Source organism: Arachis ipaensis, chromosome B4, assembly GCF_059453495.1.
Source record: "Arachis ipaensis isolate K30076 ecotype BB chromosome B4, ASM5945349v1, whole genome shotgun sequence".
NCBI lineage: Eukaryota > Viridiplantae > Streptophyta > Magnoliopsida > Fabales > Fabaceae > Arachis > Arachis ipaensis.
The window spans coordinates 106246248-106318336 of record NC_142439.1 but is presented as its reverse complement, the minus strand read 5'-3'; the positions used below and the strand labels follow the sequence as shown (position 1 = coordinate 106318336).

The 72089-nt window shown below is 35.9% G+C and overlaps 3 protein-coding genes and 2 non-coding genes across 5 annotated transcripts; 2 read left to right on the top strand and 3 right to left on the bottom strand.

Moving 5' to 3' along the window:
• Positions 1 to 19536: 19536 nt before the first annotated feature.
• On the bottom strand, positions 19537 to 19644 carry LOC148568674 (small nucleolar RNA R71). The gene has a single exon (XR_015882121.1). It is a non-coding gene; the product is annotated as a small nucleolar RNA R71 (small nucleolar RNA).
• A 15657-nt stretch (positions 19645 to 35301) lies between these two features.
• Positions 35302 to 37321, bottom strand: LOC107636712 (uncharacterized). Its single transcript, XM_016340205.1, has 3 exons — positions 36972 to 37321; positions 36171 to 36594; positions 35302 to 35610 (listed from the first exon to the last, which is right to left on the bottom strand). The coding sequence occupies exons 1-3, from the start codon at positions 37319 to 37321 to the stop codon at positions 35302 to 35304; spliced, it is 1083 nt and encodes a 360-aa protein (XP_016195691.1).
• Positions 37322 to 44612: 7291 nt separating this feature from the next.
• LOC148568673 (small nucleolar RNA R71) lies at positions 44613 to 44720 on the top strand. Its single transcript, XR_015882081.1, has one exon. It is a non-coding gene; the product is annotated as a small nucleolar RNA R71 (small nucleolar RNA).
• A 4315-nt stretch (positions 44721 to 49035) lies between these two features.
• LOC107636713 (uncharacterized) lies at positions 49036 to 49836 on the bottom strand. Its single transcript, XM_016340206.1, has one exon. The coding sequence runs from the start codon at positions 49834 to 49836 to the stop codon at positions 49036 to 49038; it is 801 nt and encodes a 266-aa protein (XP_016195692.1).
• An 11771-nt stretch (positions 49837 to 61607) lies between these two features.
• On the top strand, positions 61608 to 64014 carry LOC148568672 (protein FAR1-RELATED SEQUENCE 5-like). Its single transcript, XM_088484739.1, has 6 exons — positions 61608 to 61656; positions 61815 to 61931; positions 62290 to 62493; positions 62591 to 63326; positions 63448 to 63838; positions 63949 to 64014. The coding sequence occupies exons 1-6, from the start codon at positions 61608 to 61610 to the stop codon at positions 64012 to 64014; spliced, it is 1563 nt and encodes a 520-aa protein (XP_088340865.1).
• Positions 64015 to 72089: the final 8075 nt, after the last annotated feature.

The following is a 72089-nucleotide window of genomic DNA, read 5'->3' as shown; positions in this document are numbered from 1 at the left end:
GCCTGTCCCTAGTGGCTGATGATATCATCTGTCGGTTATAGAGGCAACCCGACAAGTCCTGGTAGCTAACCATTGGACTGTCCCTCTGTCGTGCATCCCCAACTCGAGTTATACTCATCATAAACTTGATCATAATCATGATCCATATCCATCACCCTCACTGGTGAATATTTATCCATCACCATCACTGGTGAATATTTATGGGGGCGAGCTCATCCGGGCCTTTCACAGTGCCCGGCCACACTTACGACATTGGGTTAACAGAGCTTCGAGTCTCAACCTGGAGCACATGGTGGCTAGCCATTGCTACTACCCAGGGAAACCCTCATCTCCAATAGTGGAAGTGCAAAAATCACAATTATCAATAATTTAGCATATACATGCATTCATTCTCATCCATGGATCAACATCCATCTCAGCCATCCAGCTTACGGTTCAGTCCAGAACCAGCCAATATTGATAATCACACACAGCCATTCCGGCTCACGGTTCAATCCAGAACCAGTCAATATTCATAATCATACATAGCCATTCCGGCTCATAATAAAACAGCACTTCCACCATTCAAAATCATCAGATTTATGAAATCGGCATTTAAGCCATAAATCATTTTCTCAATTCATTTCACTTTGAAATCAAGTTTCAACTCTTTTCAGCCTTGGCTTTAAAGATCTCATTTCTCAAATCATCTCAAGCTCATAAGCCACTTTTACTCAAGGTAAATTCCCCTTTTAAAACAATGCCACTCTCGGCATCCTCTTTCCAAAACTTTCATAATCATGGCAAGTTAAAAGCCTCTTTGAGATATTCAAAATCACCCATCCAACAATGGAATTTTATAACAAAAGTTTCTCGGCAGAGTCCCAAGTCTTTAGGGGAGAATAACATAACTCATTTCGCCAAATTCATTTAAAATCATTAAAACATTGGCTTTCCAATTTGAGTAATAAAATAGGATCTAAGCCAAACCGAGTCACGTAATCATTTACTTCTTTCAAAGCCGTTTCCTTTACTTAGGCAAAACCAGCTTCAACCCCCATGATAAATTCTAAAGCATTTCAACTGTTCAAAATTGTTTTAGTCTTACAAAAGTTCAGAGTTCAAAGAGTAATTAAAACCTTTCTCAAAACATTTCAAAATAAAACTTGTCAATAGACATTCAGGTTCTTTCAAAGTCATTGAAACTCCTTTAATTGAAACCCCCAAGTCAAATCCAAAGGCATAAACCCTTTTCGCATTCAAACAGCTTTAAAACACAAGTTTCATCTAAATAACGTTCTCTTGAAAGAGATACAATGCCTTTCTTAAGAAGCAAGACTAAATCACAATTCCCTCTTTACTAACTCATTTCGAAAGCATGAATCATCCTTTTCTTGATAATTCAAATAAAATAGCAGAAGTCTTTAACTCATCATTTTTCCAAACAACCTTTCAATAAAGACTCGGATTTTATAGAAATTCCGGCAGCATCTCCCCTAAAACTTGGACTTTGCCACCCGGTTCGGGTCCCAACAAAACCATTCCACAATCCTTTTCCAACCGCCCAAAATCCAAAATCAATTCAAAATTAAACTAAATCCAACAGTCGCCTCATTGGCATATCTCAAAGAAACCGTTTCAAAATCACACCAATATCAACCGAATTAACTCATTTCCAAAGCTTTAAAGAATCAGTTCAGCGATAAGTCATTTATCAAAACCAAATCAATTAAAGCAACCCAGGCTGAATTTCAAGAGTATTCTATCTTTCACATCATCAAAATAATTGACTCAATTCAAACCAATCCTTAACGGATTAAACTTATTTCAAATCTTTAAAGAATCAACTTCAAACATTACATTTCACAAGCCGCACAATAATTCAGCCAAACCAACATCCATAGTCATTCGAGTCAATTAAATAATACATAAGGCAGATACAATTACCAAATACACAATATCTCACATCAGTACCCATATGTAATAATTCCAATAATAAACTATAGTTTTTGGAAAGCGCCCCTACCTCAAAACGCAATTCCATAACCCAAACATCTCACAGAGTCCTTTCCGCCTCAGTCCGAAATCAACAACCAAAACCTCAGCTCCCAGCCACTTTCGCAATAACCATAGCAACACTATTCGCAATATATAATAATTAGGACTCGATCCCACGTTACCAAAACTCATTCATTAATCAAACACATACGAATACTAACGCGGGACTTTTTGAAACATAAACACTCACTGAATTAACAAAACGAAGCAGTCGCAGTTCCATATCAACCCAGCAGCGGCTCCATCAGTAACCCCAAGTGACAATCGCGAGCAAAAGTCCCGGTGACGGCAACTGTTACAATCACATGGCATTAATAACCTTTCCGGAATTCCGAAAGAGCAGAAACCGAACTCAAAACTCTTACCGGCGGTGGAACACAGAGGCAGCAGGGTCTCAAGTGGCAGAAGCTCAGCCCGGAGCTCCGGCGGTGATCCCGGAAGCCACATAACCACTCCCGGTGGCCCAAAGCACGGTGACTCAGCCTGTTCCTCTTCCTGTAGCAATTTCCGCAACAACATCACAAGCCCAAAGAGCAGGGAGTGACAGAGCTCAGTCACGGTGAAGCAGGGCGGTACAACGGCGGCCACGCACAGCCCCTCAAACGGCAGTGACGCGGACACAGCTCCTCTTCTCCGTGTTCGTCGGCGACGCGTGAAGTACAAAGGCAGCATCTTTCCTTTCTCAGCGGACCAGAACAACAGAAACAGAAGGGTTCATCTTGCTCCTCTCTCGCTGTTGGCAAGGATGATGACTACACGGGCTTCAGTGGTGGTTCCCGGCGACCTATCATCTGCGGCGGCGCTGGGCAGAGATGGCAACGATGCGAGTGGCGGTGACGGGCTTGGACGACGATGGTGACTTCGCAGAAGAGACTAGGCGCGGCAGATCCAGGCCATCACCTCTCTCTCACTCGCGAACCCTCTCTCCCCGTGCTTCAACTTCGACGGCGGCGCCAGGTGAACCAGCGGCGGCGGCGATAGCACAGATGGCCGAGGTAGCGCGACGAAGCTGGCTCCATGGTGCTGCAGCTCAGGGACGGTAACTCGCAATGAGGACAGGCGACAGCCTTCCCAGTGCCACTGACGCAGATTCCTTTCTCTTCCTCTCTTTCTGCTCCTGTGTCTTTTTTTCATGGAAGGGAAAGGGGGAACCGTGTATGTTTGGCTGCTGGGACAAGGAGGGAGCAACAGGTAACCGGGTAGGGTTTTAGGGTTAGGGTTTTTGAGTAAAATTAGGATTAGGGGTAATTTAGCAATTTCACATAAAATTGGGAATAATATAGTACTTGAAATCCAATTTTAAATCCAACACTAATTGCATATAGAAAATACTATTTGCTCACCAATTTTGCAAATTATTTTTAATAAAATATCCAAATCAAATAATTAGGAGTAATATAATTAAATCCTTTATTTCCTCAAAACAGTAGTATTAATATTTAAAATATTACTTATCTAATCCAAATCATGTAAAACCCCTCTTATTTCATAACTGCCAAATTTATAATATGAATATAGAAAATAACCCAATAATTATAAAATTGGATAATAATCATAACTCGTCTCAAATCCAATAAATCAAAACTTGCCTTAATTATCTTTAATAAAATGATTTCCGAAATTAAGGCTACAGAAACACTGAATTTGAAATTAGCTAATGATAGCCCTTTTTCAAAGGTCTTGGGTCTTACACCACACACATAATATTTAAGGTCCTGAGAATGCCAGAGGCAATCCTAGAACGCCGACACTCAGATTACAGAGCTTAAAGTATTAAACAGAAGTCATAAAAGGTGGTTTTCTAAGAGTACCCAATGCCTAACTTAACTTAATCTTAAATATAAGTCCCATACTGCCATTCCTCCATACCCCCATCTCCGTCAGCATTTCACAGACAAATAAACAGATAAAGACAAGCACAAGGAGGTTACAAATACTGCAGGTAACAAATATATATTTAGCATTGCAAGTACACTTAGGCACACCCAGTTAAAGCACAAACAAGTAGTTCATGTAGTATGCATATGATGCATGCCTCTCATATGGCTGATGAGGCTCATCTGTCGGTTATCCAGCCAACCCGACAAGTCCAAAAACCTTAGACTGTCCCTCGACGTGCATCCCCAAGAGTCTATGCATAGCTTTTTCTCAAATAATCAATATTGCTCAATGGGGGTTAACATTCCCGGGAATTTATAAGTGTCCGGTCACCCTTACATCGTAGGGTCAACAGAGTATCGAGTTTTTAATCTGGTACACGTGGTGGCAAGCTACAGTACTTTATCCAGGGAATCTCATATCCCAGATCATTTAATCATTGAAGCCAAGTATCATACATGATCATCCGTAACATTTCATAGTCAATTCTTCACTTTTCAACTTTACTTCATCTCCAAGTTAACCCTATTTCCTAACTTCATATGATTATCAAGTTTAATACTATTATTAATGACTAAAGGAATAAAAATAGAGGTTTAGAGGTTTGAAATAAAGTTTAAAACTCAAAAAATCATGTTTGCTGAAACAAGGGCCACGCGTACGCGTGACGTACGTTTCTTCAAAAAATATTGGCAGATCAACCAGAAAGCTGCAAATCCATGGTAAATTAGCAGCAAAATTACATATTTCACATCCAAACTTCCGACGGGCATAACTCAATCGTTTTAAATCGTTTTTCTTGCATTCTTCGAACGGTATAAACTTCATGAATCCAATTTTCATTTAAAACAAGTTGAAATCAATTTGAGGTTCCGAAAGTCAAGTTATAGCCCGCCGAAGTTTAGTTTAAAACCAAAGTGCAACAAACCTCTTAAACCTCATTTCATTCAAAATTTCAATTCCCATTCTTTATCATACCTAAAATTCTCAACTCAACAAATTCTTCTTTATCATCAAACAATCACCACAACAATTTATTACTTGAATCAACAACAATACATACTCATTTTCAAACCATAATAATTCATCAAATCTTCAATTATCCAACAAGCTAAATCAACCATGTCCATTGTCAAAATACTAAACATTAAATATATACCTACATTCCAACTTATCCTATGGTTATCTAACCTAAGTTTTCACAGAACATTATATATTAAATGCAAGAAACCTAAACCATACCTTGGCCGATTCCCACGTAACGGTCAAGGCAATTCAATTAAAACCAATCACAGCCCCAAAACCTCAACTACACAGCTTCCTCCAAGTTTCGGTATTCACAATTTCAAGCTCCAATTATTTATTCACAACCTAATACACATTCATACACATATATACCCAATTTAATTTCCAAAACAAAAATTCAGAATATTTAGATAGAATTATTATATCTTTACCTTACCCAAGCTTCACATAAGCAAGAGTGAACGTTTTTCTCAAGCTAATTGGATCCTAAAACATAAAAAATCAAAGAAATTCAACATCTCTTTCAATTTTTCAAAAAATTGGGGGAAAAGAGTGGATGAGTGTAATTAATGGCTTACCTATGAAATTTTTCCGGTAGAAACATAAAGCTCGACGCGCTGGACGCGTGGCCACAAACGGTGCGGCGATCAGAGCTCGGACGGAGGAGTTACGGCAAATTGAATTTACCGTAAGGGTTCGGGTTTCTCTTCTTTCCTTCCCTGGAAGTCTTTCATCTTTGTTTATGCTGAATGAGAGAAAAGAGAAGGCTTCGGTCTTCTTAAGTGCTGGGCCGGTTGGGCCCACGGGCTCGGTTTGATCCCGATTCAACCGGTTTGGTCCGTTCGGTCCAATCTTAGACCGTTTTTTTCGAAATTAGTGTCAAAATTCTCATTTCGATGAGCTCTATCCTAATTTAATATTATATTCGTATTTCTAATTTTCTTTATTAAAAACTAATTTATTGACTAATTATCTACTAATTTAACGGGGTTTACATTGTTCATATGTGTTTTTCATTCGATCTTAACTGCATATGTTTGCTTGAATTCCTTGAGATATCCGCTTTTCTTGAGATATCAAGTCTACCTTTTAATTTTTACTTTGCAACCACACTTCAACTTTATCATCTTTATGTCATATGAAAACCCAAGTATTTGAAATTATATATTTATCAATATGAGTTGAAACTTTTTGCTTTTTTCATAAAGTATTTCAAAAAAATACAGTGTTGAAATTATGTAATGTTTTGTGTAATTTGCTAATTTTCGAGGACGAAAATTTTTATAAGTGGAATAGGATGTAACACTTCGAATTTTTGAAAATTAAATCATTAGTTATTTATGAGTTATTATATTATATTGAGATTTTGTTTTTTTTAAAAAAAATATTTTTAACAAAAATAATTAAATAGAATTTTATAATTATTAAAATTTAATTTAATTATGACTTATTCTATTAATTTGAATTATTTATAAAAAATTATTTTGATAGACAAAATTAAACTTTTATTATTATTCAGAAAGATATCTAATGTAGCCTTCAAAAGAATCAAAGAAAAGGAAATGGAGCTTGACTCTCTCTCTCTCTATATATATATATGACATATATTTTATTTCTTTATTAAACTATGACACCTAATATTTCTCAAGCTGAAACACTTTTCTAATCACATATAATCATCATCAAAATTCATTGACTTCTTTTCCTTTCATATGGAAAGAGAGACCGAATGCTTGCATGAGAAAATCGTGACCTACACAAAAAATTCCAGCTTTGATTTCTTGTGATCTGTAATTCCAATAAAAAATATAATCCGGTAAAAGTGTTTGTATCTTTCTTCTTTACACATTGGTATCACTTTTGTTCGGTAGAAGTTAACAGTAACGTAGCTCCTCTTCCCTTTGAGTTCGGCCAATTGGAGTTCTAGGAAGTACAGACGATTCCTGACGTTTTCTTCTTCAGCAACTCAGTCAGAAAATTTCTCCGGAGGTCTCATTGGTTTGATTTCGTACGGAGATAGGGTTTGGTAACTTTATAATAATTAAATGTGAATTTGATAAGTGAATGTTGATTTGATTGATTACTGTTTGGGTTTGATTAAGTTTACGTTGAAATTTTGTGAAATTATTGTCGTTGTTTGTGAATTACAGTTCGACCATGCAGAGGGGTTATTTTGATGATTTTGGAGCTGTTGTGAATGAGAATTATTGATTAAAATTGATAAGTTTCGATGGACAAAAGATTAAACTAAAAGCTGTGAAAAATCAGTAACCGAAAAATTCGAAAACGGACTAAAATACAAGTAATATTTTAAAAGAAAAGGGTTAAGGGTTTCAGTTTTGGTATAAAAGAAAGATTAGTAATTAAATTTTATTTTTGAAGGGTAATATTGTATTTGTATATACAAATCGAGGTATAATTTGCAATTGTATAAGTTTTCGGGTATTTTGGGTAATAAGTAAAGTTCAGGGGTAATCTTTTCGATAAGACACTTAGGGAGAGGCGAGGGAATAATACGAAAATAATTTATATTATGGAATAATAGGAAAGAAAAGAAGAATAAAGAAAAGAAAAAGGAAAGAAAAATATTAAGAAAACCTCTGCCACAGGAGAGCAGAGAGCAGAGAGCAAAGATTAAAAGAATCTAAAGGAATCCCTGCCATAGGAAGGCAGAGCACAGAAAAGAAAAAAAAGAAAGAATGAAAAGAAAATGGGATAAGTAGAGATATTGTTTAGCATTGAGAACGAGCTGAGATGATTGTGTACCTGCTAAAAATGAGCAGATATGGTGGTGAATCCACTGAGATTTGCTTCCAGAGATACATCGGCTAATCCAGGGGATGGTCGCATCTGTAAGACAGAGGTTGCTTACAGAGGTCATATTTTCATACATCGGCTCAAGAGAGTCGCACTTGTAAGACAGACATTGCTTACAGAGGTTATGGCACTAGAAACCAAACTCAGTCAAAGGTTGCTGAGTTATGTCGGGAGCTGGTCGAAACCGACAGATGAGCTTATTACCTGTGATAGGAATAGACATGCATCATGTCTGTTTGCGCATATTTGTATGTGAGTGTGTTTTCTGTGATTGTAGGTGTGCTAAATGGCTGTTCGAATTCTGTATTCTATAATTGTTGAATTGGATTGTCGTTTGTTGACTGTTATTGCTGACCAAGTATATATAAAATGAACTAAACTTCTAACCCCGATCCTACTAAGAACTCCCCAGTTCTTACCCCCTATTTCCACCTCTTTCACCTATAGGTGCGAAGGTTTAGTGCGGAGCTACAGGAGCATAGAAGATTATATTCACGAGTTGAGTTGTTAGAATTTATTTTTCCCTCATCGTTTATTATTTTTAGTTTTTTAGAGGGGTGGGATTTATTTTTGAGAATCTTGAAACAAGTCTATGTGTATAAAGTTATGTGAATATATACTTTTGTGGTTAAGTGATTTAAAATGAAGACTCCTTTCGATTTCTTAATTAAGGTATCAGTCGTATTCATGAAGGCTCAATATTAAATAAAGATAGTATAGAATAAAAAGGTTTAGAGTTACGTGACACCTAGGCTTTTAGTACAATCATAAGGTGTGATGAACGAATATTTTATACGCTTTTTGGCATTACTTTCATATAGTTTTTATTATGTTTTATTTAAGTTTTAATATATTTTCATAGGTTTTAGTGAAAAATTCATATTTTTGCATTCTACTTTGATTTTGTGTGTTTTTTTATGATTTCAAGTATTTTCTGGCTGAAATTGAGGAGCTTGAGCAAAAGTCTGATTCAGAGATAGAGAAAGCACTGCAGATGCTGTCAGGATCTGACCTCTATGCACTCGAAAGAGCTTTTCTAGAGCTACAGAAGTCCAAATGGTGCTCTCTCAACGGTTATAGAAAGATAACATCTAGGGCTTTCCAGAAATATATAATAGTCTATACTTTGCTTCGCAAATGAGGGCCCAAAACTGGTGTTCAACGCCAGCCATTTGTCCCATTCCTTGCGTCCAACGCCCAAAAGGGGGTCCCTAGCCAGCGTTCAATTCCCCTAAGGGACCCTAGTTCGTGGGAGACACTCAAGCTCAGCCCAAACACTCACCAAGTGGGCCCTAGAAGTGGATTTTCGCACTATCAACTTAGTTTATCTTATTTCTGTAATCCTTAGTCATTAGATTAGTATATACAGACAAGAGTTCACCTTTGTTAGAGGACTCTTGCCCACTTTCACGTTTACCATTGTATTTTTCTATCAGCATGAGTCACTAAACCTCCTAGGTTAAGGTTAGGAGCTCTGCTGATTTTCATGGATTAATAAAAGTACTACTGTTCTATTCAATTCGTGTATGACTATATTCTAAGATGTATCTTCGTTCTTCAACCTTATGAATGAGATAATCAGTGAAACTCATCCTCATTCTACATGGGTTCAGTGTGAGTCTGTAATAGGAGATCACTGAACCACAAGCTTGATTATACATCTCTTAGATGGCTAATCCACGATTTCGTTGGGGACTTTTCGAGACACCAGTTCAACCGAGGTTTGGGGAGATTAGGGTCTTTGTGGTAGAGGCTAGAACCAAAGGCGCAACATTCTCTGATTCGGAAGATTCGACCTTGTCTATGGCGTTTTGAGTAGGATCATCAAGGGGATGAACTGCAGGAGCTTCACCTTTATTCAGATTGGGCGCACACTAAACCTGGTGTTTGGCCTGAAGGAGGAAGATTGGCAGCCATTAAACCGGCGTTGATCACTTACATCCTGTCATGGAAAGAATCACTCACAGTTGGAGAAAGACAGTAGGAAAGGTTGATCTAGAAGAATAAAGCATCTCCGAAGCCTCAACCATTCTCTTATCACTGGTTTCACTCAAATTAAGTAATTTCATCCCTATTTCTGTTTTATGCGTTTATCTCAACAAAATATCTTTTCTAATCGCCTGACTAAGATCTACAAGGTGTCCATAGCTTGATTCAAAACTACAATCTCCGTGGGATCGACCCTGACTCACCTCAGGTATTACTTGGACGACCCATTGCACTTGCTGGTTCAGTTGTGCGAGTTCTTATTTCGTGCACCAAGGTGCTAAAAGTTAGGGTGTTACACATACAAAGTCACATTTCAAAGTAGCAACATTTTATACAGAAATCATGTACAAGTATTTGATGGGATGATACAGTTTCAAAAAATGTCCATCATTGACGACGCATGTATACAGCAGATGTTCTATATTTATCAACAAACCTGATTTCACGTGCTGATAATAGAGTTGTACGTTGAGTTTGAACAACACTCGGGGCTAGACGTAGTTGGCGAGGAGTTGAATGTTGATGAGTTCGAAGATATAGATTGGGAAGAAGATAACAACGACAATGGAGAGGAGTTCGAAGCCAACTACGATGTCGATGACGAAAACGAGGACGGAGACGAGGCAGATAATCCAGCAGTGCAAAATGAAGCAGATGCACTTGTAAACCAACACCCCTTTAGTGTTTTGTATTTTATGCGAACTCTAGATCTCGCAGCCATGTATGCCCCAGATTTTTCTAATTATGCGAATATGGGTATGTTCTGTTTATTAATTAAAGTTACCACTACTATTTCTTTTATTTGCCTTGACTGACTAACGGTGGTTCGCATGTCGTAGATGAAGGTAATGTTGCAGCAGAAGATGGCGAGTTTAGTGTCGGAATGGAATTTAGTTCTAGAGAGTCGGTGATATTTGCAATCAAAAGCTACACTATCTTTAGAGGAATTTATTACGTTGTGTATGAGTGTGAGCCGCAGACATTCCATGCAAAATGCAAGGGGTATGGTGTAAGGTGTAATTGGCTTGTCCGAGCTAGCTTGATTCGAAAGAAAGATTGTTGGGAGATCAGGGGATACAATGACAAACACACGTGCACCATGGGGACAATTTCACAAGATCATGGCAAGTTGGACTCATACACGATTGTAGATGCTATTAGGCTATTGGTTGAAGCAGATCCTTCTATAAAGGAGAAGTCTATTATTGTAGAAGTTCAATCTAGGTTTAAATACACTGTAAGTTACCGCAAGGATTGGTTGGCAAAGTAGAAATCTATTGCAAAAGTTTTCGGTGATTGGAAAGTTTCTTACCAGTCTCTACCATTATGGTTGAAAGTAATGACTGTGAAGATGCCAAGGTCTTGTGTTCAGATAAAAACACTCCTTGCTTATCATGAGAGTGAGGAGGTGAATGATGTAAGAGTTCTCCATCGCATTTTTTGGAGCTTCTATCAAGGTATTACATCATTTAGACACTGCAAGCCATTGGTGCAGGTTGATGGCACACACCTGTATGAAAAAGATAAAGGTGCACTTTTGGTTGCGGTGGCACAAGACAGGAATCAAAACATTGTGTCGATTGCTTTTGCCACCACGGAGGGTGAGACGGTAGACGCGTGGGAGTTTTTCCTTACTAATTTGCACAGTTATGTTGTTACTATTGATGGCGTGGGCATTATTTCTGACTGCCATAACTCTATCGATGCAGCAATAGCTTGTAGTAACAGTGCATGGTCACCACCAAGAGCATGGCATATGTTATGCATCAGGCGCATCGGGTCCAACTTCTTAAGGAGGTTCAAGGCTCCATACTTACATAAACTCGTGGTTAACACAGGTATTTGAATTTGTTGTTATGGTCCTATTCATAGTAATTTTTCGTGTCTGCTTATGATTACATGGTTTGTTCTACAGGCTATTCTAGGACGAAACAGGAGTACAATAAAAACTACCAAAGACTTACAGAGCAGGGTGAGGCTTATACTCGATGGTGCGATGATATCGGTGTTGAGAGATGGGTGTTGGCATTTGACGGGGTTCATCGTTAGGGTCATATGATGATATCGGTGTTGAGAGATGGATGTTGCGCTAACCAGCATCTTGATTGGCAAGTATATGTACATGACATGTATAAGATGTCTGAAATTTGCAAGGTCTACAAAGGCGAGTTTGTTCCGATGGGTGACCCATCTACATGGGCTAGATATGAAGTAGCGAAGGTGATCGCCAATTGGACATTGAGGCACGTGACCAAAGGACGACCGAATGTCCTCACCGCGCAGGACAATCGTGGGATATGCGTGGTCCTTGCCAATGTACTATATATGGACGAGAGAGACATAGCTGTAGCCAATGTCCTCACCGCGCAGGTGCAAGCTCTGCTGGAGGTCAATAGTGGTTAAGCTTTCTCTTGTATTTTTCACTTTCTTATGCAACTTTTTTATGTATTTAAGTATTTTAATCTAGCCTGGAACTTACTTATGTATGTAAGCATGAACACTTTCTTATGTAACTTTTTTACCTATGTATGCGTCAAAATAAAACATAACTAAACTTACAATAATAAAGATGAGAGAAAATAGAAACATCTAAATATACAATCAACTATACAAAACATAAAAATAAATAGAAACATCCAAAGATAACATCACACGTACAACAATAAAGACATAAATGGTAAGAACCGTCCAAAAGTAAACTCAAACAAATAACAAGTGAAGAAAACTGCAACATGCCACTTCTTCGGTGCCTTCTTCAATTAATGAGATGGGGTGTATTTATCCGAGGGAGCAATCTGTTTCCGTAGATAATATAGACGATCCTCAAAAACACCTGCATCCAGACCACTAGGTCCGCCACCACCACAACCCTCAGAAGCACCAATATCTGGCATGCTGATTCTGCCAATGTCATAGATACCAGAAGCACTCGATCCCAGAGCACTCGCACCACCATAATAATACTCGTGCTGTAGGTCATCTCCTCCAATTGCCTCTTTCTGCTGTGGATATTCATCCAAATCAAATAACTCCGTACACGGCGGTGAGGAAGGACGAGAAAGATCAACAAGACGCGGCGATTGATCCATCGAGAAGTCACTAGCATGACCTGATACTTTGCGACGACCAACAGACGGCTCAGAAGCAGCAGGCCTTTGCTGAGATGGCTCAAATAGATAATTTGTGTCTCTCAGTACCTGAGACAAATTGATGTCATCAATTCCAACCAATAGACTGAAGTGGCCGTCGGCTGAAATTACCATCAGTGGTATGTATGGCTCTGCTGGCTGCTGTGGTTGTGGTTCCGGTATGTACTGTTGTTGTTGATCAATTGGCAACTATTGTTGTTGCTCGTAAACCAAAAACCAATAATATTGGTCATATGCCGGCACCTGAAACTATTGGTCATATGTCGGTACCTGAAACTGCTGCTCATATGCCAATACCTAAATAATATTAGCACCATCAAACTAATAATAATAATAATACCTGAAATTGTTGCTCATAGCCCGGTGCCTAATACTGGTGCTCATAACCCGGAATATAATAATAATAATAATAATAATAATAATAATAATAATAATAATAATAATAATAATAATAATAATAATAATACAAACAAATAAATTTATTCATAATCAAAATATAAAAATATACTTACCCATTGAGAATGATCCAAATACTCAATAATATGTTCTTGAGATAATATAAAATCACAAATAATTTTTTCTCACTAATTTTACTCCGTACTCACTCAAGCTTCTTCCACTTTGTGAGTTTCTTCTTCCTTCCTTCAACTCACTCACTTCAAACTTCTTTTTCTTACACTACGTATGGGAAATTTTTTTCCTGAGCTTTATTCACATTCAAATTCATCCAAATACCTCTCTAAAACGCAGATATAAAGACCTCTCCAAATGCACGTATCTAACATGCAATGAAGTTTTGCTTTGACCACTTGAAAAACGCAGGTCACGTTTGTCTCTGACTACCTGCAAAATACAGGTTGCGTTTGGGGAGTTCCGATGTGGTTAATGCTAGCTCCGGTGTGCATGCAGGGGAAAACAGAAACACGTCCACCCTCCGATTTCCTTTCTTGCAAAACGCAACTTGCGTTTGGCAGCGACCATCTCACTTTTTTTTTTGTTTTCTTCAAAATGCAGGTTGCGTTTGGTAGCAACCATTTCATTAATTATATTGTCTTCTGCAAAATGAAAGTTGCATTTGGCAAATATGTACACTTGTAGATCTACATCTATGCATTACACACCATGCACCATATCTTTGAATTACACCAATTTTTTTCTATTATTAAATTAATTTCTGGCTTTCATATTTTACTTTTTTTCTGAATTCAAATAAATGAATCTAATTTGAACAATAAAAGTTTAAATTTTAACATTGCATAAAGCTAAACACATACCCAATTTAACTAATGACACACTCTTTGTTTTGTATGGACAAAAATATCTTTCACTTCTTTTTTATTTTCGCACTACATATTTCTCTTCTCTCATAAACTTTTTGGGAAAGAAAATGCAAAGCAGAAATAGAGACACATTGTGTAGAATAGAGCAGAACAAAAACATAATGGTAATGGATCACCGATATTGTCGTTGCATCTCCACCCCTATCGTTGTCTCTAATGTCGTTGGTCGTCCCTAGTCGCAGATCCATTTCCTTCTCAGTTGCCTTCTGTAACATTTTTTTAAATAAATATTTGACATAATATATTTGATTTTATTCTATTTTTTATACAAATATAAGACAATAATATAGATGCCAATTTTTACTAATTATAATATACAATTAAAATTATTTTAGCCAATTATAAAATAATACACGCAATGAGTTTAATGTAATAAAGTTTAAAGAAAAAAATAAAAGTAATTACCCAAATCAGTCCTTGAGGATTTTAAAAGTAGACACTTTAGTTCCCTTAGAAAATTAATACACAAAAACATCTTTAAAATTTTTTTCCGACGGACAAATCAGTCCCTGGCATGCTCCGTTTGTACTTGGTGAAAAATGATGAAGTGGCACGTTTAGACGCCCATATGGCCCGTGACGTATCGGTATGACACAAATGGACAAATAAGTCGTCGTCCTTGTTAGCAATACGACGTCATTTTATATATATATATAAAGAAAACCCCTAAGGCCTTCAAAGCCCCCTCCCTAACTTTCTCTCTCACACTCACAGCACACAATAACTCTCAATTCTTAAGCACTCAAAGTCTCAACCCTCTCTGCCATAGCTTCTTGCCAACCTCTGTCTCGGCGCCGCGCCGCTTTCCCCCTCCTCAACATAGTCTCTCACACTCACAACACTTGCCACCGGTTCATGTTGCTTTGCCGCTCCCCTACTTTGATCCTCAATGCTGCTACTAGAGACACCGTCCATGGTTGAAGGTGTTGTTATTGATGCAAAGGTGGTTGTTATTGTCATTGACGACACTATTGTTAGAACCCGTCACCAACAAGGCAAGAAGAAAATGTGGTCATTAACGCTATGCAAGAAAGGGAGTTGTCAGGGTTGTTGTTAGTTCTGGTCATTGCTGCTACCATGGTTGTCTTCTCCATCATAGGTAGAGCTACTGCGAGTTTTTATTGCTGCTACTGACACCGTGCTGTTGCTGTGGTCACTGTTAGGTTTCCAACCATTGTTGGAGCTTCTTAGATCTATCAACAATGTTTCTCCAATTGCGGCTGATGAGCGGATAATTTATACGCTTTTTGGCATTATTTTTACATAGTTTTCAGTATGATTTAGTTAGTTTTCAGTATATTTTTATTAGTTTTTAAATAAAAATCACATTTCTGGACTTTACTATGAGTTTGTGTGTTTTTCTATGATTTCAGGTAATTTCTGACTGAAATTGAGGGACTTGAGCAAAAATCAGATTTAGAGGCTGAAGAAGGACTGCAGATGCTGTTGGATTCTGACCTCTCTGCACTCAAAGTGGATTTTCTGAAGCTACAGAACTTCAAATGGCACGCTCTCAATTGCGTTGGAAAGTAGACATCCGAGTTTAGATGACGCAAACTGGCGTTCAACGCCAGTTCCATGTTGCATTCTGGAGTTAAACGCCAGAAACAGGTTGCAAAGTGGAGTTAAACGCCAGAAACAGGTTACAAACTGGCGTTCAACTCCAAGAGAAGCCTCTACACGTGTAAAGCTCAATGCTCAGCCCAAGCACACACCAAGTGGGCCCCGGAAGTGGATTTCTGCATCATTTACTCATTTCTGTAAACCCTAGTAACTAGTTTAGTATAAATAGGACTTTTTACAATTGTATTTAAAGAATCTTTGGAACATCTTTGGAACGTTTTTCCTTAGACTTGGGGGCTGGCCATTCGGCCATGCCTGGACCTTGTTCTTATGTATTTTCAACGGTAGAGTTTCTACACACCAGAGATTAAGGTGTGGAGCTCTGCTGTTCCTCATGAGTTAATGCAAAGTACTATTGTTTTTCTATTCAATTCAAGCTTATTCCTATTCTAAGATGTTCATTCGCGCCCAAGAACATGATGAATGTGATGATTATGTGACACCCATCATCATTCTCACTTACAAACGCGTGCCTGACAAACACTTCCGTTCTACATGCAAACAAGCTAGAATGAATATCTCTTAGATATCTAATACAGAGGACCGAGTCTGAGATATTAGAATCTTCGTGGTATAAGTTAGAACCCATGGACGGCCATTCCTGAGATCCAGAAAGTCTAAACCTTGTCTGTGGTATTCCGAGTAGGATATGGGAAGGGATGGCTGTGACGAGCTTCAAACTCGCGAGTGCTGGGCGTAGTGACAGACGCAAAAGGATAGTAAATCCTATTCTAGTATGATCGAGAACCAACAGATGAGTTAGCCATGCAGTGACAGCGCATTGGACCATTTTCACAGAGAGGACGAGATGTAGCCATTGACAACGGTGATGCCCAACATACAGCTTGCCATGGAAGGGAGTAGGAATGATTGGATGAAGACAGCAGGAAAGCAGATGTTCAGGAGGAATGAAAGCATCTCTACACGCTTATCTGAAATTCTCACCAATGAATTACATAAGTATCTCTATCTTTATTTTACGTTTTATTTATCTTTTAATAATCAAATCTCTAAAACCAATTGAATCCGCCTGATTGAGATTTACAAGGTGACCATAGCTTGCTTCAGGCCGACAATCTTCGTGGGATCGACCCTTACTCACGTAAGGTTTATTACTTGGACGACCCAATGCACTTGCTGGTTAGTTGTGCGAAGTTGTGACAAAGTGTGATTCACGTTTGAGAGCACCAAGTCTTTGGCGCCATTGTTGATGATCACAATTTCGTGCACCAAGTTTTTGGCGCCGTTGCCGGGGATTGTTCGAGTTTGGACAACTGACAGTTCATCTTGTTGCTCAGATTAGGTAATTTTATTTTATTTTTAAGCTATTTTATTTCTTATTTTCAAAAAATAAAAAAAAATTTTAAAAAATAAATTATTCTATGTTCTTCAGAATTTTTAAGAATGAATTCTAGAGTTTCAAGAGATATGTTGAATCCTGGCTGGCTGTTAAGCCATGTCTAATCTTTTGGACCGAGGTTTCACTTATTCTCAAGAGAAGAGCTTCTTTGTCTTTCTTAGCAAATTCGCTGTTGAATATAATGTTCTGCTGAAGCTTGGCTGGCCATTGGCCATGTCTAGTGTTTTGGACCGGAGCTTTCACTGAAAGCTTGGCTGGCTAGTAAGCCATGTCTAATTCCTGGACTGGAGCTTTAGACTAACATTGCAAGATTCCTGGAATTCCTATTAAAAATTTTGAAATCCTTATTTTCCTTTTCAAAAGAATTTTCGAAAAATCCAAAAAAAATTAATAAAATCATAAAAACCAAAAAAATTTGATGTTTCTTGTTTGAGTCTTGAGTCAAATTTTAAGTTTGGTGTCAATTGCATGTTTTTAAATTTTGTGCATTTTTTGAAAACTCATGCATGTGTTCTTCATGATCTTCAAGTTGCTCTTGACAAGTCTTCTTGTTTGATCTTCATATTTTCTTGTTTTGTGTCTTTTCTTGTTTCTCATATGCATTTTCAATTTGTTAGTGTCTCAACATTAAAAATTTCTAAGTTTGGTGTCTTGCATATTTTTCTTTTCTTAAAAATTTTCAAAAATAAGTTCTTGGTGTTCATCTTGACATTCAAAGTGTTCTTGGTGTTCATCTTGACATTCATAGTGTTCTTGCATGCATCATTTGTTTTGATCCAAAATTTTCATGCATTGAGTCTTTTTGATGTTTTTCTTTCTTTATTAAAAATTCAAAAATAAAAAAATATCTTTCCCTCTTTCACACATAAATTTCGAAAATTTGATTTGATTTAGTCAAAATTTTTTAAAATTTAGTTGTTTCTTATGAGTCTAATCAAATTTTCAATTTAAAATTCTATCTTTTTCAAATCTTTTTCAAAAATCAAATCTTTTTCATTTTTCTTTCATAATTTTCGAAAATTTCAAATTTATTTTTAAAATATTTTTCTTATTTTATTTCATAATTTCAAAATCTTTACTAACAATTAATGTGATTGATTCAAAAAATTTTCAAGTTGTTACTTGCCTATTAAGAAAGGTTCAATCTTTAAATTTCAAAATCATATCTTTTTGTTTCTTATTAGTCAAGTAATCAACTTTAATTTTCAAAATCAAATCTTTTTAAAGTTCTTTTTCAAATCTTTTTCAAAATAAGTTTCAATCACATCTTTTCAAAATTAATTTCAAAATCTTTTCTAACTTATTTTCTAGCTTCTTATCTTTTCAAAATTGATTTTCAAATCTTTTTCAATTAATCTTATCTTTTTGTTTGATTCATATCTTTTTCAAAACTACCTAACTAACTCTCTCTTTCTAATTTTCGAAAATCCCTTCCCTCTTTTTCAAAATTCCTTTTTATTAACTAATTGTTTTAATTTTTACTTTAATTTAATTTAATTTTTCTTTTTTTGTATTTTCGAATTCTAACATTAAATTTAATTTAAAACAAAAATATTTTTTTAATTTAATTTATTTAATTTTCGAATTCTCTCATCTCTCATCCCCTTCTGTTTATTTATTCATCTACTAACACCCCTCTTTCACCCAAGAATTCGAACTCATTCCTCTCCCTTGTGTTTGGATTCTTATCTTTTCCTTCCTCCACTATTCTCTTCTTATACTTACATAAGGAATCTCTATACTGTGACATAGAGGATTCCATATTTTCTGTTCTCTTCTTTTTCATATGAGCAGGAACAAGGATAAGAACATTCTTGTTGAAGCTGATCCTGAACCTGAAAGGACTCTGAAGAGGAAGCTAAGGAAAGTTAAAGCACAACTCTCTAGAGAAAATCTGACAGAAATTTTTGAAAAAGAAGGAGACATGGCCGAAAATAATAACAATGCAAGGAAGATGCTTGGTGACTTTATTACACCAAATTCCAATCTACATGGAAGAAGTATCTCAATCTCTGCCATTGGAATAAACAATTTTGAGCTGAAACCTCAATTAGTTTCTCTGATGCAACAAAACTGCAAGTTTCATGGACTTCCATCAGAAGATCCTTTTCAGTTCTTAACTGAATTCTTGCAGATCTGTGACACTGTTAAGACCAATGGGTTTGATCCCGAAGTCTACAGGCTTATGCTTTTCCCGTTTGCTGTAAGAGACAGAGCTAGAATATGGTTGGATTCTCAACCTAAAGATAGCCTGAACTCTTGGGATAAGCTGGTCACAGCTTTCTTAGCCAAGTTCTTTCCTCCTCAAAAGCTTAGTAAGCTTAGAGTGGATGTTCAAACCTTCAAACAAAAAGAAGGTGAATCCCTCTATGAAGCTTAGGAGAGATACAAGGAACTGACCAAAAAGTGTTCTTCTGACATGCTTTCAGAATGGACCATCCTGGATATATTCTATGATGGTCTGTCTGAACTATCAAAGATGTCATTGGACCATTCTGTAGGTAGATCCATTCACCTAAAGAAAACGCCTGCAGAAGCTCAGGAACTCATTGACATGGTTGCAAATAACCAGTTCATGTACACTTCTGAAAGAAATCCTGTGAGTAATGGGACGCCTCAGAGGAAGGGAGTTCTTGAAATTGATACTCTGAATGCCATATTGGCTCAGAACAAAATATTAACTCAGCAAGTCAATATGATCTCTCAGAGTCTGAATGGATTGAAGGAATCATCCAACAGTACTATAGAGCCATCTTCTGAAGAAGAAGCTTGTGATCCTGAGAACCCTGCAATAGCAGAGGTGAATTACATGGTGAACCCTATGGAAACACCTATAATCCCTCATGGAGAAATCATCCAAATTTCTCATGGAAGGATCAACAAAAGCCTCAACAAGGCTTTAATAATGGTGGAAGAAACAGGTTTAGCAATAGCAAACCTTTTCCATCATCCACTCAGCAACAGACAGAGAATTCTGAGCAGAACCCATCTAGCTTAGCAAATATAGTCTCTGATCTATCTAAGGCCACTGTGAGTTTCATAAATGAAACAAGGTCCTCCATTAGAAATTTGGAGGCACAAGTGGGCCAGCTGAGTAAAAGGGTCACTGAAACTCCTCCTAGTACTCTCCCAAGCAATACAGAAGAGAATCCAAAGAGAGAGTGCAAGGCCATTGATTTAACCAACATGGCCGAACCTACAAGGAAGGGAGAGGACGTGAATCCTAGTGAGGAAGACCTCCTGGGACGTTCAGTGACCAATAGGGAGTATCCCCTTGAGGAACCAAAGGAATCTGAGGCTCATCTAGAGACCATAGAGATTCCATTGAACCTCCTTCTGCCCTTCATGAGCTCTGATGAGTATTCTTCTTCTGATGAGAATGAAGAAGTTACTGAAGAGCAAGTTGCTAAGTACCTTGGTGCAATCATGAAGTTAAATGCCAAATTATTTGGTAATGAGACTTGGGAAGATGAACCTCCCTTGCTCACCAATGAACTGAATGCATTGGATAGGTAGAAATTACCTCAAAAGAAACAGGATCCTGGTAAATTCCTAATTCCCTGTAACATAGGCACCATGACCTTTGAGAAAGCTCTGTGTGACCTGGGGTCAGGAATAAACTTAATGGCACTCTCTGTAATGGAGAAACTTGGGATCTTTGAGGTGCAATCTGCCAGAATCTCATTAGAGATGGCAGACAACTCAAGAAAACAGGCTTATGGACAAGTAGAGGACGTATTAGTAAAGGTTGAAGGCCTTTACATCCCTGCTGATTTCATAATCCTAGACACTGGAAAGGATGAGGATGACTCCATCATCCTTGGAAGACCCTTCCTAGCCACAGCAAGAGCTGTGATTGATGTGGACAGAGGAGAGTTAGTCCTTCAACTTAATGAGGACAACCTTGTGTTTAAAACTCAAGGATCTCCCTCTGTAACCATGGAGACGAAACATGAAAATCTTCTCTCACTGCAGAGTCAACCAAAGCCCCCACAGTCAAACTCTAAGTTTGGTGTTGGGAGGTCACAACCAAACTCTAAGTTTGGTGTTGGGAGGTTCCAACCTTGCTCTGATTATCTGTGAGGCTCCATGAGAGCTCACTGTTAAGCTATTGACATTAAAAAAGCACTTGTTGGGAGGCAACCCAATGTTATTTAATCATATCTATTTTATTTTCTTTTTGTTATTTCGTGTTTTATTAGGTTGATGATCATGTGGAGTCACAAAAACTACTGAAAAATCAAAAACAGAATGAAAAACAGCATTAAAAATAGCACACCCTGGAGGAGGAGCATTCTGGCGTTTAAACGCCAGAAACAAGCATCTGTCTGGCGTTTAACGCCAGAAACAAGCACCAAGCTAGCATTTAACGCCAGAAACAAGCATCTGCCTGGCGTTAAACGCCAGAAACAGGCTACATTTGGGCGTTTAACGCCAGAAACAAGCAGCAGTCTAGCGTTAAACGCCAGGATTGCACAGCAAGGGCGTTTTACATGCCTAATTGGAGTAGGGATATTAAGTCCTTGGTCCCACTGGATCTGTGGACCCCACAGGATCCCCACAGGATCTGTGGACCCCATAGGATCCCCACCACTTCTTCTCTCCTCTTCACACCTTTTCATAACTCTCTTCCCCAAATACCCATCAGCAATCACCTCCAATTCCCCTCCAAAACCATCATACACCCACCTACACCCACCCACTCAAATTCAAACCATCACTCCTTCCTTTTCACACATCATAACCACCTTAAACCCCCATTGGCCGAACCATTCACACACCTCAATCTCCTCCATTTTCTTCTTCTTCTACTACTTCCTTTCTTCTTTTGCTCGGGGACGAGCAAACCTTTTAAGTTTGGTGTGGTAAAAGCATTGCTTTTTGTTTTTCCATAACCATTTATGGTACCTAAGGCCGGAGAAACCTCTAGAAAGAGGAAAAGAAAGACAAAAGCTTCCACTTCCGAGTCATGGGAGATGGAGAGATTCATCTCAAGGGTCTACAGCTCAGTGGTAGAGCATTTGACTGCACAACAAGAGCATGAGGAATTTCCTCACCAAGAAATCCCTGAGATACCTCAAGGGATACATTTTCCTCCACACAACTATTGGGAGAAACTAAGGATAGGAGCACCAAAATCACTAGGGATGGAGCAACAAAGACAAGGAAGAGACATAGAGGAGCTCAAAAGCACCATTGGTTCTTCAAGAAGAGGAAGACGCCATCCTCACTAAGGTAGACTCATTCCTTAATCTTCCTGTCTATTTATTTTACTGTTTTTCAATTGTTGAGCTTTATGTTTTATTTATGTTTGTGTCTTCACTATATGATCACTAGTGTCTAAGTGTCTATGCCTTAAAGTTATGAATGTCCTATGAATCCATCACCTCTCTTAAATAAAAATTTTTTTTTTCTAAAAACAAAAGAACAAGAAGTACATGGTTTCGAATTCATCCTTGAAACTAGTTTAATTATTTTGATGTGGTGACAATACTTTTTGTTTTCTGAATGAATGCTTGAACAGTGCATATGTCTTTTGAATTTGATGTTTAATGAATGTTAAATATGTTGGCTCTTGAAAGAATGATGAAAAAGGAGAAATGTTATTTGATGATCTGCAAAATCATAAAATTGATTCTTGAAGCAAGAAAAAGCAGTGAATACAAAAGCTTGCAAAAAAAAAGAAAAAAAATGGCAAAAAAAAGAAGAAAAAGAAAAAGAAAAAGCAAGCAGAAAAAGCCAAAAGCTCTTTAAACCAAAAGGCAAGAGCAAAAAGCCAATAACCCTTAAAACCAAAAGGCAAAGGTAATAAAAAGAATCCAAGGCTTTGAGCATGAGTGGATAGGAGGGCCTAAAGGAATAAAATCCTGGCCTAAGCGGCTAAACCAAGCTATCCTTAACCATGTGCTTGTGGCGTGAAGGTGTCAAGTGAAAACTTGAGACTGAGCAGTTAAAGTCAAGATCCAAAGCAAAAAAAGAGTGTGCTTGAGAACTCTGGACACCTCTAATTGGGGACTTTAGCAAAGCTGAGTCACAATCTGAAAAGGTTCACCCAGTTATGTGTCTGTGGCATTTATGTATCCGGTGGTAATACTGGAAAACAAAGTGCTTAGGGCCACGGCCAAGACTCATAAAGTAGCTGTGTTCAAGAATTAACATACTGAACTAGGAGAATCAATAACACTATCTAAATTCTAAGTTCCTATAGATGTCAATCATTCTGAACTTCAATGGATAAAGTGAGATGCCAAAACTATTCAAGAGGCAAAAAGCTACAAGTCCCGCTCATCTGATTGGAGCTAAGTTTCATTGATATTTTGGAATTTATAGTATATTCTCTTCTTTTTATCCTATTTGATTTTTAGTTGCTTGGGGACAAGCAATAATTTAAGTTTGGTGTTGTGATGAGCGGATAATTTATACGCTTTTTGGCATTGTTTTTACATAGTTTTCAGTATGATTTAGTTAGTTTTTAGTATATTTTTATTAGTTTTTAAATAAAAATCATATTTCTGAACTTTACTATGAGTTTGTGTATTTTTTTTGTGATTTCAGGTAATTTCTGGCTGAAATTGAGGGACTTGAGCAAAAATCAGATTCAGAGGCTGAAGAAGGACTACAGATGCTGTTGGATTCTGACCTCCCTGCACTCAAAGTGGATTTTCTGGAGCTACAGAACTCCAAATGGCACCCTCTTAATTGCGTTGGAAAGTAGACATCCAGGGCTTTCCAGCAATATATAATAGTCCATACTTTGCCCGAATTTAGATGATGCAAACTGGCGTTCAACGCCAGTTCCATGTTCCATTTTGGAGTTAAACGCCAGAAACAGGTTGCAAAGTGGAGTTAAACGCCAGAAACAGTTTATAAACTGGCGTTCAACTCCAAGAGAAGCCTCTACACGTGTAAAGCTCAATGCTCAGTCCAAGCACACACCAAGTGGGCCCGGAAGTGGATTTCTGCATCATTTACTCATTTCTGTAAACCCTAGTAACTAGTTTAGTATAAATAGGACTTTTTACTATTGTATTTAAAGAATCTTTGGAACATCTTTGGAACATTTTTCCTTAGACTTGGGGGCTGGCCATTCGGCCATGCCTGGACCTTGTTCTTATGTATTTTCAACGGTAGAGTTTCTACACACCAGAGATTAAGGTGTGGAGCTCTGCTGTTCCTCATGAATTAATGCAAAGTACTATTATTTTTCTATTCAATTCAAGCTTATTCCTATTCTAAGATGTTCATTCGCATCCAAGAACATGATGAATGTGATGATTATGTGACACTCATCATCATTCTCACTTACGAACGCGTGCCTGACAAACACTTCCGTTCTACATGCAAACAAGCTAGAATGAATATCTCTTAGATATCTAATACAGAGGACCGAGTCCGAGATATTAGAATCTTTGTGGTATAAGTTAGAACCCATGGATGGCCATTCCTGAGATCCAGAAAGTCTAAACCTTGTCTGTGGTATTCTGAGTAGGATCTGGGAAGGGATGGCTGTGACGAGATTCAAACTCGCGAGTGCTGGGCGTAGTGACAGACGCAAAAGGATAGTAAATCCTATTCCAGTATGATCGAGAATCGACAGATGATTAGCCATGCAGTGACAGTGCATTGGACCATTTTCACAGAGAGGACGGGATGTAGCCATTGACAACGGTGATGCCCAACATACAGCTTGCCATGGAAGGGAGTAGGAATGATTGGATGAAGACAGCAGGAAAGCAGATGTTTAGGAGGAACGAAAGCATCTCTACACGCTTATCTGAAATTCTCACCAATGAATTACATAAGTATCTCTATCTTTATTTTACGTTTTATTTATCTTTTAATTATCAAATCTCTAAAACCAATTGAATCCGCTTGACTGAGATTTACAAGGTGACCATAGCTTGCTTCAGGCCGACAATCTCCGTGGGATCGACCCTTACTCACGTAAGGTTTATTACTTGGACGACCCAGTGCACTTGCTGGTTAGTTGTGCGAAGTTGTGACAAAGTGTGATTCACGTTTGAGAGCACCAAGTCTTTGGCGCCATTGTTGATGATCACAATTTCGTGCACCAGCGGCCTAGCTACTGTCGTTTTGCCCTTGCCAGAGCTAATGTTTTTGTTGCAAGGAGCCATTTCTACCATTGTTATTTCTGGGTTTCCTTCCAATTTTCTTGAGTTTTGAAAAATTGAGGCGATGAATTTTGTCATTGAGTTAGAGAGGGAGTACAACAGGCCCAGTAGCAAGCCCAATTTCGTTGGGAAAGGGTTCATGGTCGCACTATAAAGATTAAGGAATGAGTTCAAGCTGTAACGATTGTGATGTTGGTGATGAGTTAGGAGGTGAGGAGGTAACGCGTTAGGATTGAAGTAGAGGAGAAGAGACTGGAATGCTGCGTTTCGCGCCTCACCCCAAAATGGCGTCGTCTTGCTGACAAGGATGGCGACCAATTTGTCTATGAAGAACACCTGTACAACTTACCGGACACATTAGATACTAAACGTGCCACTTCAGAATTTTTTTGGGGACTAAAATGCTCACCAGAAATTAATGTGTGTATTAATTTCCCCTATGTCTTTTTTTTCTTTTATTCATTGTATGTGTGTATGTTGGGAAGGAGAATGAGGGTATCAAAAATGTATGTGCGTGTGTGTTGAGGGAGGAGAGAATGAGACTGTCGAAAAATTTTTGCGTGGGTGTGTGTGTTGGGAAGAGAATGAAAGTACTGAGATATTTAGAAATGGGAGAGAGAGAGAGAGAGAGTTTTGAGGGAGAGGAATGAGGATGTCAATAGATTCAAAAGAGAGAGGGTGGGAGGAGAATGAGGGTGTCGAGAGATTCAGAAGAGAGAGAGAGAGAGAGAGTGTGTGTGTTGGCAGAGGAGAATGAGGGTATCAAAAATGTGTGTGCGTGCATGCGTACGTGCGTGTGTGTTGGGGAGGAGAGAACGAGGGTGTCAAGAAATTTCTGCATCGGGGTGTGTGTGTGTTGGAGAGATAATGAGGGTTCCAAGAAATTTAGAAATGAAAGAGAGAATGTGTGTGGGTGTGTGTTTTGGGGGAGGAGAATGAGGATGTCGAGAGATTTAGAAAAGAGGGGATAGAGAACGAGGGTGCCAAGAGATGTGGGTGTGTGTTTTGGGGGAGGAGAATGAGGATGTCGAGAGATTTAGAAAAGAGGGGGTAGAAAATGAGGGTGCCAAGAGATTCAGGAGAGAAGGGGGAGGGGGGGGGAAGAGGAGAATGAGGGTACCAGAGATTCAAGAGAGAGAAAGAGAAAGAAAAAATAAAAAAAATTAGCAGTAATAAAGTTTTAAGACAGATATACTATTTCTGTTAAATAAATTTCTTGGCTATTATATATATTATTATAATTATATATATATCATTAATGTTTTATCTGTGTTTTATTTTTTCGATTCAGGTGCAGATTTTTGTCAATTTATTTATTTATTTTTATGTTATTTATCATTTATTTACTTTATTAATGCTTTATAATTATTTATTAATATTAATATTGCTAAGCTATTATTGTTATATTTTTATTAATTTACTTTTAGTATTATAATTATTCATTAATTATTATTACTATCGTTGTTATTATTATTTATTTATTATTATTGTTATTGTTATTTCTATTTATTATTATTATTATTATTAGTCTTTTATTTCTGTTACGTTAATTATTATTATTATTATTATTATTATTATTATTATTATTATTATTATTATTATTATTTAAATCTTCTATGATATTATTATTATTACATGTAGTGTTACTTTTATTGTTGGTTGTGATTATTATTTTTTGTTTATTATATTATTTAATTTGTCATAATGCAATATTATTTTTTAATTAATTATGATAAAAAAAAATATAAAAGACAGACGGTCCATCATTAAGAAGACAAGATGTTTTGGTTGGTATGTCGTAATTCCTACTTTGTTATCACAATGCTGTGAGACACGTCAAGAGATAAAAAATTTTTAAAAATGTCTTTTATGTGTGAGACAAACAGATGAAGAAAAGTGGAAAGAAAAATAAAATTACCATATAAGACATATTTATATATAAATGTAAGAATTCATATACGAATGTAATAGCTATGATATTTTTCGTGACTAACAGCTAAATCAGCATAAATTAAAAAATTTATCATATTTATTGAGAATTTTAAATTCTCACTATATCTGTATGTATATGCATGAGGTTTAAGGAATTTTTTTTAAATAAATAAATAAATATTTTATGGTATCAGATCTTCGATTTTAGAATATATATATATATATATAAATAAAATAAGTCTTTACCATTCTCACGATGTAATCTTTATCATATATTTTTTTTCCAAAGATAAATGTTATTTTATTAAAATAAAATAAAGGTGTTTCCGCAAGGAAGTACAAAAGAATTGAGTAATCCCATTTATCATCAACTGTAACCGAAAGATTAAGAGTTTAGAAAAGAGTAAAGTAAGAGTAAAGAGAATTAGCAGCATTCATCAGGTATGGCTCACGAGTTCATACACTAAATTGTTGGCATCTTTCACTATCTCTGGTGCCAGGCTTATTACCTTCTCAAAAACACACTAATTTCTCGTTTTTTAAGTGCTCCAACATAGCGCTGCTATGAAGAGGGTCTTTTGTCTACCGTCGAATGGAGCCGCTGCCCAAGATAAGACTTGTTGCCACCAATTGAAAAATGTCTCTTCTTCTCTCATCCATATGTATATGCATGTGGTTTGAAAGATTTTTTAAATAAATAAAATAAATATTTTATTTATCAAAATAAATAATTTGTAGTATTTTTACGAAAATTCATCACATCTTTTATATCGTTTACAATATAAACGAAATGATAATGTACACATTTAGTTTATACGGTAAACAAAATAAGGTAGTAAACAAGTGACGTGTATATTTTGTTTTACAGTGTGAATGAAATACGTACATTATTATTTTGTTTACACGGTAAACAAAATAACTGTATAATTATAAAAAAATTTACGATTAAAACAATATCAATTTAATTTTTATTAATCTAATTTTTAAAAGTTATATCTTAAAATTGCTACCCTACATATTTAAAACTAGTAATTTGAAATTCTCCATTTCAAATCAATACATTATTTTTTTAAAATTTATCTATTTGAATTAGTAATCAAAAATAGTATTTAAAAACAAACTGCATTGCATTGATTTAAATTTAAAATAAGGTTGTACGAGGGATGAAAAGTTACGTTGTAAAAATAGAAACATCGAGTACGTGAGAGAATATTAGGAATGATAAGTTATGTATTCAGATTCCATAATGAGAGAAGGGATGGAAAGTTAAATGTTCTGGTTCATGATGAGAAGAAACGCGGTTATTTCTCCCACTTTTTTTCTGTTTTATCTATTCTATCAACTTCATGATTCTTTTAATATAATAATTGTCTATGTCTGATATTCTCTCACATACTCAACGATTTACTTCCTGGGTTTCTTTTCATCATGGAACCTGAACATGTACAATTTTATTTTATTTTCTTTAAATTTAAATCAATCCAATTTGATTTTTTTATGTACCCTTTGTGAGTATTAATTCAAATGGGTTAGTTTTTAAGAAAATAATGCACTCATTTCAAATAGACAATTTTAAATCACTAATTTTAGATAGGTAAGGTAACAGTTTAAGATATAACTTTTAAAAATTAGATTAATTTAAAAATAAAGATTATATTAATATTGTTTTAATCATATTTTTTTTATAATACATTTATTTAATTTACAGTGTAAACGAAATAATAATACACGTATTAACATTGTAAACCAAATATACACGTCAACTATTTACTGCCTTATTTCGTTTATATGGTAAACAAAACAAAAGATGTGATGGATTTCCATAAAAAACTACAAATTATTTATTTTGGTAAATAAAGTATTTATTTAAAAAAAATCCATGGTTTCAGATCAAACTCACTAAGAACTCGTGGAAAGCGGATTATTTCAAGTGTGTGTATTCTACAAGATCGTGTATATATAACTTGTAGATGTGTATAAATAACTTGTAGATTTTTATAATTATTTCTGTAAAGTATATTATATTTGTGCTTGGAAGCTAGACGTGTTGTATTTGATTTAATGATCATATTTGTATAATTATAATCAAATATTATATCTCGTTATAAGCTTATATAAAAAGTTTTATTCAAAAAGAGTGTTACATTATGGTATCAGATCTTCGATTTTAGAATATATATATATGTTAAGTCTTTACTATTCTCACAACGTAATCTTTATCATATATTTTTTTTCCAAAGATAAATGTTATTTTATTAATATAAAATAAAGGTGTTTCCGTAAGGAAGTACAAAAGAATTGGGTAATCCCATTTATCATCAACTGTGACTGAAAGACTAAGAGTTTAGAAAAGAGTAAAGTAAGAGTAAAGAGAATTAGCAGCATCCATTAGGTATGGCTCAAGAGTTCATGCACTAAATTTTTGGCATCTTTCACTATCTCTCGTGCCGAGCTTATTACCTTATCAAAACACACTGATTTCTCATTTTTCAAATGCTCCAACACAGCGCCGCTATGAAGAGAGTCTTTTGTCTACCGTCGAATGGAGCCGCTGTCCAAGATAAGACTTGTTGCCACCAATTGAAAAATGTCTCTTCTTCTCTTATCCATATGTATATGCATGTGGTTTAAGAGATTTTTTTTAAATAAATAAAATAAATATTTTATTTATCAAAATAAATAATTTGTAGTATTTTTACGAAAATTCATCACATCTTTTATATCGTTTACAATATAAACGAAATGATAATGTACGTATTTAGTTTATACGGTAAACAAAATAAGACAGTAAACAAGTGACGTGTATATTTCGTTTTACAGTGTGAACGAAATACGTAGGGATGGCAACGGGGTGGGTAGGGGCGGGTTTTTGCTCTACCCGACCCCGCCCCGCCCTACAAATAACCCGCATGAAACCCGCCCCGCCCTACTCGCGGGTAGTAAAATGCTAAACCCTAACCCGCTCCTGCGGGTACCCGCCCCGCCCCTACCCGCCCCTATAATTATTAAATCTAACAAATAAAATAAAATTTTAAAAATTATATAACCACCATTTACATACATAACATAAATTAAAGTAAAAATTTATATATGATATAATATTATTAATTATTTTACTAATTATTTTATAGATGTTACATATATTATATATTAAAAATATATATATTTATATATATATATATATATATATATATATATATATATATTATATATACCGGGGCGGGTAGGGGCGGGTTTAACCTAAACCCGACCCCGCCCCGCCCCGCTCAAACCCGCCCCGAGCGGGTAGGGGTGGGTGGGTACCCGCGGGTTCGGGTAGTGTTGCCACCCCTAGAAATACGTGCATTATTATTTTGTTTACACGGTAAACAAAATAACTGTATTATTATAAAAAGATTACGATTAAAATAATATCAATTTAATTTTTATTAATCTAATTTTTAAAAGTTATTTCTTAAAATTGCTACCCTACATATTTAAAACTAGTAATTTGAAATTCTCCATTTCAAATCAATACATTATTATTTTAAAATTGATCTATTTGAATTAGTACTCAAGAATAGTATATAAAAACAAACTGCATTGCATTGATTTAAATTTGAAATAAGGTTGTACGAGGGATGAAAAGTTACGTTGTAAAAATGGAAATATCGAGTACGTGATGGAATATTAGGAATAAGTTATGTATTCAGATTCCATAATGAGAGAAGGGATGGAAAGTTAAATGTTCTGGTTCATGATGAGAAGAAACGCGGTTATTTCTCCCACTTTTTTTCTGTTTTATCTATTCTATCAATTTCAGGATTCTTTTAATATAATAATTGTCTATGTCTGATATTCTCTCACATACTCAACGATTTAATTCCTGGGTTTCTTTTCATCATAGAACCTGAACATGTACAATTTTATTTTATTTTCTATAAATTTAAATCAATCCAATTTGATTCTTTATGTACTCTTTGTGAGTATTAATTCAAATGGGTTAGTTTTTAAGAAAATAATGCACTCATTTCAAATAGACAATTTTAAATCACTAATTTTAAATAGGTAGGATAACAGTTTTAAGATATAACTTTTAAAAATTAGATTAATTTAAAAATAAAGATTATATTAATATTGTTTTAATCATATTTTTTTTATAATACACTTATTTAATTTATAGTGTAAACGAAATAATAATACACGTATTAACATTGTAAACGAAATATACACGTCAACTATTTACTGCCTTATTTCATTTATACGGTAAACAAAACAAAAGATGTGATGAATTTCCGCAAAAAAATTACAAATTATTTATTTTGGTAAATAAAGTATTTATTTAAAAAAAATCCATGATTTCAGATCAAACTTACTAAGAACTCGTGAAAAGCGGATTATTTCAAGTGTGTGTATTCTACAAGATCATGTATATATAACATGTAGATGTGTATAAATAAATTGTAGATTTTTATAACTATTTTTGCAAAGTATATTATATTTGTGCTTGGAAGCTAGTCGTGTTGTATTTGATTTAATGATCGTATTCGTATAATTATAATCAAATATTATATCTCGTTATAAGCTTATATAATAAGTTTTTATTCAAAAAGAGTGTTACATTTATGGTATCAGATCTTCGATTTTAGAATATATATATTAAGTCTTTACCATTCTCACGACGTAATCTTTATCATATATTTTTTTTTCAAAGATAAATGTTATTTTATTACTATAAAATAAAGGTGTTTCTATAAGGAAGTACAAAAGAATTGGGTAATCTCATTTATCATCAACTGTGACTGAAAGATTAAGAGCTTAGAAAAGAGTAAATTAAGAGTAAAGAGAATTAGCAGCATCCATTAGGTATGGTTCACGAGTTCATGCACTAATCTGTTGGCTTCTTTCACTATCTCTGGTGCCGAGCTTATTACCTTCTCAAAAACACACTAATTTCTCGCCTTCCAAGTACTCCAACACAACGCCGCTATAAAGAGGGTCTTTTGTCTACCGTCGAATGGAGCCGCTGCCCAAGATAAGACTTGTTGCCACCAATTGAAAAAGTTCTCTTCTTCTATCATCCATATGTATATGCATGTGGTTTAAAGGATTTTTTTAAATAAATAAAATAAATATTTTATTTATCAAAATAAATAATTTGTAGTATTTTTTCGAAAATTCATCACATCTTTTATATCGTTTACAATATAAACGAAATGATAATGTACGTATTTAGTTTATACGGTAAACGAAATAAGGCAGTAAACAAGTGACGTGTATATTTCGTTTTATAGTGTGAACGAAATATGTGCATTATTATTTTGTTTACACGGTAAACAAAATAACTGTATTATTATAAAAAAAATTTACGATTAAAACAATATCAACTTAATTTTTATTTATCTAATTTTTAAAAGTTATATCTTAAAATTGCTACCCTACATATTTAAAACTAGTAATTTGAAATTCTCCATTTCAAATCAATACATTATTTTTTTAAAACCGATCTATTTGAATTAGTACTCAAGAATAGTATATAAAAACAAGTTGCATTGCATTGATTTAAATTTGAAATAAGGTTGTACGAGGGATGAAAAGTTACGTTGTAAAAATGGAAACATCGAGTACGTGAGAGAATATTAAGAATGATAAGTTATGTATTCAGATTCCATAATGAGAGAAGGGATGGAAAGTTAAATGTTCTGGTTCATGATGAGAAGAAACGCGGTTATTTCTCCCACTTTTTTTTTTTTTCTGTTTTATCTATTCTATCAACTTCAGGATTCTTTTAATATAATAATTGTCTATGTCTGATATTCTCTCACATACTCAACGATTTAATTCCTGGGTTTCTTTTCATCATGGAGCCTGAACATGTACAATTTTATTTTATTTTCTTTAAATTTAAATCAATCCAATTTGATTTTTTTATGTTCTCTTTGCGAGTATTAATTCAAATGGGTTAGTTTTTAAGAAAATAATGCACTCATTTTAAATAGACAATTTTAAATCACTAATTTTAAATAGGTAGGGTAACAGTTTTAAGATATAACTTTTAAAAATTAGATTAATTTAAAAATAAAGATTATATTAATATTGTTTTAATCATATTTTTTTTATAATACACTTATTTAATTTACAGTGTAAACAAAATAATAATACACGTATTAACATTGTAAACAAAATATACACGTCAACTATTTACTACCTTATTTCGTTTATACGGTAAACAAAACAAAAGATGTGATGGATTTCCATAAAAAAACTACAAATTATTTATTTTGGTAAATAAAGTATTTATTTAAAAAAAATCCATGGTTTCAGATCAAACTCACTAAGAACTCGTGGAAAGCGGATTATTTCAAGTGTGTGTATTCTACAAGATCGTGTATATATAACTTGTAGTTGTGTATAAATAACTTGTAGATTTTTATAACTATTTTTGCAAAGTATATTATATTTGTGCTTGGAAGCTAGACGTGTTGTATTTGATTTAATGATCGTATTTGTATAATTATAATCAAATATTATATCTCGTTATAAGCTTATATAATAAGTTTTTATTCAGAAAGAGTGTTACATTATGGTATCAGATCTTCGATTTTAGAATATATATATAAAAGAAGTATTTGAGTTTTTAAAACTTAAGTCTTTACCATTCTCACGATGTAATATTTATCATATATTTTTTTCCAAAGATAAATGTTATTTTATTAATATAAAATAAAGGTGTTTCCATAAGGAAGTACAAAAGAATTGGGTAATCCCATTTATCATCAACTGTGACTAAAAGATTAAGAGCTTAGAAAAGAGTAAAGTAAGAGTAAAGAGAATTAGCAGCATCCATCAGGTATGGCTCACGAGTTCATGGACTAAACTGTTGGCTTCTTTCACTATCTCTGGTGCCGGGCTTATTACCTTCTCAAAAACACACTGATTCCTCGCTTTCCAAGTGCTCCAACACAGCGCCGCTATGAAGAGGGTCTTTTGTCTACCGTCGAATGGAGCCGCTGCCCAAGATAAGGCATGTTGCCACCAATTGAAAAAGGTCTCTTCTTCTCTCATCCATAGGTCAGGGGTTATTAAGTTTAGGCTCCAGATTATTGAAGACAGGGGGCATTGAAACAAAGCATAAGAAATTGATTCAGCCTTCAACATGCATCTTGGACAAGTGGCAGGGGTGGATGCGAACCGGCTATGAACTTGTTGTAACACCGGAAGCTTTTCATGAAGACTCTTCCATAGAAAAATCTTAATTTTATGAGGTAATTTCAATTCCCAAATGCTATTCCATACTTTGTTGTTCTGTATGTTCTGGGGCCTCAATGAATTAGGAGAATGAAAGAATCCATAAGCAATTTTGTATCCTGACCTAACTTCATATATACCAGATTTTATCCAGCACCAATTAACTTCATCCTCCTCCTCTGTTGGTTTGATTGAAAAAAAATTATTGCATATATCAACTGAAAAAATTGACTCAATCAGATTTCTGTTCCAGCTTCTATCAGGATTTAGTAACGCACTAACGTAATACACTTGCAGATTTGGCTGGATTGTGAGTGCATTTTGAGGGACATTAAAGGGCACTGGTGGTGGGAGCCAAGGGTCATGAAAGATGCGGACATGAGTACCAGAGCCTATTTTCCATAACAAGCCTTTCTCGATCACCTTGCGCCCTTCAAGAACACTTCTCCAGCCCCACGACGGTATGCTTCTTATATCTGCATGTAGAAAATCTGTATATCTGAAATATTTAGCCTTGAGCATTCTTGATAGAGTAGAATTACGGTATTTCATTAGACGCCAACATTGCTTGCCCAATAAGGCCAAATTTTGTGCCCTTAGGTCCTTGATCCCCAGCCCTCCATCTTTTTTCGATTTCGTCATTGTGTCCCATTTAATCCAAACCATTCTTCATTCTATGCCTTTTTGACCCCACCAAAATTGCAAGAGCATGCTATGAATCTCAGTCAACAGCGTGTCTAGAAGCTTGAAACAAGAGAGTGTATAAATAGGAATCGCCTCACCCACCGCTCTCAATAGCGTGTTCTGCCACCTGATGACAATAGACTTCTTTTCCAACCCATAATCCTCTTCTGAACTTTATCCTTGATAGCTCCAAAGGTTGCTTTCTTTGATTTTTGGACTATGGAGGACAGCCCCAGGTATTTGTCTTGTACTCCGATATGTTCAATATTTAGTGTCTGAGCAATTGCTAGTCTTGTGTTCTGAGGTGTGTTGTGACTGAAAAAGATGGCCGACTTATTCAAATTGACTTTTTGCCCACTGAAACCCTCATAGATCTCTAGCAATTCTAGAATACTTTGGCTTGTATTAGGTGCTCTCTTGCAAAAAAGGATTGAATCATCAGTAAACAAAATGTGATTAACTGTTTGGCATCTTCGATTAACTTGAACTCCTTGAATTAATCTGTTTTGCTCTGCCTTGTGTAGCAAGAAGGAAAGTCCTTCTGCACAAAAAAGAAAGAGATATGGAGATAGGGGGTCACCCTGTCGGATGCCCCTATTTGGCCTAAAATAGCCAAAAGGTTGACCTTCCACAACAACAGAGTAAGAAACAGTCGTTACCAATTCCTTAGTCCAGTTAATCATTTAGCATCAAAGCCCAGCTTATTCATAATATACCATAAGAAATGCCATTCAACCCTATCATAAGCCTTGCTCATGTCTAGTTTAATAGCTATCTCATGCTCTTCCCCACTTCTCTTATTTTTCAAATAGTGCATACATTCGTGGGCAATTAGAATATTATCTGAAATAAGTCTACCTTTGAGAAACGCACTCTGATTTGGGCTTATAATTTTATTCATAATACCTTGTAATCGGTGCACCATAATTTTAGAAATAATTTTATACATAACTGAAGACAAACTAATCGGTCGTACCTGAGTCATGTCACTGGCATCTGGCACCTTTGAAATCAAACAAATTTGAGTATGATTGAAGCTTTTTAGAATTCTTCCACTGTGAAAGAAACTTCTCACTGCCTTAAAAATGTCACCTCCAATTATATCCCAGAAAAAGTGAAAAAACTTAGCTGTAAACCCGTCATCACCAGGAGCACTCTGAGCATGAACACTAAATGTAGCTCTTTTGACCTCATCCATAGTTACCGGCCTTTGGAGCCTGCGGTTCATGAAAGCTGTAACCTTAGGCTCCAAATCCTCTAAGTATGGATTCGGATCAGCCGAACAAGAAGAAGTAAAAATATCGCAAAAGTAGTCTTCAGCTACCTTTGCAATATCCTCCGATTTCGATGCAATCTCATTGTCCCTCTCTACTAATCTCCAAATTTTGTTCCTTCGCACCCTTGATTGAAATTTCTTGTGAAAGAATCTAGTGTTCTAATCTCCTTCTTTTAGCCACTTGACTCTAGATTTTTCTCGCCAATAGCTCTCTTCTTTCAAATATGCCAGCTCCAACTTCTCCTCCAAACTGGTAACCTCCTCTCCCCCCCATTGATTCCAGCCACCCGCAACTCCTCTAGTTTAGCTTGAAGGTCCTCAATTTCTTTCCGGGAGTTTGCTTTGTGAGTTTTCTGCCATTGAACTAGTCTATGTCTACAATCTTTCAACTTTTGGGCCAAGGAGAACATAGCCAAGCCTACAACTTCCATTCTCCACACTTCACTGACAATTCTCTTGACATCCTCTTCTCTACACTAATGTTTCTGGTATTTAAAATGCCTTTTACTATGCCAGGATTGAGGTTCGGTTTCCATCAAGATTGGAGCATGATCCGAGCCTGACTCTGTGAGCCTGTGCACCACTGCATTCGGAAACTTCAGCTTCCATCCCATCTTAACTAAATAGTGGTCAAGCCTCTCCTTCCCCAAATCCTCTCCTTGTCTTCGATTTGTCCACGTGAAAGGGCATCCCACCATTCCAATATCCACTAATTCGTTACTGTCAATAAAATTAGTGAATGTTGCAATGGTGGTTGCTGATTTTTGGCCTCCACCCTCCTTTTCCGCTTGGCTTGTTATAGCATTGAAATCGCCTGCTATTACCACTTTTCCTCCCAAGTGTTGGCTCATTGTTGTAAGCTCCTCAAACTATAAGGATCGAATTTGTTCCGAACAACTCAAATTGACACCAATGAACACCCATACCTCACTGCTTCCGACTTCCTTAATTTCGGCTGCCACAAAGAGTTCTCCACTGTTAATAATTTGAACATTGATGCTGTCCTTTCAAGCTAGCACAAGTCCTCCTGCCACTCCTGCCGAGTTAACAATATGCCAGTTTTCGTAGCCGCATACCCGAAGTTTTGCTTCCACCTATCGATTGGTTCTTTGCTTCACTTATAAACACAATCTCGGGGGAGTGGGATTTACAGATCCCTTTTAGGGTGTGAATTGTCAGGGGTCTCCCCAAACCTCGACAATTCCAAACTATAGTTCTCATGGCGCCTTGGGTGCCATTTATAGGCTGGCACCCTCCACCATCTGTTCAACTGCATTTTCATCCTATGTTCTTGCTTTCTTTGTAGATCTTTCAGCTATACCACTCATCAACCTTCTTTTGGATTCACTTTTAGTATCTGACCCTCCAGCACCTTGTCTTGCTAACCTTTTCCACTTCCTACCTTTCTCTGTGGTGAGACACTGCCCAATAGCGAATTGCATAAGCTGCCCTTCATCCTCCTTGGCATTGGATTGATGGTATGCGAAATTGTTACTCAGGTTGTGAATTATTGTTCGAAATTGATTCCCTGGCGATGGCACCAAAAACGGATGCACAGAACCATGGTCTAAACATATCTTCACAACTTCGCATAACTAACCAGCAAGTGCACTGGGTCGTCCAAGTAATAAACCTTACGTGAGTAAGGGTCAATCCCACGGAGATTGTTGGTATGAAGCAAGCTATGGTCACCTTGTAAATCTCAGTCAGGCGGATATAAAATAGTTATGGAGTTTTCGAAATTAATACTAAAATAAGGATAGAAATACTTATGTAAATCATTGGTGAGAATTTCAGATAAGCGTATGGAGATGCATTCATTCCTCTGAACCTCTGCTTTCCTACTGTCTTCATCCAATCTGTCTTACTCCTTTCTATGGCTGGCTTTATGTAAGGATGTCACCGGTGCCAATGGCTACTTTCAATCCTCTCGGGAAAATGGTCCTAATGCTCTGTCACAGCACGGCTAATCGTCTGGAGGCATCACCCTTGTCGTTGGTTGCATCCTATTCCTCTCTTGTGAAAATGGTCCGATGCGCTGTCACTGCATGGCTAATCATCTTGGAGGTTCTCGATCATACTAGAATAGAATTTACTATCCTTTTGCGTCTGTCACTACGCCCAGCACTCGCGAGTTTGGAGTTCGTCACAGTCATTCAATCCCAGAGTCCTACTCGGAATACCACGGACAAGGTTTAGACTTTCCGGACTCTCATGAATGCCGCCATCAATCTAGCTTATACCACGAAGATTCTGATTAAGAGATCTAAGAGATACTCATTCAATCTAATGTAGAACGGAAGTGGTTGTCAGGCACGCGTTCATAGGGAATGATGATGATTGTCACGTTCATCACATTCAGGTTGAAGTGCGAATGAATATCTTAGAAACTGAATAAGTTGAATTGAATAGAAAACAGTAGTACTTTGCATTAATCCTTGAGGAACAGCAGAGCTCCACACCTTAATCTATGGAGTGCAGAAACTCTACCATTGAAAATACATAAGTGATAATGGAGTTCATTGGTCTCGGCCCCAGAGGGGAACCGGAGTAACCAAGACTACTAATACAATGATAACAAATTCTATTTATAATAAACTAGTCACTAGGGTTTACAGAAGTAAGTAATTGATGCATAAATCCACTTCCGGGGCCCACTTGGTGTGTGCTTGGGCTGAGCTTGAAGTCTACACGTGGAGAGGTCATTCTTGGAGTTGAACGCCAGCTTTTGTGCCATTTTGGGCGTTGAACTCCACTTTGCAACTTGTTTCTGGCGCTGGACGCCAGAATTGGGCAGAGAGCTGGCGTTGAACGCCAGTTTGCGTCGTCTAAACTCGGGTAAAGTATGGACTATTATATATTGCTGGAAAGCTCTGTATGTCTACTTTCCAACGCAATTGGAAGCGCGCCATTTTGAGTTCCGTAGCTCCAGAAAATCCATTTTGAGTGCAGGGAGGTCAGAATCCAACAGCATCAGCAGTCCTTCTTCAACCTCTGAATCTGATTTTTGCTCAAGTCCCTCAATTTTAGCCAGAAAATACCTGAAATCACAGAAAAACACACAAACTCATAGTAAAGTCCAGAAATGTAATGAAAACATCCCTAAAAGTAACTAGATCCTACTAAAAACATACTAAAAACAATGCCAAAAAGCGTATAAATTATCCGCTCATCACAACACCAAACTTAAATTGTTGCTTGTCCCCAAGCAACTGAAAATCAAATAGGATAAAAAGAAAAGAATATACTATAAATTCCAAACTATCAATGAAACATAGCTTCAATCAGATGAGCGGGACTTGTAGCTTTTTGCCTCTTGAATAGTTCTGGCATCTCACTTTATCCATTGAGGTTCAGAATGATTGGCATCTATAGGAACTCAGAGTTCAGATAGTGTTATTGATTCTCCTAGTTCAGTATGATGATTCTTGAACACAACTATTTTATGAGTCTTGGCCGTGGCCCTAAGCACTTTGTTTTCCAGTATTACCACCGGATACATAAATGCCACAGACACATAATTGGGTGAACCTTTTCAGATTGTGACTCAGCTTTGCTAAAGTCCCCAATTAGAGGTGTCCAGGGTTCTTAAGCACACTCTTTTTTTGCTTTGGACCTTGACTTTAACCGCTCAGTCTCAAGTTTTCACTTGACACCTACACGCCACAAGCACATGGTTAGGGACAGCTTGGTTTAGCCGCTTAGACCAGGATTTTATTCTTGTAGGCCCTCTTATCCACTGATGCTCAAAGCCTTGAGATCCTCTTTATTTGCCCTTGCCTTTTGGTTTTAAGAGTTATTGGCTTTTTGCTCTTGCCTCTTGGTTTTAAGAGCTTTTGGCTTTTTCTGCTTGCTTTTTCTCTTTCTTTCTATTTTTTTTTTCGCCCTTTTTTTTCCTGCAAGCTTTGTTCTTTGCTGCTTTTTCTTGCTTCAAGAATCATTTTTATGATTTTTCAGATTATAGTCATCATTCTTTCAAGAGCCAACATATTTAACATTCTTAAACAACAACTTCAAAAGACATATGCACTGTTCAAGCATACATTCAGAAAACAAGAAGCATTGTCACCACATCAATATAATTAAACTAAGTTCAAGGATAAATTCAAAACTCATGTACTTCTTGTTCTTTTGAATTAAAACATTTTTCATTTAAGAGAGGTGATGGATTCATAGGACATTCATAACTTTAAGACAAAGTTACTAACTACTAATGATCATGTAATGAAGACACAAACATAGATAAGCACTTATCATAGAGAAAATGAAAAACAGAGAAAGTAAGAACAAGGAATGAGTCCACCTTAGTGATGGTAGCGTTTCCTTCTTGAGGAACCAATGATGTCCTTGAGCTCTTCTATGTCTCTTCCTTGTCTTTGTTGCTCCTCCCTCATTGCTTTTTGATCTTCTCTTATTTCATGAAGGATGATGGAGTGCTCTTGATGTTCCACCCTTAGTTGTCCCATGTTGGAACTTAATTCTCCTAGGGAGGTGTTGATTTGCTCCCAATAGTTTTGTGGAGGAAAATGCATATGAGGCATCTCCGGGATCTCATGGTGATGAGCTTCCTGCGCCTCTTGAGCTCCATGAATGGGCTCTCTTGCTTGCTCCATCTTTTTCTTAGTGATGGGCTTCTCTTCCTCAATGTGAATGTCTCCTTCTATGGAAGCTCCAGCTGAGTAACATAGATGGCAGATAAGATGAGGAAAAGCTAGCCTTGCCCCAGGAGAGGGCTTTTTGGCTATTTTGTAGAGTTCAAGGGAGATGACTTCATGAACCTCTACTTCTTCTCCAATCATGATGCTATGGATCATGATGGCCCGATCCACAGTAACTTCAGATCGGTTGCTAGTGGAGATGATGGAGCGTTGGATGAACTCCAACCATCCTCTAGCCACAGGCTTGAGGTCCAATCTTCTTAGTTGAACCGGCTTGCCTTTGGAGTCAATCTTCCATTGAGCTCCTTCCATACATATGTCCATGAGGACTTGGTCCAACCTTTGATTAAAGTTGACCCTTCTAGTGTAGGGGCGTTCATCTCCTTGCATCATAGGCAAGTTAAACGCCAACCTCACATTTTCTAGACTAAAATCCAAGTATTTCCCCCGAACCATTGTAACATAGTTCTTTGGATCCGGGTTCTTACTTTGATCATGGTTCTTGGTGATCCATGCATTGGCATAGAACTCTTGAACCATTAGGATGCCGACTTGTTGGATGGGATTTGTTAGAACTTCCCAACCTCTTCTTTGAATTTCATGTCGGATCTCCGGATACTCATTTCTTTTGAGTTTGAAAGGGACCTCGGGGATCACCTTCTTCTTGGCCACAACATCATAGAAGTGGTCTTGATGAGCTTTGGAGATGAATCTTTCCATCTCCCATGACTCGGAGGTGGAAGTTTTTGTCTCCCCTTTCCCTTTTCTAGAGGATTCTCCGGTCTTAGGTGCCATCAATGGTAATGGAAAAACAAAAAGCTTATGCTTTTACCACACCAAACTTAGAATATTGCTCGCCCTCGAGCAAGAAAATAAAGAATTAGATGAAGAAGAAGAAGAAAAGATGGAGAAGAGGGGGGAGGTGTGTTTCGGCCAAGAAGAGAAGAGAGGGTTGTGTTATGGGAAAATGAGGAAGAATGGAAGGCTTTATATAGGGAAGGGAGGGGGGGTTAAGGTTCGGCCATATGGGTGGGTTTGGGTGGGAAATTGATTTGAATTTTGAAGGTAGGTGGAGTTTATTGGGTAGGTTTATGGGGAAGAGTGGGTGGATGTGAGTGGTGAAGGGTTAATAGGAAAGAGAGATGGAGGTGATAGGTGAAGGATTTTGGGGAAGAGTGTTTATTGGGAATAGAGGATGATTGAGAAGAGAGAAGAGAGTGAGTGGAGGTAGGTGGGGATCCTGTGGGGTCCACAGATCCTGAGATGATCCTGTGGAGTCCACAGATCCTGAGGTGTTCAAGGATTTAAAACCTTGCACCAAATTAGGCATGTAAAATGCCCTTGCACACAACTCTGGGCGTTCAGCGCCAGGTTGGTGCCCATTTTGGGCGTTCAACGCCCATTTGTTGCCCATTTCTGGCGTTGAACGCCAGAACCATGCTTGTTCTGGGCGTTCAGCGCCAGCTCTTCTCCAGGGTGCAATTCTGGCGTTCAGCGCCCAGATACTGCCCATTTTGGGCGTTCAGCGCCCAGATACTGCCCATTTTGGGCGTTCAGCGCCAGAACCATGCTTTGTTCTGGTGTTGAACGCCAGACAGGTGCTTCCTCCAGGGTGTGATTTTTCTTCCGCTGTTTTTGATTCTGTTTCTAAATTTTTCGTTTATTTTGTGACTCCACATGATCATGAACCTAAGAAAACATGAAAGACAAAAATAAAATTAGATAAATAAACATTGGGTTGCCTCCCAACAAGCGCTTCTTTAATGTCAATAGCTTGACAGTGGGCTCTCATGGAGCCTCATAGATGTGCAAAGCTTTGTTGAGACCTCCCAATACCAAACTTAGAGTTTGGATATGGGGGTTTGACACCAAACTTAGAGTTTGGTTGTGGCCTCCCAACACCAAACTTAGAGTTTGACTGTGGGGGCTTTGGTTGACTCTGCTTTGAGAGAAGCTTTTTCTGCTTCCTCTCCATGGATGCAGAGAGAGATCCTTGAGTTGTAAACACAAGGTTGTCCTTATTTAATTGAAGGATCAATTCTCCTCTGTCCACATCAATCACAGCTCTTGCTGTGGCTAGGAAAGGTCTTCCTAGGATGATGGATTCATCCTCTTCCTTTCCAGTATCCAGGACTATGAAATCAGTAGGGATGTAAAGGCCTTCAACCTTTACTAACACGTCCTCTACTTGTCCATAAGCCTGTTTTCTTGAATTGTCTGCCATCTCTAATGAGATTTTAGCAGCTTGCACCCCATAGATTCCCATTTTCTCTATTACAGAGAGGGGCATGAGGTTTATTCCTGAACCAAGGTCACACAGAGCCTTAAAGATCATGGTGCCTATGGTACAAGGTATTATGAACTTTCCAGGATCCTGTCTCTTCTGAGGCAATGTCAGTTGATCCAGATCACTTAGTTCATTGGTGAACAAGGGAGGTTCATCTTCCCAAGTTTCAATACCAAATAATTTGGCATTTAGCTTCATGATTGCACCAAGGAACTTGGCAGCTTGCTCTTCAGTAACATCCTCATTCTCTTCAGAAGAGGAATACTCATCAGAGCTCATGAATGGCATAAGGAGGTTCAAAGGAATCTCTATGGTCTCTAGATGAGTCTCAGATTCCTTAGGTTCCTCAGAGGGAAGCTCCTTATTGATCACTGGACGTCCCAGGAGGTCTTCCTCCTTGGGATTCACGTCCTTCTCCTCTCTTGTGGGTTCAGCCATGGTAATTAATTCAATGGCCTTGCACTCTCCTTTTGGATTCTCTTCTGTATTGCTTGGGAGAGTACTAGGAGGGATTTCAGTGATCCTTTTACTCAGCTGGCCCACTTGTGCTTCCAAATTTTTAATGGAAGACCTTGTTTCATTCATGAAACTCACAGTGGCCTTAGATAGATCAGAGACTAAATTTGCTAAGCTAGATGAATTCTGCTCAGAATTCTCTGTTTGTTGCTGAGTGGATGATGGAAAAGGCTTGCTATTGCTAAACCTATTTCTTCCACCATTATTAAAGCCTTGTTGAGGCTTTTGATCCTTCCATGAAAGATTTGGGTGATTTCTCCATGATGGATTGTAGGTGTTTCCATATGGTTCACCCATGTATTTTAACTCTGCTATTGCAGGGTTCTCAGGATCATAAGCTTCTTCCTCAGAAGATGCCTCTTGAGTACTGTTGGATGCAGCTTGCATTCCATTCAGACTCTGAGAAATCATATTGACTTGCTGAGTCAATATTTTATTCTGAGCCAATATGGCATTCAGAGTATCAATTTCAAGAACTCCCTTCTTCATAGGCATCCCATTACTCACAGGATTCCTCTCAGAAGTGTACATAAACTGGTTATTAGCAACCATGTCAATGAGTTCTTGAGCTTCTGCAGGCGTTTTCTTTAGGTGAATGGATCCACCTGCAGAAGTATCCAATGACATCTTTGATAGCTCAGATAAACCATCATAGAATATATCCAGGATGGTCCATTCTGAAAGCATGTCAGAAGGACACTTTTTGGTCAGCTGCTTGTATCTTTCCCAAGCTTCATAGAGGGATTCACCTTCTTTCTGTCTGAAGGTTTGAACATCAGCTCTAAGCTTGCTCAGCTTTTGAGGAGGAAAGAACTTGGCTAAGAAAGCCGTGACCAGCTTATCCCAAGAGTTCAGGCTGTCTTTGGATTGAGAGTCCAACCATATTCTAGCTTTGTCTCTTACAGCAAAAGGGAAAAGCATGAGCCTGTAGACTTCAGGATCTACTCCATTAGTCTTAACAGTATCACAGATCTGCAAGAATTCAGTTAAGAACTGAAAAGGATCTTCAGATGGAAGTCCATGAAACTTGCAGTTCTGCTGCATCAGAGAAACTAGCTGAGGTTTCAGCTCAAAATTATTTGCTCCAATGGTAGGAATGGAGATGCTTCTTCCATATAAATTGGAATTAGGTGCAGTAAAGTCACCAAGCATTCTCCTTGCATTATTGTTGTTGGGTTCGGCTGCCATCTCCTTTACTTGTTCGAAATTTTCAATAAGGTTGTCTCTGGATTGTTGTAATTTAGCTTCTCTTAGTTTTCTCTTCAGAGTCCTTTCAGGTTCTGGATCAGCTTCAACAAGAATGCCTTTTTCTTTGTCCTTGCTCATAAGAAAGAGAAGAGAAAAAGAAAAGAAGAGGAATCCTCTATGTCACAGTAAAGAGGTTCCTTATTGTTAGTAGAAGAAGAAAAGGAATAGGGGTGAAGAAGAATGAAGAATCCAAACACCAAGGTGATGATAGGAGCAGAGATGTGAGATGAAGAGAAGTGTTAGTAGATGAATAAATAAATAGAAGGAGATGAGGGAGAAGGATTTTCGAAAATAATTTTTGAAAAAGAGTTAGTGATTTTCGAAAATAGTTTTTGAAAAAGGTTAGTAGTTTTTCGAAAATTCAAATAAAAAATAAAATAATTAGTCTAATTAAAAAGAAATTTTGAAAAAGAGGGAAGATATTTTCGAAAATTAGAGAGTTAGTTAGGTAGTTTTGAAAAAGGTAAGAAACAAACAAAGAGTTAGTTAGTTAGTTGAAACAAATTTTGAAAATCAATTTTGAAAAGATAAGAAGATAAGAAGTTAGAAAAGATATTTTGAAATCAAATTTTTGAAAAAGGTAAGATAAGAAGATATTTTTGAAAAGATATGATTGAAATTAGTTTTTGAAAAAGATTTGATTTTTAAAATCACAATTAATGACTTGATTCACAAAAAATCACAAGATATGATTCTAGAACTTAAAGTTTGAATCTTTCTTAACAAGCAAGTAACAAACTTGAAATTTTTGAATCAAAACATTAATTGATGATGTTATTTTCGAAAATTATGTGATAAAAATAGAAAAAGATTTTTTTTTTTGAAAAATGTTTTTAGAATTTTTGAAAATAACTAAGAAAAATGAAAAAGATTTGATTTTTGAAAAAGATTTTGAAAAAGATAAGATTTTCAAATTGAAAATTTGATTTGACTCATAAGAAACAACTTGATTTTAAAAATTTTTGAAAAAGTCAACTGAAATTTTCGAATTTGATGAGAAGAAAAAGGGAAGGATATTTTTTTTTTATTTTTGAATTTTTAATGATGAGAGAGAAAAACACTAAAATGATGCAATGCATGAAATTTTTAGATCAAAACAATGAATGCATGCAAGAATACTATGAATGTTAGGATGAACACCAAGAACACTATGAAGATCATGATGAACATCAAGAACATATTTTTGAAAAATTTTTAATGCAAAGAAAACATGCAAGACACCAAACTTAGAATTCTTTAATGCTTAGACCCTAAGAATTCAAGAATGCATATGAAAAACATGAAAAGACACAAACCATGCAAATGCAAAGATCAAACAAGAAGACTTACCAAGAACAACTTGAAGATCATGAAGAACACTATGAATGCATGAAAATTTTTGAAAAAAAATGCAAGATGAGTATGCAATTGACACCAAACTTATAACATGACTCAAGACTCAAACAAGAAACACAAAAATATTTTTGATTTTTATGATTTTATGATTTTTTTTGTATTTTCTTTTAATTTTTTCGAAAATCATTTTGAAAAAGAAAAATAAGGATTCCAAAATTTTTAATATGAATTCCACGAATCTTATGCTCTTTAGTCTAAAGCTCCAATCAAAGGGTCAGGCATGGCTTAATAGCTAGCCAAGCTTTAGTATGTAACTTAGACATGACACGCCTAACATGCCCTACAGGCATGGCTTTACAGCCAGTCAGGCTTCAACATGCTTTATGAAACACTAGAATTCATTCTTAAAAATTCTGAAGAAAAAATTTTTTTGAAAACATTTAAAAAATTTTTTTTTTTGAAAACAAAGGAGAAATTTTTGAAAGATTTTTTTGAAAAAAAATTTTTTTTGAAAACTTTTTGAAAAGAAAACAAAAAGAAAGTTACCCAATCTGAGCAACAAGATGAACCATCAATTGTCCAAACTCTAACAATCCCCGGCAATGGCGCCAAAAACTTGGTATGCGAAATTGTTACTCAGGTTGTGAATTATTGTTTGAAATTGATTCCCTGGCGATGGCACCAAAAACGGATGCACAGAACCATGGTCTAAACATATCTTCACAACTTCGCATAACTAACCAGCAAGTGCACTGGGTCGTCCAAGTAATAAACCTTACGTGAGTAAGGGTCGATCCCACGGAGATTGTTGGTATGAAGCAAGCTATAGTTACCTTGTAAATCTCAGTCAGGCGGATATAAAATAGTTATGGAGTTTTCGAAATTAATACTAAAATAAGGATAGAAATACTTATGTAAATCATTGGTGAGAATTTCAGATAAGCGTATGGAGATGCATTCATTCCTCTGAACCTCTGCTTTCCTGCTGTCTTCATCCAATCCGTCTTACTCCTTTCTATGGCTGGCTTTATGTAAGGATGTCACCGGTGCCAATGGCTACTTTCAATCCTCTCGGGAAAATGGTCCAAATGCTCTGTCACAGCACGGCTAATTGTCTGGAGGCATCACCCTTATCGTTGGTTGCATCCTATTCCTCTCTTGTGAAAATGGTCCGATGCGCTGTCACTGCATGGCTAATCATCTTGGAGGTTCTCGATCATACTGGAATAGAATTTACTATCCTTTTGCGTCTGTCACTACGCCTAGCACTCGCGAGTTTGGAGTTCGTCACAGTCATTCAATCCCAGAGTCCTACTCGGAATACCACGGACAAGGTTTAGACTTTCCGGACTCTCATGAATGCCGCCATCAATCTAGCTTATACCACAAAGATTCTGATTAAGAGATCTAAGAGATACCCATTCAATCTAATGTAGAATGGAAGTGGTTGTCAGGCACGCGTTCATAGGGAATGATGATGATTGTCACGTTCATCACATTCAGGTTGAAGTGCGAATGAATATCTTAGAAACTGAATAAGTTGAATTGAATAGAAAACAGTAGTACTTTGCATTAATCCTTGAGGAACAGCAGAGCTCCACACCTTAATCTATGGAGTGCAGAAACTCTACCATTGAAAATACATAAGTGATAATAGAGTTCATTGGTCTCGGCCCCAGAGGGGAACCGGAGTAACCAAGACTACTAATACAATGATAACAAGTTCTATTTATAATAAACTAGTCACTAGGGTTTACAGAAGTAAGTAATTGATGCATAAATCCACTTCCAGAGCCCACTTGGTGTGTGCTTGGGCTGAGCTTGAAGTCTACACGTGGAGAGGTCATTCTTGGAGTTGAACGCCAGCTTTTGTGCCATTTTGGGCGTTGAACTCCACTTTGCAACTTGTTTCTGGCGCTGGACGCCAGAATTGGGCAGAGAGCTGGCGTTGAACGCCAGTTTGCGTCATCTAAACTCGGGCAAAGTATGGACTATTATCTATTGCTGGAAAGCCCTGGATGTCTACTTTCCAACGCAATTGGAAGCGCGCCATTTTAAGTTCTGTAGCTCCAGAAAATCCATTTTGAGTGCAGGGAGGTCAGAATCCAACAACATCAGCAGTCCTTCTTCAACCTCTGAATCTGATTTTTTCTCAAGTCCCTCAATTTCAGCCAGAAAATACCTAAAATCACAGAAAAACACACAAACTCATAGTAAAGTCCAGAAATGTGAATTTAACATAAAAACTAATGAAAACATCCCTAAAAGTAACTAGATCCTACTAAAAACATACTAAAAACAATGCCAAAAAGCGTATAAATTATCCGCTCATCAATTGACCAGCTATGATAACCTCCATACATTCTGTTCTAGAACTGGCTGATTGAGGTGACTGAGGTGCTGCCCTGTTACCAGTATCTTGTGGTTTCAAACTTTGTTTCCCTTCTTGCATTGACATCCTTGCAAATTCTTCCAATAAGCAGTTTAAGACCAGTTTTTTCTTATGTTGAGTGGCCTTATTCTAATTTTGGGTTGAGTTGTTGAATGTTCTTTCTCCTTCAGAGTAGATTCGCGTTCCCACTTGGCTGGCTTTAACCCATTCGCCAATGTCATCCTCTTTTACCATATCACTCTCTGTGTCCTTCAGCAGATCATGGCATCTTTTCACCTCGTGCCCCAATTTTGCGCAATAGGTACAGAACTTTTCAAGTCTTTCATAGCGCAATGCCACTTCTACCTCCTTTTTATTAGGTCCTGCCACTATTAACTGATCCCTCACTTTCCTGGCAACATCAATATTGATTTTGGCCTTCACAATCATAGTTTCTCTGCCTTGCATCTGAAATTTACCTATCTCCAACACTGTGCCCATTCTCTCTTCCAATTTACGTCCAACTTCGAGGGTTTTAAACGATTCTGGCAAACCCCAAAATTGAACCCAAATTGAAAAATTGGAAATAATCTCTTCATGACAGTTCTGATCTTCCTTCCATCTCTTGAAATGGAGCACATAATCTTTGAATAGCAATGGAGAACCACGTTCAACACGCAAGACATCCACTTCTTTATTAAAAAAGAATTGGAAGGAATTGTCCCCTTTGTCACTCACGCTAAATCCTTCCGGGTTTCCCCATATAGCCTTTAAAGCATTCCCCATGGTTCCAACTGAGAAGGTTTTGGAAGCAAAGAGTCTGCCATAGAGACTATTGGAGCAAGCGTTAATACCTTCTGATATGTCTGCCTCTTCTAGTAGAATCACATTCCTACCTCCTTTCCGGTTGTCTTCCTCGGTCCGATCTTCATCCCTCGTTGTCTCAGCCATGCAGATTACATAGACTTGTATTGAGATTTAATTAACGTTGACAATGTAGTCTTGACGGTAGTAGAAACTCCGTTAAGAAATCTTAACAGAGCACTAAAAAACCCTAACAGGGGCAACAATTCACATATGTAGTTTAAAACAACTAGGAATCATATATTTTTTTATTCTTACTATATGTCTTATAGTATATTTGATGCATTAATTCTACAATATTAAGCCTGATTAACTCAATGTTGGTTATATTTATATTTGTAGGACTATATGACATAGTTATCAAAATCAAATCGATAATTAACCCGATTAAGTTACTGGGTCATTAGGTCAGTGGTTCAACCAGTGGATTATTGGTCGAAGTGTTTGACCCGATAATAATTAAATAAATATATAAAATTATAATTTATAAAACAAAAAAGATACAATAAAAAATATTTCAAATAACTTAAATTTAATTAAATTATATATAAATTTTAATTTAACCAATAATTTTAGTATGAGGAGAAAAATCTAAAAAAAATTAAATTTATAAAGAAAAACTAAATTTAAAAAGGCTTAAAGGACGTAAAGTAAGTGATAAAATTATTGTGATAATCAAAACAAAAATAAATAAAATAAAATAAATTAAAAGTAAGATGAAGTACAAATAGCAGTAATATTGAATTTTAAAGGAAAAACTTTTGGTGATTGAAAGTTAGCACTTGATTGTTATATACATCTATAATATATATTATTATTGGTAATGCATGTATTGAAATGTAACTGGCTTAGTGGAAGGAGCATGTCTTTTAAAATCCTAGGCATGGCAAGGTGCCAGGACAGTCTAGAATGCAAATCAAACCGGCTAGACTATCAGTTCATTGATTTTTTCGATCGAATCGGACAATTCGGTCTAATTCTGATAACTATGCTATATGATATGAGAAGTATAACAAACCCAAATATGTCAAATGATACTTCGGAAAAAATTTTGGAAACTATTCGATATTTGACCGACATTGTTTGACGTCAAACTAAATCTAACAAAGAATTCATTGATCACATGAGGAGTGGAAGCTAAAACAGAGAAAGTAATTCGTAACGAATCCTAACCATCGTAGGCTATATGATTTTAAGAAAAATATACCTAAAGTTTTTTCATGGTGAATATCATCTAGTTCTAGCTCAATGTTGAATTCAGAAGCTAGGAAAGATATCTAATACCATGGAGTACGTAGATACTAAAAAGATAACCTTTGCTACAAATATGTTAGAAGGAGAGGTTGATCACTGGTGGCGAGGTATTAAGATTCTCCTAGAATTTAAAGGAATAAAGATTACTTGATAAATTTTTTAAACAATATTTTTTGACAAATATTTTTCTCATAGTAAAAAAAAAGAATACTAGACTGAATTTATGCAAATCAAATAGAAAAGTATGATCATTGGAAAGTATATGGACAACAAGTTTGAGGAACTTTTCAAATTCTCTGTATTACTAAAACACCACCCTGATATTCAATGGAAAGCCACCGAATTTGAACTAGGATTATGACTGGAGATTAGAAAAAAGAATTAATCTCCACATACAAGTTTTTTTGCTATACAAGTCTTACAAGTCCTGAAATTCACTTACTCCCTAAAACGCGCCTCTTATGGCACGTATGTTTCACGCTCCTTTTTTCTTCTTCTGTCGTCATCAATACCACTTCTTCCTCCTCCTCCTTTTCCTCCTTTTTTCATTGGATTTTCTTCTGTTCCTTTCTTTTTCTCTTTCTCCTCCATCATCAGTTATCTCGTTGTTGAATATAATGAATAATTCAAGTTCAGATTGTCAATTGAACCAGAACAAAATTGATTATTATTTTTGAATCCAATCAAGTGGCTGAGGTGTGGTTCAATTCAGAAGAAAAAAATGCAGCATTAGAGGAAATATTTTTCTGTATTTGCAGCAAATTTAGGTGTAACACGAAGATATTTGGGTATAAAACGAAGATATTTGGGTGTATTTTTTTTCCCATAAGTTATGCATAATTCAAAACTCTTCCTCTTTTTCCTCCTCATCTTTTGCTGTTGCTTTTTTTTTCATCATCATCATCATCACCATCTTCTTCTTCTTTTTTTCTTATTCATCTTTTCCTTTTTATTTTACCTTCTCAAGTTTCTTCTTGTTTTACTCTCTTAACAAGAATAAAAACAAAAAAATCAAACAAAGAAGAAGAAGAAACACATAATGCTGTAAAATTACTTGAAAGAGGATGAACTTACATTCATTTAACTAAAAGAAAGAAAGAAATAAGGAAAAGAAGAAGAAGAGAAAAAAATGCAGCATTAGAGGAAACATTTTTCTGTACAAAAATGCTATTTGTACACTAAAATCATCCACTAAAATCAGCCACCAATGTATTTGTGTATAAATACATCTGTGCTTTAATTTATTTTCAATGTATATTTGTATTCCAGTATGTGTTTTATACTGGTGGCTGACTTTGGTGGTTGATTTTAGTGTACACATAGCATAACTTATTTCTGTATTTGTAGCAAATTTGGGTGTAAAACAAAGATATTTGGGTGTATTTTTATTCTGATAAGTTTTACATAATTCAGAACTTTTTCTCTTCCTCCTCCTCATCTTCTGCTGCTTCTTCTTCTTCATTTTCTTATTTGATATTCTCATAATTCTTTTTGGGAGAAAAAAATCAAACAAAGAATAAAAAATACATAATGTTGCAAAATCAAAAGAAGAAGGAGGAGAAACACAACGATGAAGATGAAACACACGAAAAAAAAGGAGGAGAAACACAAAGAAGAAGGAGAAGAAGAAGGAAGAAGAGGAGGAAGAGGAGAAACGCAAAGGAAAAATGACAGTTGTGGTTTTCATCGTGGAAAGAAGAAGAAGAGCGTTCATAATAGTGAAGGAGCACTTTGGAAACGTGATACACGTGTTAACATGCTTTTATGGGTGAGCGTAGCTTCTGTTGGCCCAACATGTAAGACTTGTAAACCAAAAAGACTTGTATGTGTAGCATAACTGTAGAAAAAATAGTAACTTTAGAATTAAAAGATTGCATTCTTTTAGTAAATAGATGTAAAATAGAAAAAAATAGTTTCTTAAAAGTTGTGTTTAAAAGAGAAAGACATGCCTTCTTTAAGAGAAAGAGAGATACAGAAACCATAAGAAAAATAATTTTAAAAAAGAAAGAAATACAAAAATAAATAAACAGATATCTTCTAGAAAACCCTCAATTCCGTGTAAAACATGTGAAAATTCTCATGGTTCGAGATCTTGCTATGCTAGACAAAATGTGTGCTAGGAAAACCTATACATTATGCCAACAACTACAATGTTTCATGACCTGCAAGTAACTCTAATAGCAGGCCAAAAATTAAAGGAAGAGTATTCTCTCTTAATGAAGGAGAAACAAATGATTCTCCTAACATGATCAAAGGTAAATGTTTTCTAAATAATAATCTCTTAATTGCCTTATATGATACTGGTGCTAAATATTCTTTTATATCCATTGACTATGTGAATAAGTTAAATTTGCTCAAATCTCTTCTATCTTTCAGTTTGCTTATTTCAACTCATATAGGAGTAAAAGTTTCTCACACAAATACTTATTTAAATTGCTCAATATTTAAAGAATATTGGTACCATCATTGAAATGGAGTGGCTATCCAAAAATGGTATCCTCTTAGATTATTGTAAGAAACTTGTTTGTTTTTCTAATAACTTTCTTTCCAAATCTTTTGCTCCTCATACCTTAATTCCATTCAAGTAAATGAGTGTCTTTTTAAAAAGATATCAGGTGTTCTTCTCTATTTTTTAAAATCAAAGGTCGAACAAGTTATAAACAACATACTTGTAGTAAAAGAATTCCCAGCAATGATTTTAACAGATATAATGAACTTACCACCTGAATGAGATGTCGAGTTTTCTATTGATCTTATTTCAGGAACAGGTTCATTATCCTTTGTACTTTACTAAATTTCCCTTTTAGAGTTAACTTAACTTAAGAAACAATTTGAGGATCTATTAACTAAAAGATTCATTAGGCCGAGTGTGTCTCCTTGGGATGCACTAGTTTTGTTTGTTAAAGAAGAGGATGGTAGCATGAGTTTGTGTATAGATTATGGACAATTAAATAAAGTTACCATTAAGAATAAATATCACTCCCTTGGATAAATGACTTGTTAGATCCGTTGTTCGGAGCTTTAGTTTTCTCTGAAATAAATTTAAGGTCTGGTCATCATCAGATCAGAGTAAAACAAGAAGGAATTTCAAAGACTGCTTTTAGAACTAGATATGGTCATTATAAATATCTTGTAATTTCTTTTGGGCAGACCAATGCTCCTGTAGTATTCATGGATTACATGAATAGGATATTCAAAACCATATTTGGGCAGACCAATTCTCCTCTAAGACTGAAGAAGATGAACAACACTTCAGGATTGTCTTACAAATTCTAGAGCAAAAATAATTGTATGCTAAGCTTGAAAAGTGTGAATTTTGGTTAAAATGAGGTTTAGTTTTTAGGCCATGTGATTGCAAAAAGTGGGGTAACAGTTGATCCTAGTAAAGTTGAAATAGTGGTACGTTGGGAAAGACCAAAGACTATCACTAAGATTAGGAGTTTTCTAGGGTTAGCATGGTATTATAGGTGATTCATTAAAAGATTTTCTCAAGTAGCTTTATCTTTGACTAAGTTGACTAGGAAAAAGTCTACCTTTTGTATGGAGAGAAAGTTGTGAAGCTGGTTTTCAAGAGTTTAAACGTTGGCTTACATCCACCTCTATCTTAATAATCCCCAATCCTCAACAAAGTTTTGTAGTGTATTGTGATGCATCTAAGAAAGGTTTAGGATATGTCATAATGCAGCAAGGAAGGATTGTAGCATATGTTTCTAGGCAACTTAAGTCCCACAAGAAAAACTATCCAACTCACGACCTAGAACTAACAACAGTGGTGTTTCCATTAAGGATTTGGAGATATTTCTCATATGAAGTAAAGTTTAAGGTGTATATTAATCATAAGAATTTAAAATATTTGTTTGATCAAAAGGAATTGAATAAGATATAAATAAGATGGGTAGAGTTTCTAAAAGATTATGATTTTGAACTAAAGTATAATGTTGAGATGTAGAGAGATTAACCGAAGAAGAAGACACCGGAAAAGAACTCAACGTAAAAGCAGCACCCCGCTGCCATAGTAGTTGTTGCCGCTGGAGTTGTCAATCGTTGTCGTGACAGTGTCCGGAGAGAGGGACTTTGAAGAGAGAGAAAGAGTTCGCAAAGGAGAGACAAACAGAACAAGAGAGACACTGAGGTAGAAAAAGGTCGTGGCGGAGGAGGGAGGAGCTTGTAGGCCATCGCCAAACTACTGCGTTGTCGGAGAACACTGCTGCAGTTGCTGGAAAACGCTGCTACAGCAACCAATTCCATCTCATTGCTGATTCTGGCATTGTTATTGCTGTCAGAGTTTCCTAAAAATGTCATGAGCTCTACCTTACATTGTCACTGCATCAATCTAAATTCCGTACTCTTTTGTTCCATTCTACTTCAATCTTCCTCACCCTTTAACTTGGTGGTCTCTTCGGTTCCTTGGGACCAATTTGTGAGTAGGCTTTATATTTATAATTATTGCCTTTGTATCTATACTTATTTTGATATGCGTTGCGTTTAACTTATAATTATATTTACAAAAACTACTATAAAAAAAGAATTTTAATTTGACTTGAATAATTGATTTATTAGAGCTAAATATTTATTCTAGTGAAAACCCATTTCTAATCTGCACATGAGACTATATGTTTTATGAGACTATATTATTTTAGAATTAATTATTGATACTTGCTATTCTGGAATTGTAAAATATGTTAGAATCCTTTATGATTTGGAAAGTATTATTAAAAGGGATTTTCGATGAAAAAGTATCATTTGATTTGGTTTGATTTGATACCTTATATATTTGAAAGATCAAAGATTTGTTGTATTTGAAATTATATGTTTTGAATTAGTTTGGCAGGCTTGAATTAGAAAACCGTAGTTAATGGCAGTCATGACGTTAATTTAGATGCATCTGACTCAGACCTCAACTAGCAGGGGCGTTGCCAGCCTAACATGTAGGCCACACGTTGGATCTGTTATTCTGTTTGGACATACAAGAGGAAATGGCTACCCTTAGAGGTGGAGCCACCCAAGTGTGGATTATTTGATTTGATTTTTGTATTGAGACCTCCTTTATTGATTCACTTATTTGTATAAATTACTATTTTCTAAATAAAATATATTTTGATAATATGATTTATATGGTCTCATGTGAATTATAAGTGTATTATCTAGTCATTGAGTTGTAAAACTCACTCCATTTTTTTTAAATTTCAGGAACAGATAGATAGTCAATTGTGAGCTTTGGTTATCCAAGGATAATTATTTGCAATAAGTACTCATTCTTTGTTGAGTTTCTAGATGTTATATGCTCCAAATGTCACGATAGGATCCAACCATATTGACCTATTTTATGTTTTTCTTAAAAATAATGTGTAACTATTCATTCTAGTATTTGTAAATTTATTAAAATTATTTGTAATTTTCTTATTTAACTAATATTCGAATCTTTTAGGCTTGTTAGGAAACTAATTTCCTAAGCATCGGTCATGGCTTTATTTTGAGCCGTGACATACTAAGATCTAAATGGAAGATTCCAATGGAAAGGGATGAAAAGAAATATAGCTGAGTTTGTCTCTAAGTGTCTCATTTTCCAAAGAGTTAAGATACAACACCAAAAATCTACAGAATTACTTCAACCTCTAGAGATTTCAAAATAAAAATGGGATACTATATTCATGGACTTTGTCGTATGATTACCTAGAACATCTTCAGGCTACAATGCTGCATGGGTGATAGTAGATAGGCTAACCAAATCTACACATTTTTTGCTATTAAGAATTGGTTGACCACTGCATAGGTTAGCTCAATCTTATATCCAAGAGATTATAAGGTTGTATGGAGTACCAACTAGTATTGTATCTGATAGAGACCCTAGATTTACATCTAAGTTTTGGATAGCTTTACAAGAAGCCTTAGATATAGTAAATTTTGTTTTAGTATAGCCTATAACTCACAAATAGATTATCAGACTGAGATTACAATTCAAACTTTAGAAGACATGCTTAGGACTTGTATACTCGAGTTATAAGGAAGCTGGGATACTCATATACCTTTGATAGAGTTTGCCTATGATAATAGCTACTATTCCAACATTTGAATGGCTCTCTTTGAGGCTCTATATAGTAGAAAGTGTCGATCACCTTTATGTTGGTTTGAGGTTGGTGAGAAGAGTTTGTTAGGACCTGATATTGTGAAATAAACCACATAAAAAAAAAGCTGCTCACTGTTTAAAGTAGGCAAAAAAGTTATGCTGATAAAAGAAGAAGACCTCTAGAGTTTAAAGAATGAGACTATATTTTTCTTAAAGTCGCTCCTACTACTCCCTAAAATCCAAAAAGTTAAATTCCAAATTCATTGGTCCATTCCAAATCCTTAAGATGATTGGACTTGTTGCTCACCAAATTGCACTTTCTCCTAATATTTCAAACTTTCACAATGTCTTCTATATTTTCCAACTTAAAAAGTGTTGTTTTGACCCATCACATGTCATAAAACATAATACAATACAAATAAGAGATGATTTGACATGTGAAATTATATCGATAGAAATTATTGATAGATCTATTAAAAATTTAAGAGAAAAAGAAAATTTTTTTAGTTAAAGTGGTATGAAAAGTTAACAAAAGAAGAAGCAATATGAGAATTAGAAGATGAAATAAAAAAATTTTATTCAAAATTTTATCAAAAGGTTAGTGAATTTTGGGGATAAAATTCATAAAAGATGGAAAGAATTGTAATATTTTTTTAAATAAATATTTGTCATAATGTATTTAATTTTATTCTCTTTTCTATACAAAAATAAGGTAATAATATAGATGTCCATTTTTACTAAGTATAATATATAGTTAAAATTAGTTTTAACCACTATATGATTAGAAAATAATAGACACAATGAGATTTAATGTAATAAAAATTAATCAGGAATAATGAGTCGAATAATACAGTGCTGCCCAGAGAGAGAGATAGAAAGAGAGAGAGGGTATTAAAGTTTTAAATAAATATATTTTTTTCTTCTAAATAAATTTTTTGGCTATGTATATATTATTGTAATTATTTATATACCACTAATGATTTACTTTCTTGCATCGAATTATTTTATATGTTGTCCATTTCTATATGGGATTTTGAATAAAGTTATTATTATTGTTATTATTATTGTGGTTTTTATCTGTTATTTATTTTTATGTTATTTATCATTAATTACTTTATTGCTTTACATTTATTTATTAATATTAATATATTATTATTAATTACTTTTTAGTATTATGATTATCTATTAATTATTATTATTATCGTTGTTATTATTATTATCCTTATTTATTATTATTATTATATTTAGTGTTATTTTTATTATTGGTTGTGAATATTGTTATCTGTTTATTATACTATTTAATTTGGTATAATACAATATTCTCTAATTAATTATGATATAAAAAAATAATATGTAAGACGGATTGTCAATTGTTAAAAAGGCAAGATACTTTGGTTGATACCGACATTCCTGCTTTATTATCACGATGTCATGAGACACACCAAGAGGTGAGAATTTCCCAAAAAAGTCTTTTATGTGTGAGACAAGCAAATGAAGAAAAATGAAAAAAAAATAGAGATATCATATAAGACATATTTACATCGTATTAAAAGAATTATTTTTATATTACTGTGATAGTCATGATATTTTTTGTGACAAATGACTGAAATCAACATAAATAAAAAATGTCATATTTATACATCTATGTACATGTATGTGGTTTCAGATTAAATATAGTGAAAACTTGTGAAAGATGGATTATTTCAAGTATGTATATTCTACAAGATGGTGTATAAATAACTTGTAAAACTTTATAATTATTTTTGTAATGTATGTTATTTTTGTGGCTGAAAACCAAATGTGTTGTATTTAATTTAATGATCATATTTGTATAATTATAATCAAATATTATATCTCATTGTAAACTTATATAATGAGTTTATGTTCCAAAAAAAGTATTACACCTTCTCCCTATCTGACTCACTTGTCACAATTCTGCCTCTCCATCCTTGTCACAGCTATGAGCTATCTCACTCTCCTAATTTTTTCAATGGCCTGCTGTCTTTCTATCCCTGTTCTACCAATCTACTTTAAAATTAAAAATATTTGTTACTGTAGGTGAGAGAAGAGGTGCTGGTGAGGTGATGGGTGAGAAATAAGGTGGAGATCGCATGGGGATTGCCGAGGGTGGGGTGGGGGTTGCCAAAGGTAGGGTTGGGGGTTGACAGGATAGTGTTGACAGGAGTGCTGTTGGGGTGGGATTTCGAAGACAGAAGAAAAAAAGTGTATGAACTAAGACATGTATGAACTATGAGATGAAGCGGAATGCTGATGTAAGGATGGTTTCTTCTTCTTTAGGTGATCGATTAAAAGTTTAGTTAACTAGCAGTGTAATATATGTCAAAATTTTGATTTTGATGCAAGAAAAATAAGAGCAAATTACATGTCAATAGAGGTTATAAGTCATTAGATTTCAGAAAATCATAGTTGCAAAAGATAAGTTAGAGGGAACAAGGTAAAAAGGTAAGTGATGTTTTTGTCCATACAAAATAAAGGATGTTCGTGGGAAGGAATTAAGCTGCAGGAGAGATTAAAAAAATTGGAAGATAGAGTTGCAAGAAATGAAAATGATGCTGGAAAATGAATTTTAAAAAAAGACGTGCACGACAATTAGTTCTTAGAATTTGGATGTATATTGATGCCATTGTTCGTTGCCATTGCAGATGGATTATTTGTTGTGTTTTTAGTGGTTTAGGAATGATATAAATATGCAAATTCTCCTAGTGCTATGTGTTGTGAGTTTAATATTTTGGATTTAGGAACTGAAATTCAAATATAGTTTGATTTTTTGGTGCATTGTAATTGAAATTGAAGTCACATGAATATGAAAAGACAATTGAGGAATCTTGTTATGTTTCTTTGCATCTCTCTTTAAAAAACCTTTACCCCTTTATTTATAGGCTTTGATGTAAAAATCTTTAAAATAATGAAAAAGCCTAAGCAATAACTCAACTTGTAATTTGAAATATATTAAAGTTTAAAGGTGGATGTTATAATATTCATGTATTGTTTGGAGTTTTGAAACTCCTTTACATTATTAATATTATAATTAAAAATTTTCTATTTTAACCTGTTATTTTTTTTTTGGATATGGACAAAGTCTAAGAGAAAAACCCAAACCCACCCGACCCGAATACAACAAGAAATCTGGACCGTGTGAATCACCCTCTCCTTCAGCCACTATGTTGAAGCAGAAAATAGGACTGCCTCCCTAACAACCTCAAGGTTCCACCATGTTGCTGCCGTGCTAGAAGTTTCAAGCTACCACTTGTCACTACACGCAACTCTTCTAGGATGCTGCCAGTCCCTGACCACTACTGTGCCACTACAATACCTAGCGCGCTTTTCTCTCTGGTCGTGATACTTCTATGGTCGTCCAGAGCTTTGAGAAGACACTGCTGATCATCTTCTCGCCGTCGTATGTTCAAACTTGGGTTCCATATTTTCCATTTTGCATCTCGAAGACCTAGTGAACCGGCGCCCATTCCTCATTTTGATTCACTACAAAGATTTAAATTTGACCTTCTTTTATTTAAATAAAATGTAATAATTTTTCAATTGTCTATCTGCTTTTTTTATTTTTAAATATAGTTAAATCAAAATTTTTTCATTGCAATACCCATTTACTCGTTTTATACTTATTTTATTTTTGGATTTGGCAATTCCTCTTAGTTGATATAGTTCATAGTATTTCACTAGTAATGCATGTTAAGTTTTTACTTGCTTGCAAATTGATGCTACTTTAAATATGATATTGCTATTGAGATGTGGATATTATATTGTCATATTTGTGTTGTTGAATTTTGTTCTCCTAGTATGTAAATGAAAGTTAAAACTTAAAATGATTCTTAATTGGCACATAACCGATTGTTGTTGTAAGCTATTGTGATGATATGATATTTATTCATAATTGCTAAAATTGTTAATTTGTTAATTGAATAGACTAAAAATTGTTCAAACTCTGCATTTCTTTTTTTTTTATTAAAAAAATTTGTACTTCTAGATATGGAGAAATGTCATTTGAAATTTGTGAGTTTACTATGTTTTGTAATTTTTTCTATTAGTGTAATTTAGGGAATTCGCATGATTGGCCAAAACAGAAAAGTAAGATAAATTTACTTGAAAAAAATTATTGATTTCAAGGAAGGGAACCCCACTCTAATTTTTTTTCTTTATTTTCTCAACTTTTCATTTGATTGGTTTTCTTTGAGTTTGAGACATGTGACTTTTTCTATAGTGAATTTTAGTCATTTGATAAATAATTTTTGTCTATTAAGATAAAATTATGTAGACTAATATGAACTTATTATTAAGCTTTGTTAAGAATTTATTGCCTAATTATCATTGTGAAGTGTTTAATTTATTATGCAAAAAATAAATAACATACATATTTTGGTGTTATTTGATGTCTTCGTTTGTAAGTCTAATTTTTGGAGCTTTACCCGAAGGCATTTTGTCTTATAGTACTTGGTACTTAGATCTTAATTTTTATTATGTTATTCTTTATGTTTAGATTATTTTCTTGCAATTGTCATTCATGGGAGAGGATGAGCTAATGGATGAAAGCGAGTATGAGCATGAGGATGGTTTTTTTATGATGAGAAGTATTCTAGTGATGAGTCATATTTAGATGACCAACAATTGCAAGAGCAAGAAGAAGAGTTAGGTGATGAGTTAGACGGTGAGGAGATATTTGAAGAATTGACAGATTATGATTATGATGATGCATATTGATTGGATTCAGTTGAGGATTCACTGAAACTTGACTTTTTAAGCATTGGTGAGGTTGAAGTTGACAAGTTCCACTTTGGAACCCTACCCATTGCTTTTGAATTTTACAACAGATTTGCAAAGAGCCAGGGTTTCAGTGCAAGGAAAGACAAAAATTGGAAAAACTCAAATGACGAGACCTAGATCCAGAAATTTGTATGTTTTCGGAAAGGATACAGATTAGAGAAGTGGTACACTTTGCCAAACAGAAAAAGGGAACCAAAGACTAAGACAAGAACTGGGTGCGAAGCACAATTCCAAGTCAAGTTTATAGGGGTAACTGGAAGATGGCATGTGACGCATTTTTCAAATGTTCGTAATCACAAACTATTGGAAGGACGGTTGAATAGCTTATTGCTAGGTCATCAGAGGATGTCCAAAGCTGAAATTGCACTCATAAACATGCGCAAGTCGGGAATTAGCATATTCCAGGTTTTATGCTTTGCTAGCAAGTCAAAGTGACAGTTTTGACAAGTTGAACTATGGTCCTAGAGACATGTACAATCAAATAGATACGGTGAGGCGTGAGATTCCAGAGGATGTGGGTAGAGCATTAAATTTTTTGGAAGAGATGCCTGCAAAGGATAAATCTTTATACTACCAAGAGCTTCAAGCGACAAATGGAAGGTTATTAAATCTCTTTTGGTGTGATGGTTTATGTAGAGGGGACTATGAATTGTTTGGAGATGTTGTTGCATTTAATGCTACATACAACAAGAATAAATATATGTCCTTTTGTTGTGTTCATAGGTGTCAATTATCACAACCAAACTGTTGTCTTTGCTGCATGCATTGTAACTGATGAGACTTATATATGGGTGTTGCAACAATTTTTGGAGGCAATGAATGGTAGAGCCCCATCCTATGTGATAATTGATGGGACAAGGGCAATGAAGAATGCGATTGAGGAAGTATTCCTTGGTACTCACTACAGATTGTGTACTTGGCATCTCCTGCGTAATGCAACGACAAATATGTGTAGTCCTAGTTTCACATCTAAGTTTAAGGATTGTATGTTAGGAGATTACGAGATTCCAGTATTTCGTAGCAGGTGGCAAACATTGGTAAAGGAATTTGGGGTTGAGGAAAAGGAATGGCTAAATGAAATTTATGAGAAACATCGATCATGGATAACATGTTACATCCGAGGGAAGTTCTTTGCTGGATTTAGGACTACATTGTGCTACGAGGGTTTGCATTCACTAATTGGGAAGTATACTAAAACTTATTATGACTTGTCGGAGTTCATTGAGCACTTCCAATTAATGTTAGGCCATATGCGGTTTAGGGAATTTTATGCTGAATATGAATATGCTCATGGAGTTCCAATTATGCAAACTTGTATTGAACCCCTTGAGATGTGTGCTGTTGATACTTACACAAGAGAGATTTTCTTTCTATTTAAGCATATTCTTGTTCGGACGGGTGCAATGAGAGTTGTGAATTACCAAACAAGAGACAATAGTGTAACTTATTATATTTGTAGGTATGCCAAACCAACAAATGTGTGGGAGGTTGAGTGGGTGTATAATGCTAACATAGTCACTTGTTCATGCATGCGTATGGAATCATTCGGCATTCCCTGTGATCTTTGTATTGGTCCGTAGGGATGTGCGCGAAATTCCTAAATGTCTAGTGTTGCATAGGTGGACTAAGAAAGCAAAAGAATCTATGTCTGAGTTAAGTAGTTTTACTCGATTTTGTATCCTCAATGAGTGTGCTAGGATGATGTCAGAGGTTGGATGTGTTACGACAGAGAGGTTTCATGATGCAAGGAACCTTATGCTTGATCTTTATAGCTCATATAAAGTAGAGGATGAAGGGAGCATGCCTTCGAAACCTGGACTGCGAGGTGGTGCCAATCCTAAAGGGCATAGTGGTCGGAAAAAGCCCCAACGTTGCAGCAATTGCAAAAAGCCTGGTCATAATAAAACTTCTTGTTCAAAGCGCAAGGAAAAGGCTTTCAGTATACAAGGTAGTTCTGCCCCTCAAAATGATGTACGTGTACAAAAATGATATATAATTTTTTATTCACTCACTTGATATTTGAACTACTCCACATTGCTAATTTAAAGTGTCATTGATGTATAAATTTTCGATTGTTGTAGGCAAATTATGATGGTGAATGCATGGATAATGTGGAATACAAAACTCAGAGTGGTGGTGAACCTTAAGACTAGATGTAGCTTCATTCATGATTAATTTTGAGAGTTGATATTTAGAATATTCAGTTATTATCTAAACTCTAAATTATTACTGTTTCTTTTGTTTATTCTTAATGGTAGATTTTCATTTAAGGCAATCAATTAAGTTGTTATGGGAAGACTTATTATTATTATTATTATTATTATTATTATTATTATTATATATGGAAAAGAGATCATGGATTTCTATTTTCGGCTTTACTTTTCTAAACGAGATCTATGCATTCTAGCGTTGTAGCCCACTCAAATGTGATTTGGCTTAGGAGTATGACATGTACAATTATGAAAAGGATTGGTATATAGAAGATTGTTTATCACTATCATGTATGATGTGTTAAATTTGGCTAAATATGTATATGATAGATAGATGATAAATTATTATAATAAAATCTAGTATAATGTTACATAAACTTGTTGCAGAAAATTGATATAAGTAGTCAACAGAAAAAAATATTTAATTCGTACTCACCAATTATATATATATACATAGTGATGAAACTAGAATTTTAATATTAGAGAGACCAAAATTACTTTTATAATTATTCTTAATTCATATATTCACCAATTATAATTATTCTTAAGTCGTCATAAAATACATTATGAAATATTCTAAAAGTAAATATTTCAGTATTTTATGTTTTTTTAGAAAAATAATTATTAAAAATTTAATTACACATTTTTCGTTAACATAAAACTCCAATCATAATTTTTGTAAACTATATTGATTTTATTAAAAATGTAATAAAAATACAAGGACTAATATGTTAACTAAATTTTTATCATAATTAATTTACAAGTACGTATAAACTTATTATTTGAAAAACAAAACCTAAAGATAGCAATTTAATAATCATATAAATATAAAACTGTTGAGATTTGTGGATGGAACATGGCCCACGTTTTTTTTTTAACAATAAGCAATATACTATCGAATAAAATATTTGAAACATTAATGTCATGAAATATCACAATTCAAATTGACGACACAACTCCAAAAAACAGAATAAGAAAGAAATCATATGAAGTGTCATTCTATGTAGTCAACAAAGCAATGACATAATTATGATGCACTTTACATTTCAGTACATGCATGTTCCAAAACTCTTGAACAAGTGGTGCTATCTCAGCCTTGAGTTCATTGAATCGCCCATGGAATAACTACATTGTAGTGTACATCTGTGTGCTATTTTTATCTAACTGAAAAAAAAAATACAAAATTACTTATAGCCAAATCTATGACAACATTGTTAATACATATTCACAAATGAAGTTTCTATGTAACCAAATCGTGCCACATGAACTTCAGAACATTGGGAATCTAAGGCATGTTCCAAATTCATCCATTGAAGAACCCATGATGGAGAATCACGACTGCACCACAACAATAACAGAAAATTGTCTTGAAACTGAGAAAAATAATTAGTAAAAATAACAAGATACATTTTAAGTTAACAACAATATACAATCAATTCATTGTATTTTGTAAAAGCGTTGATACCTTTGATGTCGATTAGGAATTTCTCTTGGAGCATAAATTCTCCATCTCCGCATGTTTTCCTTCATCTTAAGTTTACATTCTTTGTAAATGTCACTTTTTAAAATGTGCTCTACTGTCACAGCCTATGTAAAAAAATATAAAACAACTTCAGATTTTGAGTCTCTTACTATATGCTCATAAGCAACTAAATTGAAGGATAACGATTGAGGGTATTAATTATAATGTCACTAACCACTGTTGTCATCTTGTCTCTACGACACTCAAAATCATTATCTTCAAAATAAAAATTCAGTTGCCAAAGTACGCTATCATGTATGCTGATAACCATGAGATATCGATGCTCAATGTCTCTCATTGGCATGTATATCTGCATCAAGCATGAGATATAATGTATCAAATATTAATATGTCTTTGTTTCGTTAATTTTTTTATTTGAAAATATTTGATGACATGGCGTATTTATGAAGAGTCAATAACACTCACAAACTGAAGATCCTTAGTAGGCTGCATGAACTGTTTGACCATGGAAACCAATATCTCATCCAAATTATTTCCATCCAATATGGCATCCTAGATATTTATTTTTAATTCGGAAGAGATTAATATGTATATAATCAAACTATAAATAACATTATAAATAGCAAACTAATGTCCTTACAGCAAAAGCTGAAGGAAGCTGCCAGATATTTTTCCATGTCAATAAAGTCTGATTATGGACATATTTCAAGATAGTCAAGTACAATATCTTCTCACTTATTTGTTGTGTTGGATAGAGCGACTCAAAATCCTTTCTAGTTGTAGTCACATCACCTATCTTAGAAGATCTTCTATAGAATAAACAAAAAAATGAAACCAAATTATGATAAAAAAAAATTTAATAATCAATGACTATACTATAGCAACTAAGCATGAGCGTTACCCTGAATCCAGCTCTGTAGAAAATATGAATGCAGTGGGCTGAATTTCTTCGGATTTAAGACCCATCTTTGGGTTTGACTTGAATTTGCATTTCATGCCCTACCAAGTTAAAAAACAATTTGGCTATAAATTAACATAGCTATTAGAAGTTTACTTTAATTTATGTATACGTTATTAAAAGGAATTATATGGAGATCTCAGTGAAAAAATGATAACACAAAAATCATTTGGCTATTAACATTAGATAACTTTTAAAATTCCAACATAATGAAAACTAAAGGGAAATAAGAACTTATTGCATCTTGACAGGAGATAATGGTATAACAAAAATTATTTTAAAAAATATTATTCTAAACATCTTAGGTACATGATAATAATTATTTAATAGAAGACTCTTACCCTTGTAACATCGAAACAGTATATTTCTTTGTCTTTATTATCTTTGTTCCCTTTAGCACTATGCTCTTCAGTGTTCCTTGCCTCCCCACCCATAAGAGGCCTCTTCGTAACTATTTCGTCAAGTCTTGGAATCTTTGGAGGTTTAGCATTTGATGGCAAAAACGTTAATTTTCTACCGGCTCCAACTGTGGGTGTTGGCTGAGACTTTTTCTGCAACAAATTAACAACCAAATTTTTTGGCTGAACAAATTATTTGAATTAAGGACCATATCTAAAGCCAATGAAAATATGTTTGGCATCTATCTAGAGACTAGAAGAAAATTGGTATATTTTATTTAATTCAAATAAAAAAATTAATTTGATATATCTTGGAAAAAAGAACATCGCAACCAATCAAAATGGACCCTAAATATCATGGTGCAATAAATACCAATTGTGGGGAAGTTTGCCTTCAGAGGTTGCTCCCAATATTACCAGTTGACTTATTCGAATTCACACTAATCAAGTTGATATTGAGCTTGTTCTTGTTATTTTCTGCTCTCACTTGTTCCCTTTTTTGGTTGCTTGGAGTAGTCTTGGTATTAGATTTGCTAGACAACAATTTTGTCACGTCTACAATACCCTCGTCATTGTCAACCACATCAACAAGAACGTCCATTGCGGGTGTGCTAGCTCCCAATGTCCTAAGCTTGCTTACAAATGGCCTTAAAGATAGAAAGGGTTTCACAATGGGCTTAACATCTTGCCCCTTAATTATGATCAACGAAAATGGGCAGTGAGATTGATCCTATTTTTTGGACGTCGTCTTCCTTTTCTTTTTTGGACTGAGCAATAAGAATGTCAATCTTGCGTTCCATTGACAACAAGTTGGCTCGAGTATTCAGGCATTCTATTGGAACGTATTCCTTAACATCATAGTGTAAAATATTAAATTTTAATATGCGTATCATACGATAACATATAAACTTAAATAATCTGACAGTAGTAAAAAGTCCTAATCTTTGCCAATTTTACAAATTAATTATTTTGTTTTACACCATACGTGAAAATTATATATGTTTATTAATATCTATTCTAGTTTTCAAATGTGTTCTATTTCAAAATACCTTGATGAAAGAGAGGACTTGTCCCACTGGGCAATCCGGAAGCTTGCCACTCTCGTCTTGACTTTGAGAACAATTGGTAAATAAAGTTGGCTTCACGAAGTCATGCTGCATGGCATTCAAAATAAGTAGTTCAACAATAAGACAATATTTCAGAAAATGTGAGTTTTCTAAGTAAGATGCCAAACATCACAATCTTAAAAGTAAAGGCCGAATAATATAGGTTTAATTATTCTATTGGTCCCTATAGTTTTATCAAATTTTCAATTAGGTCCTTATACTTTTTTTCTTTTCAATTGGGTCCCTACATTACTTTTAATTTTGTAATTACGTTCCTTTTATGTTAAAAATATTAAAATTAATATAAAATTTTTACCAAAATACATGCAATCAAAGATTTAATTAAGTTTTTAATTATACTGTTTGGTTGCTCGTGTCCTGAACGAGTCAGATTCGATGAGTGCTGGAGTTTAGGGGTTGCGGGCGACTGGACCTGGATGGGCACTAGTGATGAAGTTCCTTCGGCTGGAAGGTTGAAGATGTGGTGGAGCCACCTGCAAAGACTCCAACGCTCAAGTCAGTATCTGTACAAGAGGCGACTATTAGGATTAGGGTAGGTGACGTACCTCTGGAGAGGGTAGGGCCCTCCCTTATTATAATCGTTACTCGGGTGGGCCCTCTGTGGCCAGACCCATCTTCCTGGAAGCTTCTGCTAGCTATCCAGGTTCCATGTAGGCGAGGAGATGAAGGTGGGTTCCCTTGTAGCTCGGGTCGGGAGACCCGTCGGGTCGGCCGCTCATGACAGGACCCAAGTCGCTAATGGGTTGGGCCGGAACAGTGCCCCTAACATGCCAGGTATGGGTGTAGCTTGTAGTTGGCACGTTTGCTTTACTCGCTTCTCGAGTCTCTCGGGATCGGGAGTCTGTGATGGTGTCCGTGCCCTTAACGCACGAACTGCCTTTACCAGTTACTAGAAATGTTTCCTTGATTCTCGCACTGAGCATTTAATGCTCATTATGGCTTATTTGAAACTTGGGTAAAAAATCCCTTTTTCCCCTGACTTTCACGCTTTCCAGTGTCATTTACTCTCTTGTATTCTCCTTTTCATTCCTTATTCCTTTATACTTCTTCTAATTTTTGCCTTCACCATCATTCCCTTTTTCTCATGATTTTGATCACTGCACACTCTGCTGCACTCTCCTTGGGACTCTTTTCTCCATAATTTCCTGGTAAGCTTTTACTGTTTCTACCCTTATGGATGATTATGGTTCTATTTCTACTTTTGCCACCATTATTGTGCCATTTTCTTCTGTCGTTGATGATTTGTTTCGCCTGTGTTTAGTGCATCATTGTTAGGTAGTTTACAGGGGGTTACCATTAAGTGCATCGATTTTGGCCTTTAATTGATCGTAGACTAGTGCACAGTGGGATCGTAGCAGAACGTAGCATTAGTTTCTTTTTCTCCGATGATCTGACCTCCCGATTTTATCTTTAAGTGGTGCCCCCGCTGTAAGTATGGCGCAGCAACCCATTCCGATAGCTCCCGTAGACCGTTACATCTGGGTCACTTCTGACGTGAAGGACACGGCCTCTAAGATAACCCTCAAGAAGCTCCAGCAGTTTCACAACTCCGATCTGCTCTGCGGAGGGGTCCCGAGGAGGAGCATTACGACACCTTTGTTCCTGGGGACCGGGAACGCATTTGTCACATAAACATGAATACCCCCCGAGTTGACGACTGGATGTGGGTGTACAATCCCATGTTTACCAACTTGGGGGTTCGGCTTCCTTCTCTCCTTTCGTTATCTCTCTTTTGAATCGATGTGATGTGGCGCCATCATAGCTACATCCGAATAGCTGGGCATCTATTCACTATTTTGAGATGGTCTGCGAATACTTGAAGCTACCGGTCTCGGTAGAAGTCTTCCTCTACTTCTTTCGTCTGACTAACCCTTCAAAACAAGGAAAACATAAGAAGGGCTACATGTCGTTCCTAGCCGTGTAGGGTCAGCGAATCTTCAGGTTGTTCGAAGATTCGTTCCATGGCTTCAAGGAAAGATATTTCAAAGTGCGACCCGCCGAGGGCTGGCATCCCTTCTGGCTGACTTTAGAAGTGGAACGCCAGATACCAACCTATTGGAGTTTTGGTGCCAGGGCTAATATCTTCATAAAGAGTACCTATAAGAGTCTAAGTCAGCAAAACCGGGACATCGTCGATGTATTATTGGCGATTTTTTGAAAGAATAACCTCATCTATTGATGGGTGACCGTGAGATGGGTAGAACCGTAGAAGTTATGTGGGTGAGTCGTCGGGTTGTCCCTCCCCCCTTTTTTTTTACTTGTGTACTTGCTTAACGTGGTCTAACGTTTGAGCTTTGCTTTCTTGTTTCAGTATCCATGGCTGCTGAGAAGGTAGGTCTCAACAACTTGATGGCCCCGTTCCTTTCGGGGTACAGTGATGACAGTTCGGAAAGCCATTTGGCCAAGGCTTCGCTTTCCCCCACTCCCGAAGTTCAATCACGATCGCCTCCTCAGGAAACCGATGGCACTAGCGCCGGTGTAATTCCCCCCTCCGAGGATGTGATTCCCCCTTCCGAGGAGGTGCCTGAGGATGGAATGGGTTCTGACCTAACCATCGTGGAGAAACCCAGGAAGAGGAAGGTGACGTCTAGCCCAGAGGGAGCACTCACCACGATGGAGAAGAACTTCGATGCCGGGGGATTCATTGACTCCCAGCTTCTATCAGGCATCGACGACTTCCTTCATGGTGGTCATTTGGCCTCTCAAGCTAGGTGGGTATACCGTTGTATGCTCCATGTTGCGACCATTGCGAGGAAAGCGGAACCTGTTCTAGCATAGGCTGGTGTGCTAGATGGCAAGTACCGTTTGTCACTACGGGAGATTGGTGACCTGAAAGCGGAGATGGAGACCATCAAGCCCAAGCTAGAGGACAAGGAAGAAAAGCTGAAAAGTTCTAATGGCATCGTGGCCCGCCTTGCTGACCACGAGTTGACCTTGGAGAGCCAGCTCGATGAGGCTTCAGGTTGGGCGACTGCAGTGGAGGCCAAGGTTGCCGAATTGGAAAAAAAGCTGGCCGAGGTCGCAGGCCTGAAGGGGGAGGTCTCTAGTTTAAAGAAGAAAGACAAGGAAATTGTCAAGAATGCTTGCGAGGTGATCGGAGGTACTGAAGAGGCGATCAAGGCGCAGGTCAAGCTGCTATTTCCTGACATTGATACCTTTACAATTGGGGCTTTCAAGACCATCCAAGATGGTAAAATAGTTGACATTTCAAGAAAGTGATTTGTAAATCTTGTGTCAACTTTGTGCTTCTTTTTGTTTGGGCCGACAAGGCGCCTTCTTTTGTGAGTCATTTGTAGTTTCTAAGATTTCAAACTGTTTATTTTGTTGTAAATGAATACTTGATAGGCCGACGTGGTGCCTTTGAAAAATGTTTATTGCTTAGTCATTTGGCCGACAGGCTATAAACCGTGGTCTATTTGGTATCCGTTAGTTGGATTTGATCTGCCCCCGAGGTGATCAGTCCCGGGAAACCGCAAAAGCAAGATGCACAAACGAAACAACATAAAACATAACTCATTAACATATTTAAAACATGGAAGCGGTATAGCAACATATAAATGCTCATGGAATTCATAAGAGGACAAAATATTTGAGAAAGCAAGGTATCTAAAAGTCATAAAATAAAGGTGAATAGGACACGGGAAAAAACCCAATAAGTCATGACGTCGCCTCCTAAGAGTAGAACCTTCTCAAGTTTTCCGCATTCCAGGTTCTCGGCATCTCGCACCCGTCGAGCCGTTCCAGTTTCTACGCTCCCTTACCGAGGGCTTCTCTCACCCTATGTGGGCCTTTCCAATTTGCTGCTAGCTTGCCTTCCCCAGGTGTCGGCAGTCCAATGTCGTTGCACCACAGCATCAAGTCACCTTGTTTAAAGTTTCTGTTCAACACCCTGCTGTTATACCTCAGAGCTATTCTTTGCTTCAACGCCAGTGTCAACGAGAATTTGTTTGACTAGGCCCATCCTGATTCTCGCCGTGATCACCATGGGTGGGTTTTTCGGAAGGTCGTGAAACCATTGATCTTCTAGGCCGAAGGATATCTTCAGG

What these genes read in the sequence shown, in the direction of transcription:
- LOC148568672 (XM_088484739.1), top strand. Translation starts at nt 61,608, where the DNA reads ATGGGAGAGGATGAGCTAATGGATGAAAGCGAGTATGAGCATGAGGAT. An exon ending in AAATCTCTTTTGGTGTGATG is followed by an intron (nt 62,494 to 62,590) that starts GTTTATGTAGAG and finishes TTGTGTTCATAG; the next exon opens with GTGTCAATTATCACAACCAA. An exon ending in GTAACTTATTATATTTGTAG is followed by an intron (nt 63,327 to 63,447) that starts GTATGCCAAACC and finishes ATTGGTCCGTAG; the next exon opens with GGATGTGCGCGAAATTCCTA.
- LOC107636712 (XM_016340205.1), bottom strand. Translation starts at nt 37,321, where the DNA reads ATGAGCCAACACTTGGGAGGAAAAGTGGTAATAGCAGGCGATTTCAAT. An exon ending in CAATCCTGGCATAGTAAAAG is followed by an intron (nt 36,595 to 36,971) that starts GCATTTTAAATA and finishes ATTTCAATCAAG; the next exon opens with GGTGCGAAGGAACAAAATTT. An exon ending in ATGCCAGTGACATGACTCAG is followed by an intron (nt 35,611 to 36,170) that starts GTACGACCGATT and finishes CTTTTTTGCAAG; the next exon opens with AGAGCACCTAATACAAGCCA.
- LOC107636713 (XM_016340206.1), bottom strand. Translation starts at nt 49,836, where the DNA reads ATGGCTGAGACAACGAGGGATGAAGATCGGACCGAGGAAGACAACCGG.